The 60,993-nt window shown below is 35.4% G+C and overlaps 4 protein-coding genes across 7 annotated transcripts; 3 read left to right on the forward strand and 1 right to left on the reverse strand.

Annotated features, from left to right (window-relative positions):
* The first annotated feature begins 11,761 nt into the window (after positions 1–11,761).
* Positions 11,762–12,418, forward strand: LOC115968042. The gene has a single exon (XM_031087244.1). It carries the CDS (start codon positions 11,762–11,764, stop codon positions 12,416–12,418), a length of 657 nt encoding a protein of 218 aa, XP_030943104.1.
* Positions 12,419–23,229: 10,811 nt separating this feature from the next.
* LOC115968059 (uncharacterized mitochondrial protein AtMg00310-like) lies at positions 23,230–23,850 on the forward strand. Its single transcript, XM_031087264.1, has one exon. It carries the CDS (start codon positions 23,230–23,232, stop codon positions 23,848–23,850), a length of 621 nt encoding a protein of 206 aa, XP_030943124.1.
* A 21,969-nt stretch (positions 23,851–45,819) lies between these two features.
* On the reverse strand, positions 45,820–53,519 carry LOC115976084 (lycopene epsilon cyclase, chloroplastic). 4 transcript variants are annotated; one of them, XM_031097184.1, is made up of 12 exons: positions 53,050–53,519; positions 52,438–52,609; positions 51,818–51,953; positions 51,590–51,700; positions 51,401–51,503; positions 50,734–50,877; positions 50,544–50,651; positions 49,850–49,946; positions 49,639–49,767; positions 48,545–48,677; positions 47,509–47,668; positions 45,820–46,228 (listed from the first exon to the last, which is right to left on the reverse strand). In XM_031097184.1, the coding sequence occupies exons 1-12, from the start codon at positions 53,350–53,352 to the stop codon at positions 46,073–46,075; spliced, it is 1,752 nt and encodes a 583-aa protein (XP_030953044.1). In that variant the 5' UTR covers positions 53,353–53,519; the 3' UTR covers positions 45,820–46,072. The 4 variants fall into 4 exon arrangements, with proteins under 4 accessions (XP_030953044.1, XP_030953046.1, XP_030953045.1 ...); XM_031097186.1 differs by lacking the exon at positions 45,820–46,228 and adding an exon at positions 46,231–46,318; XM_031097185.1 differs by lacking the exon at positions 45,820–46,228 and having other exon boundaries at positions 47,257–47,668.
* A 2,650-nt stretch (positions 53,520–56,169) lies between these two features.
* Positions 56,170–56,958, forward strand: LOC115968070. The gene has a single exon (XM_031087272.1). It carries the CDS (start codon positions 56,170–56,172, stop codon positions 56,956–56,958), a length of 789 nt encoding a protein of 262 aa, XP_030943132.1.
* The last annotated feature ends 4,035 nt before the right edge of the window (positions 56,959–60,993 follow it).

Here is a 60,993-nt window from a genome sequence, read left to right on the forward strand (position 1 = left end):
AAACAACCTAACACCACTCCACCAACCACCCAAATCCACAAATAAGAGAGAAAAAGAAAAATAGCTAGCTAGCTAGCAACTGCAACCCATAAACCTAGTCAGCCAACTAGTCACCACAACCCACAAACCCATCCCCAAAGCCCAAATTGAAAAGAGGGGGGGGGGGGGCGGAGAAGATCTATATTGGACCAATGTGGTAGCAAGATTGGAGGGCTTGGTCAATGCTGCGGTGAGATCAAAGTGGCGGAATTCTAAATACATGTTATCAGCAAGATTAGAGAACCTAAGAACTAGTGGTGGCTGGTGTTGATGAAGGTGGGGGTGCTGATGAAGGGGAGAGAATTGAATTGTTGACTGCTCGGTGGCTGTGGGAGAGAGCAATTGAGAGTAAGAGAGGGAGAAAATAGTCGAAAGAGAGTGTAAAATTCTTTACAAGCTTTTTGAGCGTAAAACATTTTTCAAATTTTTACCTTGGGTTTTATAGTCGACCAAACATTTTACAATAAAATAAACACCGTAAAATATGTAAAATATTTTTGTGAGTGTAATCGAGAGTATAAGAGGGAGAAAATAGTCGAAAGAGATAGAGAGAGAAAATGGTTGAAAGAGAGTGTAAAATTCTTTATAGGCTTTTTGAGTATAAAACATTTTACAAATTTTTACCTTGGGTTTTATAGTTGACCAAACATTTTACAATAAAATAAACACCGTAAAATATGTAAAATATTTTCCTGAAATCATTTTACAGTGAAATAAATAGTGTAAAATTCTTGATTTTGTCACCTAAGACATATATTGAAGAAGCAACTATTGAATCTTGATCGCCAAATGTTTTGGTGACAAAATTGTTTCGTCACCAAATTGTTTGATTATTAAAAAAAAAAAATTATAATCTTAGATGATAAAATCAAATGAAATAATCATTCAATTATTTTGTTGCATAATACTTATCTCGCTAAATAAAGCATTCGCGACAAAACAATTTCGTCACCATTTTTTTTTACACTATTATTGCTAATTGTATTTTTGTTGGATAGTAACATCACATATATGATAGCAACTATGCATTTGATTGGTAACTTTCTGACAGATTTTTAAAAAAAAAATTATTTATTAAGTTATATTATTTTTGGATAATAACATCGTCTCATATGATAGTAATTACATAATATTTGATGGCAACTTTCTGTCAGATAATAACATCAACTTCGAGTTGATTCACGACTTGTGGTAACCAGTGAGAAACAAAATCATGGATAATCCAGTTAACGTAACATCCGAGTTCTGGAGAAACTGAGTCAGATGGGGCTCGAGCATGTCATAGGCTTTTTTGAGGTATGGGACTTGGTGACTCGATAACTCGGAGGTGGACTCGGCAGCTTGAGGCAAGCCATCAATGTATGGTAGAGGAAGCTCTACTAAATTTATCAGTGGTGACAAAGTTGGGGCTAGTTTTGGGCGGCCATGAATGTTTTTACGGGTAGAGATGAAGGAAACTTTATGACCCTTTTGAGGTAAGAACTTGGAGAGCTCAAAATATGGAATTATGTGGTGTGGCCATAAGCTAGCCATGAAAATATTGCTATATGAAGCTTTTCTTCATTAGCCATTTTTATGTGTAAATTGGAGATAACTCTTAATGAAATTCTGGCTTTCTCGCATAAATGGTTACGAAAATGGTTGTGCCTGCAGCTTTATTGGGCTCTCTCTCTAGGGACCATCCCAACAAGAAGCAGACTCATAGCTTTGAATAAATTAGAAGTTTACAGTTTTGCACTTAATTATTTTGGCATTGTCCCGTACTCCATCCCCACCTAGTTGGGGCTAGTTTTGGGCGGCCATGAATGTTTTTACGGGTAGAGATGAAGGAAACTTTATGACCCTTTTGAGGTAAGAACTTGGAGAGCTCAAAATATGGAATTATGTGGTGTGGCCATAAGCTAGCCATGAAAATATTGCTATATGAAGCTTTTCTTCATTAGCCATTTTTATGTGTAAATTGGAGATAACTCTTAATGAAATTCTGGCTTTCTCGCATAAATGGTTACGAAAATGGTTGTGCCTGCAGCTTTATTGGGCTCTCTCTCTAGGGACCATCCCAACAAGAAGCAGACTCATAGCTTTGAATAAATTAGAAGTTTACAGTTTTGCACTTAATTATTTTGGCATTGTCCCGTACTCCATCCCCACCTAGTTTGGTTTCCTCCTACGTACGCCACTGCGGTGAGGCTTGTGCCGACTTATTAGAAGGCCTATTTTTACTTAATTAGTTTTGGACCACAACACTATTAGTAACTTTAATTGGTTTCACTAAATGGGCTTTAGCTTAATTGGCACCTATCCTTGGACTTGAGCCCGTAAACCTTCTTGAATCTGAAAAAAAATAGAAAAAAGAAAGAAAAAGAAGATATAGGTAAGTTTCTGATCTGCTCTAGTCTAATCAGTTTTTGACCTATACTCGAATTTTAACCTGATACAATTGGGTCGAACTTGTATCCAACTCGACCGGTTAATCAAACCTTTCTTATGAATTTTAAACTTTTTTTTTTTTTTTTTGGGATTCATTTTCGATGCATGTTTATACTATATATATATATATTATTTTTATATTATTTATTTATATATCTTTTTCTTTTTTTTTTGGGATTCATTTTCGATGCATGTTTATACTATATATATATATATATATATATTTTTTTTTTTTCTTTGTAAAGTTTTTATATTAAATATTTTGTCTTGCAGATGAAAATATTACATTACAAGTCGTCTTAATGAGTAATTCTTAAATGCAATATTTTTAATGTTATTAAATCTATTGCTAACATCGAGTAATTATTATTATTATTTTTTTGGTAAGTTTACTATAGATTTTCTTCCTAATTAATTAAATATTTTTCTTTACCTAACAACGTGCTATATTTTATTTTAAAATTTATATATATTAATTATTTGATTTTGTATTAATTAACATTTTTTTTTTTTTTAGATTTTAAACCTATTTCCTTATGTTTAGCTTTTTAGAGGTCTCAATTTTTGTAAGTACATTATACTCTATTCAACTTTTAGCAAATAAGCAAATACGATTTCAATAAAAAGCTAATCGAAAAAGCACATTTAGTTTATAGATGATTTAACTTTATTTTATGTTGTATGTGTAACATGTTGACTCAATTATTTATTTATTTTTATATATTCTTTTGTGGAATTATTATACTAGTAGACTCTTAGAATTTATTTTCAAACTATAAATATAAATATAAATATTTATGTATTATTCAACTTTTATTTTAGAGTTTTTTATTTTTCTATTTTCATTTATTTGTATTGAAAAAAATAATATGAAAAATTAGGTTACAAAGTATGTTAAGTCTTTTTTTTTTTTTTTTTTGGGTATGTGAAAAAGAAATACAGGTCAATCTAAGTTGATCTAAATCAACTCATCAAAGACTAGGTAAGGGCCCTTATGGTATAATTTTTATGGTATATTTTTTTTTAATAGATAATTTGATAGTTGGAGATTAATTGGAAGATTTGAACCATATATAAATGTTTTTGTTAAAATACATGAGATGCTAATTGAGATACAAGACTCTTGGTCATAATGTTTCTAAAACTTTCCTTTTAGGAAATCTCCTTAAGGGATGTTCATATTTCTTTGCCAATGATATTTTGTATGATTCTGTCCAATGATATACTCTCATTCAGTAAAAGATAAAAATATGATCTTTAAAATCAATTTGCAATAATTTTCTCAAATCCATTCCATAATAATTTATAAAACTTTTGAAATGCATTTTGATCATTTAATTTATTAATTCATTTAACCAAGTAACATGATTATCACATAAGTCATATGATTAAGAATACATTTTATGTATTGGATTCAAATAATAACAACATATGGAAACTAACTGTTATGCATCCCACAAGTGGTACTGGTAAGTCCAAGGTCCATCTTGTTGTAGAGCAAGATTAATTGTGAGGTCGTGCTTGTTAAAAGACATGAAAATGTTAATATATTAACAAACAAAATTATGTCAAATGATAAATATTTTTTTTATAATTTTTTTCATAACTTATAAAGGTGGTAAGTTAGTGATTAGAGTGACATCAGTTTTCTGTTAACCTAGTATTAATACAATTTTTATTATGTTGCAATTACTATAAGCCACTTAAACAGTTTTAAAAAATATTGTCACTAAACTTGTGTAAAAACATAATCAAGTCGACCATGGTCTAATAAGACAAAACATTTTGCCTTATGGAGTGTATGTTATCCAATTTACACTGCCAAGAGGATTAAACCAAGCAAATTTGGAGGAGAAGCGATTCCTCTTTCATTGACAGAGGCGATTACAACTTAATACAGAATCATGATGCTAATTGAAGAACTGACAGGTAACTAATTAGTAGACATAACTTAATCTCCTACATGGCCCAAACCTTTCTCAAATATCTACCAACCTTTGTAGCCTTTTTCATCATATCAGTTTTCTTCTTCTTCTTCTTCTTCAAATATCTACCAACTTTTGTAGCCTTTTTCATCGTATCAGTCTTCTTCTTCTTTCTTCTTTCTTCTTTCTTCTCTATTCCATCAATATATCAAAGTATGTTCCATCCATATATAGCTTGGCAAGGATTTGTTGGACTTGGTTCCACCCCATACATCCAACCAAGTAGTGGCAGCACTAGAATGGACTCAACTGTACATAATGAAAAACAGGGCTGACTGCAAATATGGTAATCATTCATTGGATAGAAGCTATTCACAAGTAACCTGTTAGAGATATATATTAGACATATTAGCCCAATGTAATAGGCCCAAGCCCATTCTTGCTTGTACTAGTAGTCTAGGGTTTAGTCGCCTATATTTACTCATGTTAGGGTTCATTGTAACACAGGAAGTTATTGTACTACACTCTCATACAATAAAGATGTAACCCTTAAGGGATTTCTCCGTGGATGTAGGTCGTCAAGGCTGAACCACGTAACCCTCGTGTTCTCAGTGTTCCTCTTCTATGCTTCCTTTTCCGCATCCATTCTAGCATACACAACATGGTATAACACATCGCATTGCTAATATTTAACATGGTATCAGAGCCAAACTCCGTTCTTGGCATCAAACAAATATCTCTAGCAAACAAAGAAGATTCTCACGTGCACACCGCCAACAGAAGTCACACATGCTTGTTTGCTGGATCTAGATTCCACAGCATCTCGCAGTCGCCATGGCTCCCTGCTGTGTCCAAATCCTCAAGCCCAAGCAATCTGTGTCTCTCCCTATCAGATCTGCGCAAATCCAAGCCTCGCCTGACGAAGCCAACACCACAGACGTGCTCCACGGCATATCGCGACCAAAACCCAGGAACCCGACCTCCAACGGCAGCCGCACGCGCCACCACGCGCGGACAATGGCTCCTGGAACTCTCACAAGCGCCGCCGCAGTTTCTCGACTCCCAGGCTAGATCTCAGTCACACGCACCGCCAAGATGGCCTTCTCGTCCACCGATCTACTTGGCCTGAGAATCTGGTGGTCATACGACGCTGCACGTGCCACCACGCGCTAGCGTAGTTTCTAGCGACTTCTCCACGCGCCACCGATTTCACAGGGTCAGTTTCTCCTATGGTTACACGCGCCGCCATGACGGCCTCGCAGCTTGCCGATCTGCCAAACCACCGAAGTCCGAGCATCAATCTCCCTTGCACGCGCCTCCACGCACCTTCGGAAGTTCCAGACACGCGCCGGAGGAATAGAACACGCGCAGAAGAGCTGCTGCTAATGACGTGTGACGTCATCGGATGACGTCACCTATCCACGTCAGCATGCCACGCACGCCCTAGTCCACGTCATCAGCGACACGTCATCAGCCACGTCAGCAGTGTCGTCTCGTCAGCACCACGTCATTGACCCGGACCGACCCGACCCGGACCACCCGGATCTGACCCGTGAGCACTTTGACTGTTGACTTTAACTATGGACCAGTTGACTTTGACTTTTTGCGTTGACCTTTAACCAAAAGTCAAAATTTTCAAAAGGGCCTATCTTGCTCAGTTTTTCGCGTAGATTCCGATTTTGGCCTCCGTTTCTTCATTTGAAGCTCCGAAATTGGACAATTGGCACATTCTTCATTGTGGTTTCTTTAAAGGCATTCTTCAAGGCATCTCCAAGTGATCTTCTCATGCTTATCCAACCTCAAGCCTTCATCGAGCTTCCGCCTTGAGTTTGAGGGAGGGTGTTAGAGATATATATTAGACATATTAGCCCAATGTAATAGGCCCAAGCCCATTCTTGCTTGTACTAGTAGTCTAGGGTTTAGTCGCTTATATATACTCATGTTAGGGTTCATTGTAACACAGGAAGTTATTGTACTACACTCTCATACAATAAAGATGTAACCCTTAAGGGATTCCTCCGTGGATGTAGGTCGTCAAGGCTGAACCATGTAACCCTCGTGTTCTCAGTGTTCCTCTTCTATGCTTCCTCTTCCGCATCCATTCTAGCATACACAACATGGTATAACACATCGCCTTGCTAATATTTAACATAACCAAATAAAAAGTATTTTTTTTTAAATGAATTAAAAAAAAAGAAAGTCTTTAATTGACACTCAATGAACAACAAGCATCATGCTGGAATCAGTCAAGTGCAAAAGTGCATGAATTTAATGTGTTCTGGAATCTTATGGAGAGGAAAGTTAGACTCTATGAGCTTTTACGCAAGTATATGTTGTGTGTTTGAGTGTTTTTACGTTGTTTGTTTGAGTGTTTTTACCCTTTAACGAAAAAAAACCTCTATCAATTCCAAGTTTACCACAAAAAAAAACCTAATAAAAATTGGATGCATGATTTACCTTACAAGGAACTAGAGGAACCAAAAATTGACTACTTATTGGTATCTATATCTTAAAAGAAATTTACTTTAAAACAGTTCATTACACTTATCAATCTACTTGTTCCTGCATTGTGTACACAGGGGGGGGGGGAGAGAGAGAGAGAGAGAGAGAGAAAGTGGTGGGAGACGGATAGAGGGTGAGCACACACAGTTCAAGCGTGGCCAGTCCATGCAAGAAAAACAACTTGTGTGCTTTCTCTCTTCTGTCGCCTTCAATAAATTACTTTAAAACTATTACATACCGATCTACATGTTCCTAAAGTGTGTAAACAGAAAAGGAGAGAGAGAGAGAGAGGTGGGCGACAGATAGAGGGTGAGCACACAGTTCAAGCGTGGACGATCCATGCAAGAAAAACAACTTGTGTGCTCACTCTCTTCTGTCACCTTCTCATACAAACCCTTTCAATATATTGACACGACCAATTGATCTAGTTGCACCAAAATAACCCATCTTCCAACCACCTTGCCCAAAGCATTACGATTATTTATCACATGGAAAGAAAGAAACCTTGATCTGATTGTATATAGAAATGATGGTTTCTATGAATTTATATATAGGTGGCGAAAGGGGTATAGAGAAACACTAACAGGATATATGTGCTTTAAACCTCTATAAGTATTATCAGTTAATCACTGACAATAAATTAATATGTTGTTGGTTCATTAGTCAACTAATAACACTACCTTTTAGCTTTTATTGTTCCCCTCTTAATTACTAGTTTAATGATCATTAACTTTCCATAATTTTTTTTTTAGGGTCCATTTGGATACAACTTATTTTTACCGAAACTGAAAACTGAAAACACTGTAACAAAATAATTTTTAAATAATTTTTAAATGTGTGAATAGTATCGTGGAACCCATTTTTAATATTTTTTAGTGTGTGAATAGAGTTGTGAACAGTGATAAACAGCGCATGAACAGTGATTCTTGTCTCCTAAAAAGGCTGAAACAAAAAAAAAAAAAAAAAAAAAAAAAAAGGAGAAAAACGCAGAACACAAAACGCAGATGCAATAATTTCTATCCAAACCGCACCTTAATCCCACTAAGTTTGAGCTTAGAACTATAGGTGAAAATGTGATTAGTTACCATCATCAATTAGAAAGAATATAAGGATGCTATTTTGGGATAGAGCCAAGATTTCAACTTTGGGAGTGTCTAACACCATCATCAATGAACATGAATATAAGGATGTTGTTTTGGGATAAATCTTGGCTTTCGAGTTGCAGGTGGATCTAATGCATAAAAGTAAATTTTTTTTTTTAAATCAAATATTATAATTGACTTTTTCATAATAAACAAGTCAAATAAAAGTAATTTATGCATATTATGTAATCTATATCCAATATTCTTTGATTAAAAATAAGACTAAAATACACTTTTTACTTAACATTTGAGGTTATTTTCATTTTGACCATTTACATTTTAAAAAACCCTTAATAAGCATGCATATGAGTCTTTGTTGTCAGCTCTTATTCTCCGGTTTTCATATTGGAATAAGGAGTTAATGTGCATTTTATTTTGTCTCTTTATGTTTAATTTCATGTTTATAAGAGTCCTGTCATTCATTTCTGTTAGTAATCTGATTGTCATATGTCATTCATATTTAATTATTTAATGTAATACTAGTTCTAAAATACTGTGGAATATATATAGGATTTTTGTTGTTGTAAGCAAAAAAAAACGTATTATGGACAGTTATATTACTAGCGTAAATGAACGGTAGGGCCAATATCGTAACGAACTCAAATATGAGTGGCCAAAAGGAAAATTTGAAAATGTAAAGAGAAAAAATGAAAAAAATCTCAAATTTTATAGGCCAAAAGTATACTTTAATCTAAAGTATTGTATTCCCAATTTTTTTTTTATTAAAAATGAAATGAAAAAATAAATAAAGAAATCATTTTCGTGTAAATAGATAACATCTAGGTAGCACCCAAATTTCAGAGTCCCAAATGTTTAACCTGTTTTGAGGTTCACAAAATGTAAAAAATACACACACCACATAGACACAAGGTTTCATTGTGCAAAATCACATGAATAGGCTAGGTGACCTATTTGTTTTGAGTCCTTGGACAATTTTAAATTTTTGAGAGGGCCAAATATAGTAATTTTGAACCAATTTTTTAAATCTATTTATAATTCGAGGTCCTTTTTTAAGTTCCATCAATCTTGAGGTATTGGCGGTTTGTCCACGAGTTGAAAATATTTCTTGAGATAGTTGACAACTTTAGCTTAATTAGTTATTAATAATTAAATTGTATTTCTTTATTTATTTTTTTAAGGAAGGAGCCATAGTTGTGGGTCAATCGTTCATTTTCATTTTTATAATATAATTTTTCAAAAACAAATATACTATAAAAGAATTTAGAAATATATTAGAAAAAAAAAAAATTTTGAGGCTAAGAGGGGCCATAGCTCTCCTTGTTCTAAACATAAATCCATCCCAAATATTGACTATTTATTTCAATTTTTGTGCCGTTACCCAGGAACTTGTAGTTCAATTGGCATCTACCACCCTCTCCAATCCAATATTCGCATATTGTGGGTTCACCCATCTCCCAACTCCCCTCCAAAAAAATATTTGTGTGGCAATAATTGGTAGTTAACATCCGAGTTCTGGAGAAACTGAGTCAGATGGGGCTCGAGCATGTCATAGGCTTTTTTGAGGTTTGTGACTTGATGAGTCTATAACTCGGAGGTGGACTCGGCAGTTTGAGGCAAGCCATTAATGTAGGGTAAAAGAAGCTCTACTAAGTTTATCAGTGGCAACAAAATTTGGGAGGCGATGAAATGATTTTAGGGGTGGAGATGAAGGAAACTTTATGACCCTTTTGAGTTAAGAACTTGGAGAGCTCAAGATATGGAATTATGTGGCCATAAGCTAGCCATGGAAATATTTGCTACGTGAAGCTTTTCTTCGCTAGCCATTTTTGTGTAAAATGGAGATAACTCTCAATGATTGTTCCCTCAGCTTTGTTAGGCTCTCTCTTTAGGGACTATCCCAACAAGAAGTAGACTCACAGCTTTGAATCAATTAGAAGATAAACTGTCTTCTTTAATAAACACTGCCCTTATTTCGGTATTGTCCCATACTTAAATAGCAAAGCTATTAAGCTAACCTGGTTTGGTTTCCTCCTACGTACGCCACAATGGTGAAGCTTGTGCTGACTTATTAAAGGCCTATTCTACTTAACTCGTTTTGGACCACAACACTATTTGTCAAATTGCTTTAAAACTATTACATATCAATCTACATGTTCCTGAAGTGTGTAGACAGAAGCAATAATTTGAGAGAGAGAGAGAGAGAGAGAGAGAGAGGTGGGCGACAGATAGAGGATGAGCACACATAGTTCAAGCATGGACATGCAAGAAAATAACTTGTGTGCTCACTCTCTTCTGTCACCTTCCCATACAAACCCTTTCAATATATTAACATGACTAATTGATCCGGTTGCACCAAAATAACCCATCTCCCAACCACCTAGCCCAAAGCGTTACAATTATTTATCACATAGAAAGAAAGAAGCCTTTGATTTGATTGTATGAAGAAATGGTGGTTTCTGTGACTTTATATATGGGTGGTGGAAATGGTATGGAGAAACATTAATGGAATATATGTGGTTTAAACCTTTGTAAGTATAATTAGTTAATCACAAACAATAAATTAATATGTCATTAATTCATTAGTTGACTGATAACTTTTAGCTCTTATTGGCCCCTCTTAATTACTAGTTTAATGATCATTAGCTTCCCATAATCCTCTTTTTTTAATCTTACAAAGTTTGAGCTTAGGAACTACGGGTGAAAAGGTGATTAGTTTCCATCATCAATCAACAAGAATATAAGGATGTTATTTTGGGATAAAGTCAAGATTTCGACTTAGGGGGTGTTTAACACCGTCATCAACAAGAATATTAGGATGTTGTTTTGGGATAACGCCAGGATTTCTATTTGGAGGGCGTCTAATGCCTAAATCATTTTTTTAAAATGAAAATTTAAAGTTACATTTATTTGATATTAACAAAATAATTGTTTATAAATAATTTATATTTTTTTCTTTTGAAAAAAAAACTATTAAATCTAGCTTTTTCATAATTTAACAAATCAAATAAAATTCAGACTTATTATTTAATATATATCCAATATTATTTGAATTAAAAAAAAAAAAAACTAAAATACACTTTTGACACACTTAAAAATTTTGAGATTATTTGCAAATGAGTCTTTGATGTCAGCCCTTATCCTTCGGTTTTCATATTGGAATAAGGAGTTAATGTTCATTTTTATTTTGGTCATGTAGTTCATTTTTATTAGTAATCTGATTGTTATATGCCTTTCATGTTAATTATTCTATGTAATATTATTTCTAAATTAAATACTATGGAATTCATGAATTTCATTGTTGTAAGCAAAAAAACATATTATGGGCAATCGTATTACAAGAAAAAATGAACGACATAGCCAATATTGTAACGAAATCAAATATGAATGGCCAAAATGAAAACAATCTCAAACTTTACGAGCCAAAAGTATAGTTTATTCTAAAATAATTGTATTCCCAAATTAAAAAAAAAAAAAAAAAAAACAAACAAACAAACAAACAAATCATTTAGGTGTAATCAAATAACAACATGGTAACACCCAAATTTCATAGTCTCAAATGTTTAACAACATGTTTTGATGTTCAGAAAAGGTCAAAAGTCACATGAATAGGCTAGGTGACCTATTTGTTTTGAGTTCGATCCTTGGACCAATTTTAAATTTTTAAGGGGGCGAAATATAGTAATTTTGGAACCAATTTTTTAATCTATTTATAATTTGAGGCTCTTTTTTTCTATTGTAAGTTCCATTGTTGAAGGTAAAAATATGGAGGTGTTTGTGATGACGGCTTGGCTTATTTGGATGCGAAGAAACAAGTTGCGCTCAAAAGAAGCTACTCAGCCTTGTACTAGAATCGCTCAGTTAGCCTCATCCATGTTGGCTGAGTTCCAGCAGGGAAAACAGAGGCGGGTTGCAGGGGTGCAAGCTGGCCTGGTGCGGTGGCAGCCCCCGGCAGAGAATTCCATCAAAGCTAACTTTGATGGGGCGGTTTTCGGGGAGGAGCAAGAAGTCGGTATTGGGGTGGTGCTTCGCGACTGTGAAGGGCAGGTGCTGGCGGCTTTGTCGGAAAAGGTTAGGCTGCCAGCAACAGTTGAGGTCCTCGAGATGATGGCGGCACGAAGAGCAGCTCTGTTTGCAAGGGAGCTAGGCTTTAGCCGGGTCTGTTTTGAAGGGGATGCGGAATTAGTGGTGAAATGCTTGCAGTCGGGGTTGGTTTCTAATGCATTGACAGGCCACTTAGTAAAAGACTTTATGTCTATAAGGGGGTATTTTCAGTCCTCCTCTATCATCCATGTAAGGCGGCAGGGCAATCATGTAGCCCATGCTCTAGCTAGGGATGCTAGGTTTTCTTTTCCTTTAAGAGTTTGGATGGAGGAAGTGCCTCCAAATGTTTTCAGCTTTGTTGTTAAAGATTTGCAGTAGTTGTTTTTCTTCCCTCCCTGAGAAGGGAGGTTTCTCAAAAAAAAAAAAAAAAAAAGTTCCATTGTTGATTGAGAATATTAAGGTACGCACTGGTTGTCTATCCACAAGTTGAAAATATTTCTTGAGATAGTTGACATCTAGCACCACTTGATTTTAGCTGACTTGGGTGTTAATAACCATATTTATTTATTTTTTGGGTTTTAGGAAGGAGCCATAGGTGTGAATCAATTGTTCATTTTCATTTTTATACTATATATATAATATAAATTTGTTAACAAATCACCGTATCAAATTTAATTTCTACTGTACTTTAGATTATTTGGTGATTTGTTTGTGCCTCCACGTTATTACATGTAATTTGATTAATTAATCAACTTGAGTAATTGAATTAATTAATTAGGTAAAATTTATAACCCTACAAAAGCATTTAGCAATATACTATAAAAAAAAATTTGAGGCTAAGATGTGCCATGGCCCCCTTGTTCTAAACATAAATCCATCCCAAATATTGATTATTTATTTCAATTTTTATGCGGCTACCAAGTTATTTGTAGTACGATTGGCATCTACGTACCCCGGCCCCCTCTACAATCTGTCTTGCGGGTTCACCCCCCTCCCCTCCTCAAAAATACTTGTGTGGCAATAATTGGTAGTTATAGTTGATCTAGTTAATGGTATATTACTATTTTTTTTTTTTTTTGAGAAAAATAGTATATTACTTAGTAATTACAAAATGATATGTGTATATATATTGACCTTATAGTAAAAAGTATGCATCATAAAATGTACGTAAATAAAAAAAAATAAAAAAACATGTATAAAGCCAAAACTTCAGGGCATGGGTAATGTAAAGTGCATGTTAGGAGGCATAATTACTATTATAATAATCCATTAACTTTTTAAGAGTAAAATGGTTGGCTAGCTTTAAATTATTGGTCCCAAACATACCCTTATTATTATTTTTTTTTATTGAGAAAAACAAACCATTTATGAGACATTAGAAAATAAATGGTTTTAATTTATTAGATATGTAACCCTATATAAAGACAAGCAGTCCATCCATTTGGATTCCTAAAATTTGTCAATTTAATACAAGAAAATTCACCAATTTGTCAGTTCATCACTCCCCATAATGAGAATCTGAATAGATGATTGCATATGCTAGTGCCTCGCTGATGCATATAAGCAAGAATGGAGATTTAAATAAGTTGGTCAATCTAATTGAGCCAATAAGAGTTTCAAAACGTGTCTAACATTATTGGACTTGCCCTCTTTGAATCAAAGGCCATGGGAATTAGGAATAAAGTTACAATTGTAGCTGTCTTTTTAGAAGGAGAAAGAAACAATATTAATTCAAAGTATGCTTAACAAAGTCTAACCAGCTTTCAACAGAAAAAACATACTAATTTTTCTCTCCCTGTAGTGATCATCCAATGTGTGATTGAGCTTCACAAAGTTCTGAGCAACAATATTATTGTAAATGATATGTTGTGTCCCCACAAAGATTACCATGGCACAAAGGAGCATATTGGTATCTATGCTTTATGTTTATTAAACAAAAAAACAGTACCAAGAACCATTGAAATTGCTTATCACTATTGGAAAAAAGGATATGTAGGTGGAAAGACGTCATGCCTATTCAACATTAATTGGCCTTTGCTGAGTATATATCTTAAGTCTGGTTTGTTTTTTTGATAGATTTGATGCTTCTTTAACACAAAATGTATTGAAATATATTAAGGTAATTGAAAGTCTAAAGGGCATTTTAAGCATTAATTACTCCGAGATTCGTAGCCCTAAAAGCTAATTATCAATGCCATCGCAGTGGAAAGAGGGTGCCAATAAGTTCCTCCATTGTTCTGTTAGTCCTCTCAATTTCTTTTTCCTTTAACATTTTTTATATTATGGATTAGAACAATGGGACATTATTGTATTGAGGGCTAGCTTGAGGTTATATGTTTGTTTTAGTTTAAAAAATTTCACCATTATTGCTCTCATGTGTTCTGTGTACATGTGTGTTGGGTTCACTTATAATTTTTGCTTCCTAAAATGAAATTTGTCTAAGGTTTTTTTTAGAGAGTTTCGTAACCTATGACATCCGCTTCTAATGATGGCTCTTTATTATCAAATCAAGACACCAATCAGTTTTTTATGTAAGTGGGGTTGAACCCCAGATCCCATATTCAACCATCGGAAATTTTTCCAATTGAGTTAATTGGAACCCACCAAATTTGTCTAAGTTAACCATGAATGATGAACTAGTACTTAAGGTCAGTCCGATCTTAGCTAAAATTCGACCTAAAAAAAGAAAAGAAAACAAGCCTGAGAACCAAGACCAAACTTGACCATTTTTTCTCTTTAGAATTTTTTATGCATCACATACATTATTATTATTATTATTATTATTATTAGAATAAACCATTCATTTAATTTAAGAATTCTAGACCCAATAAAAGTTAGCTCATGTATTCAATTAATTTAATTTTTTGAAATATTTGATAGTGTATTTGGTGGGGGTTAAACGGTTTCATGAGATACCACTTTGTAGAGGTGAGGATTTATATTCCACCTTGTTAGGAAGGGGAAGGATTCCTAATGAATTTTTATCTACTTTCAATTTTGTCCAAAATGAATATTTAGTATAAAACTTTATAAATGAATTGATATATTTTTTCTATTTTTTTTTTATATATATTATCGTTTCCTCTTATTTCCACCTTACAATCAAACAAGTGGAGGGATCTATTCATCTTCTTCTCGAAGAAAACATACAAAACAAAAAAAGAGGAGGGGACTCTAGAACTCCCTTTTCTTCCCTTTTTATTTTTAAAACATCCAAAAAGGGAAAGGGGTGTCTACTATATTCTCCATTCCTCTCTGCTATATCCGTTCATCTCATCTCCCCCCAAACTTCCAACATATTTTCCCTTATTTTTCTAATGTGGGACTTGTAACCCTTCTTAAAACATCTCTTTTATTTGTTGACAAAGACAATTATAATGCCTTCCTCCTTTCTTTCGATAGGGGACATGCAATGCTTCTTTTTAAAAAAATTTCACTCCTTTTTCTTTAATGGGGGACTTGCATATTCCTTAATTATTTATATTTTATTATTTATGATATTATCATGGTCTAACCTCTGATTGAACTCCAATCCGATCTTGAACCTTGAACCTCTCCTTTTCTTTTTCATTTCTTTTAGCAATTTGATTTTTTTTAAACATTGAGCGCAGTTGTGTATAATAGTCTAAATAACCAATAATTATTTTAGGTATCAATTATATACATTCTCCTTATCACAAATCACAATATGTGGGTCATATCTATCATGAGGGACACAACCTAGAAGAGAGAAGATGTATATATTCAAAGCATAAGATACTTTCATGTATGTCACACCCTAAGCCATTTGGTTACCATTGTGTTTGGTGAGCGAGGTCCTAGCTATTTTAAGGGGATTCATGTCCCATTAAGCCTACAAAACTTCAATTCTATTAAGGCGATTTTCTTGGACGTACTTAAAGTTATTCTATAACGCCCTTGAATTTGGCATTTCAAATAGCTTTTGCATTGTGACAATGGCTGTACAAGCGGCCTAATTCTCGTTACAAAAAAAATTCTGTAAATTATTTTCTATTAATGTGAGCTTTGTCATAGGTTTGTAACTTTTCGAGATCTATCCAATACCAAGCAATAGAATGTAGTTAATCCTTCCAATAACATTATACTATAAAATAAATAAAAAATAACGTAGTTATAAGATAATATTCTCATAATTTTAAATAATGTTTAATAGTGTGTTTGGAAATTTGGGGAGAGGGAAAAGTAGACAGGTAAGGATGGAAAGGAGAGGAGCAAAGGGAAATGATTACTTCTTCCCCTTATTTAGATGTTTTAAAATTTAGGCAAAAATGCAAATTACACATGCTAACTTTGCACTGTGATTAATGATTCTCACCCATGTAGTGCATTAGTTTTTTACTGCAGATCCCTCTTCAGAATTTTGAAGCTGATATCAATTATATTTCTGGAATCATTGCGTTTGTATGGATTTTTTGGCCAAGGAATGGAACCTTAATAGTGATTTGTTTGTTTTGTATTCAAATCCCCCTCCCCGTATTTTGTACCAATCATTAGACTTTGTATGGTTTACTTTTCTTTAATCTAGTTCTTCTTTACCACTTTCTCAAAAATAGTTCATTTTACCCCCCCCCCCCCCCCAATAAAAAAGACTAAAATGATTTTTAGACAAAGTTAGCAAGTTTATATTGTATTTTTAACTAAAATTAACTATTGAGAGGAGAGGGGAGGCATCTCAGCCCTCCCTAGTTATACACTACAACATCTTCTTATACAACACTACACCCCATCAAATAGATGTCGGAACTAACAACTACCATAACATTCCAAGTCATAGAGTCCTAGGGAATCGAATGAGGGATCCCCAATTTGAATAAAGAACTTTGTTCAATATAATGTCCCATAATCTAAATTTTACATCTTTACTCATAACCTTTACTATACCTTCTGCTGTTTTAATCTCACTAGCTACCATAAATTCTTGCATTTTTCTGAGCCCACATATGATATGATAAATAGCAGCCAACCACGTTAGTTTACATAATTAGAAGCTGCTATAACCTCTTCCTTAAAGATTATCAATACCCCATACCATCAAATCCTCTTAGTCAGTAACATCATTCGCTAAGCAAGACCTCAAAACAGCACTCCATATCCTTCAAGTAAAGAAAAAATAATTTTTATCATAACTACCTCCTTGACAAAAGTAGCAAAGAGTATCCCCAGTAAAGCCCCATTTCAGCATTCTTTTTTTGGTACTCAACTTGGTTTTTATTGCCAACCATCCTATGAAGAAATGTCAAAGGATATAAAGAGGAAACCATAGCAGTTTCCAAAATTGTCCCCAAAATTAGCAATTGACCACACTGCCTTGTCCCTTTCTGTCAGCTCAACCAAAAATGGTTTACTTTGAATGGATACTAATCCTCTAACCTAGCAAGCCTCCAAGACCAGCTCCTATTGCTTTTAAGTTTTAACTATATTAACTTTTGCATCAAAGCACTAGCAACATCATAGATGACTCTAAAAACCTACGTTTGGTAAAGAGCACCAGCTGTCATGATAAAGGAAGATATTTATGGGAGCCGTACCCAACTTTAAATCTTAGGAACTCCCTAGCAACAACCCCTTAATCTCAATAGCCTCCTCTATCCCCATCTACAAGTCTATGGAACTTTGGCAGTCCAAAATTTTTTATCTTTTAGCAAATTTCAATGCACCCATGTCACCCAAAGATGCCAAATATACTTCAACATAGCTATTTTGCCTACTTTACTCCAATCTTCTATTCTCTTTAATGCTAAATCACCTTCCCTTTTCGGGGTGCAAAGTTTCTTCCATGACACCTTAAAGTTACCACTGCTACCCTCCTGAACTTTCCAAAGAAATGAATTGAAATTTTGGTCATTAGTTTTAAAAACTTTTTTGGGGAGTATATTGTTGGAGCAATAATGTTGAATACTATGCAGGGCTGATCGCAAAAGTTTGAGCCTCCCAAGCCTAACAAAAGAAAGTTTATTGACTGTCCAAGATGATATTGTAGCAATAATCTTGTCAATTAAAGGCTTGCATTGCAATTAGTAGCAATGACCTTATAAGAGATGAGAGGAAGCCTCAACTATCTCATTGGCAAGGAGCCTTCTTTGAATTGTAAATTTAGGATTTTATGTTTCAAACTAGGAGCAATCTCTGCGCAGAACACTTCACTTTTGTGCGGATTCACAGAAAACCCACAACTACATCTACATGTTTGATTAAAGGCTAAGATCATGCAAACTTTCCTTTTCCTATAGAATAAGGCTAAGAAATTATAAGAAATACTAAAAGGAAGAAACTCTGTCAGAGTGTGCTCTATTAAGACAATCGGTTCAAGGGTTTGGGGGTGCTCTCGTGTGCTTGTGCACGTAGAAGCAGGTGTTAGTCTTGCAGCTCTTGCAAGAGTTAGTGTGGCCTTCCTTGGGTGAGGCCGAGGATGGGGTTTTAGGCAATAACATCCATTTAGGTGGCTAAAGGAGGAAGCATACAATGTCAAAAGAGCTTGAAGAGTTATGGAGGAAATTATCCTTCACGGAGGAGGAGGATGAAGGAATTGAGCTTGGAAGTAGTAGTACCAAAGCAGCAAAAGAGATAGGAAAAAACTATGCTATTATGAAGATAATGACCCATAGAAGCATAAGCCTAGATGCATTGAGAAAGAATTTGAGGATGCTGTGGAAAACAAACATGGGAGTTAATATTTTTGAGTTAGAGGCGGATTTGTTCCTGGTCAAGTTTGGAGATGGGAAAGATAAGAAGAAAGTGCTTGATATGTGTCCATGGAGCTATGAGAAACAGCTAGTGCTAATCCAAGACTTTAAAGGAGAGTTAACCTCAAAGGAGATTGAGCTAAAATGGTCACCCTTCTAGATTCAGATTTTCAATCTACCTCTAAAGAGTAGAACAAGGGAAACTGGGTAGGCGATTGGATCCATAATAGGGACAGTCATGGAGGTCAATGTGCCCAAATTAGGAGCTCACTGGGGGGAATGCCTTTGGGTGAGGGTCTGTATTGATGTTACAAAAAGACTCATTCGAGGCAAACGAATCACCATTGAAGGAGGTGAGTGCAGGTGGGTTAACTTTAAAAATAAAATACTTCCCAATTTTTGTTATCGTTGTGGATTGCTTAGCCATGCACTAAAAGAATGCCCAGAATCATCTAAGAATGCCCAACTGGTGGAGGGTTGCCTTCAATATAGGGCCTGATTGAAAGGAGAACCAAGCAGAAAGAGCTTGAATGACCCACTCAGGCATGGTTGGGAAGAAAGCCAGGAAGACTGAGCCTGGGCAACCAGAGTTAGGCTGGAGAAGACAATAGTGTCGTCTGGCGTGTCTTGGGAAAAAATAGAGGTAGGTAGGGATCACGTGATTAAGCTGACTTCTCAAGGTGGCAGTAGCTCTACCTGGGAGGAATCAAAGTTGGGTGCTCCAAAACAGCTGACAGAGAAGTTGCATGAAAGTAGTAAGGTCAATGGGTCGAGGGGAAAGACAAAAGAGCAGGTATCCCCTTTCAGTGAAAAATCACTAGTCCTACACATTGTAAGGTTGAATTTATTCAACCATCTTATTGGCTTTATTCCGTGCCAAATTTGCTTGTAATTCAGCATTTAGTAACCCTGTATTTAGGTGGGTTTGATGTAAGGGTAGTGAGTGAGATAGAGTGAAGTTTGCTCAAGAGTGTGCAAGAAAACAGAGTGTCGCGGCTGGGACTCGCGGGTGACTCGCGGCTGCAAGCCGCCAGAAGCTGCACACGTGCCAAGCATGCTGGAAGATGAACAATCATGCTAGCTGGAGCACTACAGGACAAAACAGGACAACTGGCCATACGATTATCTCGCGACTGGATCTCGCGACTTAGTCAAGCCGCGAGCCACCCCTGTTTTGTAAAAACCTGACGTTTCACATTCCTCTCCACTCCAGTATAAATACCCCTATTACCCACGATTGAAAGAGGGCTTCCAGAGAGAATTTTGAGAGAGAAACCCTAGAGAAAAACTAGATTGATTCACACACAATCTATACCTTAAAGACTCTTCAAATTCCTCAACTCTCTTCCTCTCCATTGTCAAATCCTTGAGAGGCTTTATACCAAACCAGGTTCTCACCATCATCATCATTGTGAGACTGCTGTTTGGATTTCTGGGAAGCAGTTAGGAAGGAACCAATCTTCATTGGTTGATGTTACGGTCTAGTAGCGGAATCCGGGAAGCTAGAAAAGAAAAAGGTTCGGCGTAACCTCGTTGGAGCAAGAAGCTTGGAGGGCTTAGGTGCACTGGGTAGATTAGGCTTGGAGGGTCTATTGCTGTCCTTGTATCCCAACTATATTTTCTAATGGATTGATTACCGCTTGGAGGGCGGCGGAGAGGTTTTTCGCCGAGGGCTTCGGTTTCCTCTTCGATAACACATCGCATGTTGTCTTTGTGTTTGCATCTTCCTTCCTCTCTATCTTTGCCTTTTTATTTATCTGCTGTGGATATTAATCTGTTATGGCTTAGATAGTATTTAATCAATTTCGTTTGATAGCATATGTTAAGTTTCCGCACACTAGTTGTTTGACATATTGCTTGAATTGATTAAGTTGTTATTTGGGGGTCTAAACGTTCAAAGGTGTTTTTGTACACGTTTTTGAACTTTCACACATAATCCGGGCCAAACCTATAGAAGACATGCAATGGGAAAAAGAAACATGTCAAGTACAAGAGCCAAATTTTGAGTTTGTGTTGGCGCCAAATCCAAATTTAAAAGACAAGGATGAAAGCCCAAACAAATTAGATAGTGGGCGAGGCCCAATGGCAATGAGTTTTAATTCGAAGCTCGGCTGGACTATGGAAAAGCTGGGCCCTAAAAGCGGGCATTGGAAATGATTGGCAAGGGGGCCAAAAGTGGATCCAACCCACGATGAGATGGACCCAATTAACCAAAAATGTGAGGGCCCAACCCCGTTAAAAGAGTTGGACCTAAATGTCTGTGTTCAGAAAAGAAGAAAGGGCATGAAACAAACCTGCTCAACATCAGAGGAAGTAAAGGAAAGGGATGGCAGTGAGGTGGTGGCTACGATACAGCACTGTCGAGCCCCATGAGTATTATAGCATGGAATTGCCGGGGATTAGGGTCCTCCCTGGCGGTTCGAACACTCACCAATGAGGTGAGAGCAAAAGACCCACTCCTGGTCTTTCTTATGGAGACTAAGGCTGGTACGAGCAGGATTAAAGGGATTCAAACCAAACTGGAATATACGCAAGGCATTGTAGTGCAGAGTGATGGGCAGAGTGGCGGCTTGGCATTATTGTGGAGAGAAGGCATTGAGGTAAGCTTCAAAAGCTGTTCCAATTCCCATATCGATGTGATTGTGCATGAAGATCCAACATCAAGTCCGTGGCATGCGACAGGCTTCTACGGCCAACTCGAAACTAAAAAAAGAAACATTTCGTGGCAACTGTTGGAAGCTCTAAAAGTTCAGTGAGACCTTTTGTGGATTGTATTTGGGGATTTCAATGAAATCATATACAATAGTGAAAAGTCAGGGGGGCCGAATAGAGATATTAGGCAGATGAAGGGGTTTCGAGATTGTTTAGGTAGGTATGGGCTGTTCGACTTGGGCTTTGTGGGACAACGGTTTACATGGTGTAATGGTCGCCTAGGCAATCAAAGGACGAAGCTCCAGTTGGATAGGATGGTAGAGACTGAGGCGTGGATGAGGAAATTCCCAGAAGCTTGTGTTCATCATTTTTTTATGTCTGTATCGGACCATTGCCTGTTGGCTCTCTCCCTCAAGCGAAGCCAGCCACGAGTTCAGTTGAAGAAGCGTTTCTTTTTTAAGGCTATGTGGACAAGGGACGAAGGATGCAAAGAAGTGGTGGAGTCGACTTAGGATCCACTTCGAGGTGACTTGGAGATTAAAATTATGGACAGATTGAAGAGCTATTAGGAACATTTGAAAAGGTGGAATTGGAAGGCTTTTGGCAATATAAATAATGTGTTCAAATAGAAGCAAGGTAAGCTCCAATTGCTAGAAGCCACGAATGTGATCACGAGAATGCTGAGGAGATCCGAAAGCTAAAAGTAGAGATCAATGAGACTTTGACAAAGGAGGAAATCATGTGGAATCAAAGGTCTAGAGCACTTTGGATCAAATGGGGGGATTGAAATACAAAGTTTTTTCATGCTACTACTAGTCAAAGGCGCCGAAGAAACAGAATTGTGGGTATGCAAAATTTGGAGGGGGTGTGGCAAGAAGACCAGGGAAGGATTGAAGGTATAATCTTGGAGTATTTTAATGCCATTTTCAAGGCGAATCATCCGACCAGCTTTGAAGCTAGTTTGAGTGCAATCAATACCTGAGTTACCACTGAGATGAATGAGGAGTTGTTAACTAATTTCAAGGCAGAGGAAGTATGGAGAGCTCTCAAACAAATGCACCCTAAAAAGGCTCCAAGCCCCAACGGTTTGTCTCCTATATTCTATCAAAACTATTGGGATTTAGTAGGCTCGGATGTGATTAAATGTGTACTAAATGCACTAAATTCTGGTGTGATGCCTAGTGATCTTAATGAAACATTTATCTGCCTTATTCCTAAAGTCAAATCACCCCAAAAAATCACTGAATTCAAATCCATAAGTTTATGCAATGTGATATATAAAATCATTTCCAAGGTGTTAGCTAATAGACTGAAAAGAATCCTTACAATAGTGATTGATGAATCGCAAAGTGCATTTGTGCCAAGGAGGCTCATTACCGACAATGTCCTTGTGGAATTTGAAACGATGCATTGCATTGATCAAAGGAAAAAGGGGAAGGAGGCTCTTATGGCCATTAAGCTCAATATGAGCAAGGCCTACGATAGAATGGAATGGGTTTACTTAGAGGTAATGATGAGAAGTTTGGGTTTCCATGACAAGTGGATATCTCTTATAATAATGCGCATGACCACGGTGTCATATTTAGTGTTGATCAACGATGAACCCAAGGGCAAGATCACTCCATCTAGGGGCCTCTGACAAGGGGACCCAATCTCTCCATACCTTTTCCTGATATATGCAGAGGGCCTATAGGCTATGCTGAAAAAGGAAGAGCAATAGGGCACATCATAGGGATCTCAGTTTGTAGAGGAGCGCCAAGAATATCCCACCTACTTTTCACTGATGACAGCATACTGTTTTGTAGGGCTACTGTTAAGGAAAGTAACAGGGTAATGAAGGTTCTTAAGGATTATGAATCAAGCCAAAAGCTCAACAAGGAGAAAACCTCCCTTTTTTTTAGCAAAAACACCAGTAGAGATGTGCAGAACCATGTGAAGCAACAGTTTGGGGCCCAAATTATCCAGCACCATGAAAAGTACCTCGGGTTGCCGCCACTAGTTGGCAAGGGAAAAAGGAAAGATTTCAACAAGATAGAGAACCAGGTAGGGAGGAAAATAGTTGGTTGGAAAGGAAAACTTTTGTCTAATGCGGGTAGGGAAATTCTTATCAAAGTGGTGGCCCAAGCTACGCCCACATACATGATGAGTTGCTTTAAACTCCCGGACACACTGTGCAAGGAGTTGAATGCGATGATGAGTAAATTCTGGTGGGGGCAAAAGGAAAAAGAGAGGAAAATGGCATGGGTTTCGTGGGAAAAACTATGTACTCCAAAGGTGGAAGGGGGTATAGGGTTTAGGGATCTAAAAGCCTTCGATTTGGCCCTACTAGCGAAGCAAGGGTGGAGGATCCAACAAAATCCAAGCTCCCTAATTCATAGAGTTTTTAAAGCGAAGTATTTCACGAGCATCCCATTTAAAGAAGCACAATTGGGCAGCCATCCCTCCTATGCGTGAAGTATTATGGCAGCCAAGGATATCATTGTGAAGAACTCCACATGGACCATTGGAAATGGGAAATTAGTACACATTTGAGAGGATAGATGGCTTCCTACACTGGAGTCCTTTAAAGTGGTGAGTTCGAGGGGTTCACACACTAAGGTGGAGATGGTCGCAAGTCTTATAGATTCGGGGAGAAGAGGCTGGAATGTGGCAATGGTAAAGAATATCTTCCTTCCTCACAAAGTTGATGTTATTTTGGGAATCCTAATCAGCTCCCGCCTCCTTGATGATTCCCTGATTTAGGCCTGGACACCCAATGGTAAATTTAATGTGAGAAGTGCAAATTGAGTGGCATAAAAATATGGAGAAAGGAGAAACCAGCAAGGGGAGAGAGGGGGATGCTTTGATGGGTCAAGGATGAAAGCTATTTGGAAAATGATCTAGAACTTGAATTGTCCTAATAAGATTAAGCACTTCATGTGGAGGGCAGCCAAAAATACTTTGCCAACAAAGCTTCAGTTGAAAGCAAAAGGGATCGGGCAGGAAGATAACTTTGATCTATGTGGGCTATATGAATCCTCAAGACACATATTGTGGGGCTGTAAAGTGGCTGCAGCGGTGTGGAGTGAAACAAAAACCAAACTCCATTCTTTGCCTGAGCCTCACTTGAACATCCTTGACATTGTGTGGGAAATAAAGGAGCATTGCCCAGGAGTGGATTGGGACCTCTTTGCGGTTACGGCTTGGAGTCTATGGAACAATAGGAACTTAGTTAGACATGAAGGGTACTGTAAGAGGCCTGAGGTGATTGTCAGAGAAGTTGTGGACTAATTGAAGGAAGTTAGACAAGTAAAACAGACTCAAGAAAGGCCAGCCCCCATCACTAAGCCTCCATGGACCCCCCCCCCCTCGGCAAGGATGCTATAAAATCAATGTGGATGGAGCGGTATTCAAAGAAAATGGAAGTTGTGGGGTCGGGGTTGTAATCAGAAATGAATGAGGACAGTTAATGGGAGCAATGTGCAAGAATGTGGACTTGCCGATAGGTGTCCTGGAGATTGAAGCAAGAGCAGTGGAGGAAGGGATTCTTCTACCTTGGGACCTTGGTCTAAAAGACATTATCATTGAAAGCGATGCTCAAATGGTGACGAATGCCATAAAGAGGCAATGCCCGATGCGTAGGTCAATTTAGAAGCTGATGGAAGGAATTCAGCAAGGGCTAAACCTGTTCAACTCATAGGAAGCAACCCACATTAGCTGAAGTGGTAATTTTGTAGCACATATATTGGCTAGACATGCCAAAAGTGTGAATGATTGTACAATATGGGTGGAGGATACTCCTACCATAATTCAGAATCAAATTCATCGTGATGTATCAAATATGAACTTAGTTTCTGTTTAATGAAAGTTCAGCACATGTTGTTTATCAAAAAAAAAAAAAAGACAACCAGTTCATATTGACTAAGACACTATCAAGCTTTTTAGCAACAAATTTCTCTGCATCCCTTTATTGCTCCATGTATAGAAGCAGCCTACATAAGGGTGGGCCTCTATCTCAATGTTGCATTTGCACAGCTCAAAATCTATTTCAAAGGAAGACAAAATTCCTACTTCCCCCACTTACTTTTTCACAAGCAAATTTACATTAAAATCTACCATCAATATCCATGGCAAAGGTGTGTTTGAGCCTGAAACACCTCCAAGTTCTTCCATAATCCTTTCCTTTCCATACCATTATTTGAAGTGCTTTTCCCATTGATACAACAATGCATAGCTTGAGAGGGCCAAGAAATAACTTCTTTGCTCCAGAATTCCTAAATATGCTCAAGATCATACAAGTAATTGTTAACTGTAAACACTCCATTTTGCAACATTTCATCTCACCATTTGCCACTTTTTCAAATCTAGATGTAAAATGGTAGTTTTAGGTTTGAAATTTTTTTTATTAATGACCTTAAACATAAAATTCATATCATAAGTAGTCAAAGTGTAATTTCTAGAAAAACTGGCCTCTTTATATGTATAAAATGATGCTCAGACCACTAGGTATTATATATATTTGTTAATGTTTGAGAGAGAGTTTCAACCTATGGCATCCGCTCCTGATGATAGCTCTTTATCATCAGACCAAGACACCAATCAGTTTTTTGGTGTAAGCGGGGATTGAACCCTAGATCTCTTATACAACTATTAGAGACTTTACTAGTTGAGCTAACTGGAACCCACTTTGTTAATGTTTAAATTTAATTGGTTGATCCATGATCTTAACATAGATGGGCATGTGTAGGGTAATCAAAGATCAATTTTAATTGGTCTGTAAAAAGATTAATTAATTTTAATTAAAAGAAAAAAATCCTATTGGTGATAATTGTTTAATTATGGTAGTTATGTGAGCATACAATTATTCCATGTGGGTAATGTTCTTTTTCGATGAATTTAATTAATTAAATATACATAAATATAATCAATTAGATTTTGATTATACTTATGTATATTTAATTAATTAGAGTTTTTTTTTTTTTTTTGGAGAAATTAATTAGTTTTTCAATAGTACAATTAATCAATTTAATTATAGTAGCAATAGTATTTATCTTGTTTAATTGAATAATGTATTTATATTGTTAAATTAATAAATCTAATGGAGATAGAAACTAGCAATGCCACTGAGCCGCACAATCTACTAGTTCACTTTCGTCTAATTGCATTGCATATGGCATCTCTAAAACTATTCCTGAAATAATAGGAGCACATTTTATTTTTACTTTAATAAGAAAGCCGAAAGCTCCAGCAAGGCAGGTAAGCATTACAGAAGCTAGAGAGAGAGAGAGAGAGAGACAATATTGTAACTCTACTTTCATGAACAAAAAGCACAAAAATCCAACATGTGCAGCTTGAAATTTGGGTACAAAATAACCAACAACCCCATCATCGTGCTCAGACTAGAGGAGGTAGGACAGGATAGACACAGGTGTATGTATATACAAATACCTAGTAATTATCAAAAGTGGGTGGGCTCCTAGCGTTGTCTAAATTGTTTTCTTTAACAGACTAGAGCATTAGCATTGGAAAATTTCAATGCTATTCTATTTTACCATTCTAAAACACCACTTTATCAATATACCATACCATTTTACAATTCCTCTACATCCCAAAACTCTATTTTTATTAAAATATTATTTTTTAACCCATTCTTTATTATTTCTTCCCAACCGTTCAGCTTATTTTCCTAGGCTTTTCAACAGCCATTTTTATTCCTCTCTCCTAGCACCGATTCAACACACAACACACACCCATTATACAACGATCAACCTATCCAAACCCATCATCACACCCACACACACACAAACACAAACATCAAACCAGCAACAAAGCCACGCACAAACACAACCCAGCAACAAAGCCACACACAAACACAACCCAACAACAAAGCCAAGCCACACACACAAACACAAACCCATTCAAAAACCGGGCCACCGATCAAAAACCCAGGCCAGGCCACCGATCCACGCCGCCGATCAACCAATCCACACCACCGATTTGAAACCCAAGCCACCGATCAAAAACCGGAGCAAACCCATTAAAAAAAAAAATCATCACCGGAGCAAACCCATTCAAACCCATTCAAAAAACATCATCACCGGAGCAAACCCATTCAAAAAAATCATCACCGGAGCAAACCCATTCAAACCCATTCAAATAAAATCATTACCGGAACAAACCCATTCAAACCTATTCAAAAAAACATCATCACCGGAGCCACCGGAACAAACCCATCCAATAAAATCATCACCAAAGCCATCGGAGAAAATCCATTCAAAAAAATGAGAGAGATGAGAGAGCAGAGATGAGAGAGAAGATGGAGAGCAGAGATGAGAGAGCAAACCCATTCAAAAAACATCATCACCGGAGCCACCGGAGCAAACCCATTCCAAAAAAAACATCACTGGAGCCATCGGACCAAATCCATTAAAAAAAAAAAATGAGAGAGATGAGAGCGCAGAAATGAGAGAGAAGACGGAGAGCAGAGACGAGAGAGAGAGGGGCACAGACAAAATGAAAGAAATGAGAGACAGAGGAGAGAGAGTAGAGATAAAATACTATTTTTTTTATACAATTCTGCTACAGTGCAATTCTAAAGATAGAATTGCACTGTAGCAAGTATTGTAAAAAATTTACAATACTTGCCTTTACCATTTTCTGATGTAGATGGTTTTAAGCTTATAAATGCTAAATTTCCCTTAGATATAGCATTAGCATTTTCCAATGCTAATGCTCTAACAAGGGGAAAAGAATAAGAAGCCTTTGTAGTATAATAATACTAACTAATTAATTACCAAAATAAGATAAGCACATTATAGCATTTAATCTGGACAGTCTCTCAGAAGTCCTTGAAAATCATAATCTAAGAAGGGAATCAGGTAGCTTGTTTTTGCAACTCAGCATGAATACACAATTATTGCTGTCATCACTTGCATTGCAAGTTAACCTAATAAACCAATTGTACCATTATTGGTTAGTATTCACTAACATAACTCCCCACCATTTAACAGAAAGAACCACCAATCATCCCTGTGAGCTGTGACTATCATTCCACTGCCACCCACAATCACAATGAAGCTGCCCCTTCAAGCTGATCTTTAAAACCTTAAAATGCGCAAGACTCTGTTAAAGTTCACAATAATCAATCTATTGGCTTCCAAGCCTTACTCCTTTTAAAAAGGATTGTCTAACAACTCTAAATTATATAGTATGGAAAGAAGCAACAACCATCTCCTTTCTGTAGGCTTGGAACAGGATTTTTATAGCCGACTCTAAAGAACCAGGGGCACAAGATTTTTTTTTTGTAAAGTTTTTATGTTAAATATTTTGTAATGTAGATGAAAATATTAATGACATTACAAGTAGTTTTTTTAATGCAATATTTTGTAATCTACTGCTATATTTTGTAATTCTTAAATGCAATATTTTTAATGTAATTAGATCTACTGCTAACATTGAGTAGTTTTTTTTTTTTTTTTTTTGGTAAGCTCGCTATAGATTTTATTCCTAATTAATTAATTAATTATTTTTCTTTACCTAACAACGTGCTATATTTTATTTTAAAATTTATATATTAATTATTTGATTTTGTATTAATTAACATTTTTGTTTTATATTTTTAACTCTATTCAACCTTTAGCAAATAAGCAAATACAATTTCAATAAAAAAAAACTAATCAAAAAAGCACATTAAGTTTATGGATGATTTAACTTTATTTTATGTTTTATGTGTAACATGTTGACTCAAATTATTATTATTTTTTTTTTATATTCATTTGTGGAATTATTATACTAGTAGACTATTAGAATTTATTTTCAAACTATAAATAAAAATATTTATGTATTATTCTAACTTTTATTTTTGAGTTTTTTCTTCTTCTTTTTTTTCATTTATTTGTTTTGGAAAAAAAAAAAAGAATTAGGTTACAAAGTGTAGGGGCAAAGGCCCAAGATCATACAATGGGCCTTAGGTCTCGTATGAAAATTCGACCACGTCCGAGAAGAAGGTGTGGGTGCCAAAAGGGCTCCCGGCCCAATTCTTATGGGCGTAAAAATGTTTAAAAGCCGGTCCGAGGAGAAGTGTCTCCTCGGACGTACCAAATATGGCTCAAACATACACTCTGCCTACTAGAAGGGTCCATTCCTACGAGCATTAGTAACAAGGATGAGTCCCACAAGCCCGTAAGAAGGAAGAAAGTGTAGGATGCCAAGGGAGAGGCTGCAGCTGCCACATTAAATACATAGCAGCTACTTTTCTGGTCGCATTAATGTGGAGAAGACTTGTGAACAGTGTTGCCTTAACTACCTCAACTCACAGAAAGATGGGGGAGATGTCCGATGGGACAAGCACTCAAGTGAAGGTCCAAATGATCAACAAATGTAAGGCCCCGATGACTTCAAGAGGGCTATATAAGAGGGGGGGAGTCCCCATGAAGAAAGAAATGAAGAAAAAGGGAACTTAGAACAAAAAAACAGTGTAGGAACTATAGCCTTTGAGCAGGGACCGATATACGTCCTTCACCTCTCCTCGGATTGAACATCTGATGGACATGAAGGGGATTTTCTTACTCTCGATTGTCAGATGGCCAAATTTTAGCTAGTATACACTTCCCTAAGGCCTAGTTTTGTAGCTCACTCTCTAAAAATTCATTGTTTTTGGCTCCTTGGGCCAGAACCCCATACTTGTTGGGCCTAGGCCCTGAATCGTGTCCCTACACAAAGTATGTTAATTTTTTTTTTTTTTTTTTGGGTATGTGAAAAAAAAAAAAAAATACAGGTCAATCTAGGTTGATCTAAATCAACTCATCAAAGACTAGGTAAGGGCCCTTATGCCATAATTTTTTTTTAATAGATAATTAATTTGATAGTTGGAGTGTTGGAGAATTTGAACCATGAATGTTTTTGTTAAAATAACATGAGGTGCTAATTGAGATACAAGACTCTTGGTCATAATGTTTCTAAAACTTTCCTTTTAGGAAATCTCCTTAAGGGATGTTCATATTTCTTTGCCAATGATATTTTGTATGATTCTGTCCAATGACATACTCTCATTCAGTAAAAGATAAAAAATTGATCTTTAAAATCAATTTGCAATAATTTTCTCAATCCATTCCATAATAATTCATAAAACTTTTAAAATGCATTTTGATCATTTAATTTATTAATTCATTTAACCAAGTAACATAATTATCACATAAGTCATATGATCTAGAATACATTTTATGTATTGGATTCAAATAATAACAACATATGAAAACTAACTGTTATGCATCCCACAAGTGGTACAGTAAGTCCAAGGTCCATCTTGTTGTAGAGCAAGATTAATTGTGAGGTCATGCTTATTAAAAGACATGAAAATGTGTTAATCTATTAACAAACAAAATTGTGTCAAATGATAAATACTTTTTATATAAGTTTTTTCATAACTTATAAAGGTGGTAAGTAGTGATTAGAGTAACATTAGTTTTACATTAACCTACTATTGATACAATCTTTATTATGTTGCAATTATAATAAGCCACTTTAATAGTTTTAAAAAATATTATCACTAAACTTATGTAAAAACATAATCAAGTTGACCCATGGTCTAATAAGACGAAACATTTTGCTTTATGGAGCATATGTTATCCAATTTACACTGCCAAGAGGATTCAACCAAGCGAATTTGCAGGAGAAGCGATTCCTTTTTCATTGACAGAGGTTAGGAGAATCGTTTACAACTTAATACAGAATCATGATGCTAATAGAAGAACTGACAGGTAACTAATTAGTAGACATAATTTAATCTCCTTCATGACCCAAACCTTTCTCAAATATCTACCAACCCTTGTAGCCTTTTTCATCAAATATCTACCAACTTCTTCTTCCTCTCAAATATCTTCCAACCTTTGTAGCTTTTTTCATCATATCAGTCTTCTTTCTTCTTTCTTCTTTCTTCCATGCATCCATATATCAAAGTATGTTCCATCCATATATAGCTTGGCAAGGATTTGTTGGACTTGGACTTCCACCCCATGCATCCAACCAAGTAGTGGCAGCACTAGAATGGACTCAGCTGTCTACATACTTAATGAAAAACAGGGCTAATTGCAAATATAGTAGTCAGTCATTGGATAGAAGCTATCTACAAGTAACCAAATAAAAAGTCTTTTTAAAAAAAATGAATTAAAAAAAAAAGTCTTTTATTAACACTCAATGAATAACAAGCATCATGTTGGAGAAAGTCAAGTGCAAAAGTGCAAGAATTTAATGTGTTCTTGGATCTTATGGAGAGGAAAGTTAGACTTTATGAGCTTTTATGCAAGTATATGTTGTGTGTTTGAGTGTTTTTACCCTTTCACGTAGAAAAAACAATCAATCAATCAAACAAACAAACAAACAAACTCTATCAATTCCAAGTTTACCCAAGAAAAAAAAAACCTAATAAAAATTGGATGCATGATTTACCTTAGAAGGAACTAGAGGAACCAAAAATTGACTACTTATTGGAATTTATATATCTTAAAAGAAATTTACTTTAAAACAGTTCATTACATTTATCAATCTACTTGTTCTTACATTGTTTACGCAAGGAGAGAGAGAGAGAGAGAGAGAGAGAGAGAGAGGTGAGCAGACACAATTCAAGCGTGGGCAGTCCATGCAAGAAAAACAACTTGTGTGCTCACTCTCTTTTGTCGCCTTCAACAAATTACTTTAAAACTATTACACATCAATCTACATCTTCCTGAAATGTATAAACATAAAAGGAGAGAGAGAGATGGGCGACAGATAGAGGGTGAGCACACACAATTCAAGCGTGGACAATTCAAGCAAGAAAAAAAACTTGTGTGCTCACTCTCTTCTGTCACCTTCCCATACAAACCCTTTCAATATATTAACACGACCAATTGATCTTGTTGCACCAAAATAACCCATCTTCCAACCACCTTGCCCAAAGCATTATGATTATTTATCACATGGAAAGAAAGAAAACTTGATTTGATTGTATATAGAAATGATGGTTTCTGTGACTTTATATATAGGTGGTGGAAAGGGTATAGAGAAACACTAACGGAATATATGTGGTTTAAACCTCTATAAGTATAATCAGTTAATCACTAACAATAAATTAATATGTTGTTGGTTCATTAGTCGACTAATAACACTACATTTTAGCTTTTATTGTTCACTTCTTAATTACTAGTTTAATGATCATTATTAGCTTTCCATAAACTTTTTTTTAATCCCACTAAGTTTGAGCTTAGAACTATAGGTAATTAAAAAGGTGATCAATTACCATCATCAATTAGAAAGAATATATGGATGTTGTTTTGGGATAGAGCCAAGATTTCGACTTTGGAAGTGTCTAACGCCATCATCAATCAACAAGAATATAAGGATGTTGTTTTAGGATAAATCTTGGCTTTTGACCAACAGGTGGATCTAATTCATATAAATAATTTTTTTTTTTTAAACCAAATATTATAACTGACTTTTTCATAACAAACAAGTCAAATAAAGGTAACTCATGCTTATTATGTAATCTACATCCAATATTCTTTGATTAAAAATAAGACTAAAATACACTTTTGACTTAACGTTTGTGGTGGGCCTTTTTTGTAATTCTGGGCTGGACTGATTCCTGCCGTGTTATGGCCCAATAGTTCTAGGGTAGGAGAGTTGGGACTTCCTTGACTGAAACTCACCCCAAGCCAACTTGTGCACAAGTTAGGACCCCTTTGTTGGGACCTTAGTCATGTGCCCACGGCAAAAGATGCTGTCACAAAAATGTTATAGCAAGAGGGTATAATATGATTTAAAATATATATATATATATATGTTTGCTATCAGCCAAAGACAATGATTAAACCATTCTCTTAGTAAAAGGGGGAAAGAACACAGTAATATGGGTACGGCAGAAATAGATTAATAACAACGATAAAAGAAAAGGAAACAATATTAATGTTTGATAAAGAAAAGAAAGAATAGTTAGTCTGCCGTGCTTGGTTTCTTAAGAGATTTAAGTTCGGGAAGGGAAACACCCTTCAATGTGGGCAATCTCACGGGGGAAATCCTGCCACAGAAATTGCTCACTTTGAAAAATGGGCCTAGATGACTTATCTTCAAATTCTTACTAGAGAGTAGGCTATTGAGAGGGAAAGAAGGGAATAGCTTATTGGTGCATGCCTTTACTACACTTCTTGTTTTCTTACTCTCTGTTTTTCCCTTCACTGTCCATTTTTTTTTTTTTTTTGATTTCTAGGTTACCTCTTTTCTTTCTTTTTTTTTTTTCTTTTTTTTTTTTTTTGCTTCTTTTCTTTCTCGGTATTTCTTACTTATTTCTCTCTGTTATCTCTTGTACTTGCCCTCCTTCCTGTGCACAGCCAAGGCCCTTTTATACTACCTACTATGATGGGTTTTACTATTTTACCCCTCAATTACTTTTGTCTAGGTGTGGGTGTCCTTCCTAGACCACCCATTAGTTTGTCAACTGCCCAGCCATCATCACTTCCTTGTGCTAGCCATGCCACATTACATTCCCAGACAAAAGAGTGTTGTTTTGTTTTCTTGCTCTCCATAGCATTCCCATCCGGATAAGGGTTGGGCATTCTCTCTTACTAACTCCTATAGCATGCACCTAGTGATTCTAGCTTATCTTTCCCTTTTTTGGATGGTATGTCATCCTAGCGGGACATTTTCCCCAAAAGAGCTAGAGCAGGAACCCCAAAATAGACTTCCCCCTTCTCCTCACCGCTAAACCATACCCTCTCTTACCTCTAACCCATGGCCCACCACTCCCGTATTGGCTGGGTACAAGTGGGTGGTGCCTGAGCCTTATGCGTGCTCCACTTCCATGTGAGTCCAAGGCTTGTTTGTCGTTCATGCGTTTGCCATGGCCTATGGACTTCTCTAGTCTTTGCTGCTCGTTCTGCCACTCATTCTTAACCTCTTGTGGTGTGGATGAGTTACTAGGTCTTCGTTCTTTGTATCTTGCTTTCTCCCTGGGCTGGGTTTTGCTTGGGCATGGGCCTTTCCTTCTTCAATCTAGCTCTTGTGTTTTTTGTGGGTCGGCTGACACTTCTGCCACTCCGCCTCATTCCCTTTTACTTAGTTCATGTAGCCCAATACTACTGCTGGGATTGTTCTCATACTATTTTGGGCTTCCTTAGCCTATTTTATTCCTTTGGGCATCATCGGCCCGCTTCATTCTTTTGGGCATCCTCAACCCATTCTAATCCTTCATTCTCATAGGTTTTTGCTAAATCTTTCGGGATTCCCCGGCCCAATTACCATATCCTTTACTTTCAAGGTTTATTGTCCTCTTTACCAACCTCATTTACTAATTCTTTCCTTTGAGCTCCTTTGGCCCATTTTTACTTGCTTTCTATTTTTCATAATTCTCATGGGTTTACTACTTCTTTCTTGGACTCCCTTGGGCCCGCTTGCTTTCTTTGGGGCCTTTTGACTATCTTACAGGCCCATGGACCATTATTCCTGCCATTCGAGGTTAATAGTTTTCTTCTCACTTTGCTAATTCTTCTCCCTTATCATCTCCCATATTGTTGGGCTTTTTCTTGTTATTGGGTCTTCTTGCCAAAGTGGGCATCAAAAATGTTTGAGGCTATTTTCATTTTACCATTTACATTTTAAAAAACCGTTAATAAGCATGCATATGAGTCTTTGTTGTCAGCTCTTATTCTCCGGTTTTCGTATTGGAATAAGGAGTTAATGTTCATTTTATTTTGTCTCTTTATGTTTAATTTCATGTTTATATTAGTCATGTCATTCATTTTTGTTAGTAATCTGATTGTTATATGTCATTCATATTTAATTATTTCATGTAATACTATTTCTAAAATACCGTGGAATATAGGAATTTTGTCAAGCAAAAAAAACGTATTTTGGACAGTTATATTACTAGCGTAAATGAACGGTAGAGCCAATATTGTAACGAACTCTAATATGAGTGGCCAAAATGAAAATTTGAAAATGTAAATAGCCAAAATGAAATCTCAAATTTTATGGGTCAAAAGTATACTTTAATCTAAAGTATTGTATTCCCAATTTTTTTTAATTAAAAAATAAACAAAGAAATCATTTTGGTGTAACTAGATATATAACATCTAGGTAGCACCCAAATTTCATAGTCCGAAATGTTTAACCTATTTTGATGTTCACAAAAAGTAAAAAATACACACACCACATAGACACAAGGTTTCATTGTGCACAATCACATGAATAGGCTAGGTGACCTATTTGTTTTGAGTCCTTGGACAATTTAAAATTTTTGAGAGGGCCAAATATAGTAATTTTGGAACCAATTTTTTAAATCCATTTATAATTTGAGGTCGTTTTTTCTATTATAAGTTCCATCAATCTTTGAGGTATTGGTGGTCTGTCCACGAGTTGAAAATATTTCTTGAGATAGTTGACAATATTAGCTTGCTTAGTTATTAATAACTAAATTGTATTTCTTTATTTATTTTTTTAAGGAAGGAGCCATAGTTGTGGTTCAATTGTTCATTTTCATTTTTATGATATAATTTTTTAAAAACATACTATAAAAGCATTTAGAAATATATTAGAAAAAAAAAAATTGAGGCTAAGAGGGGCCATAGCCCTCCTTGTTCTAAACATAAATCCATCCCAAATATTGATTATTTATTTCAATTTTTGTGCGGTTACCAAGGAACCTGTAGTTCAATTGGTATCTACCGCCCTCTCCAATCCAATATTCGTATATTGTGGGTTCAACCATCTCCCCACTCCCCTCCTAAAAAATATTTGTGTGGCAATAATTGGTAGTTAACATCCGAGTTCTGGAGAAACTGAGTCAGATGGGGCTCGAGCATGTCATAGGCTTTTTTGAGGTTTGTGACTTGGTGAGTCCATAACTCGGAGGTGGACCCCGCAGTTTGAGGCAAGCCATCAATGTAGGGTAAAGGAAGCTCTACTAAGTTTATCAGTGGCAACAAAATTTGGGAGGCTTTGAAATGTTTTTAGGGGTGGAGATGAAGGAAACTTTATGACCCTTTTGAGCTAAGAACTTGGAGAGCTCAAGATATGGAATTATGGGGCCATAAGCTAGCCATGGAAATATTGCTACGTGAAGCTTTTCTTCGCTAGCCATTTTTATGTGTAAAATGGAGATAACTCTCAATGAAGTTCTGGCTTTCTCGCATGGTTATGAAAATGGTTGTTCCCTCAGCTTTTTTAGGCTCTCTCTTTAGGGACTATCCCAACAAGAAGTAGACTCATAGAAGTGAATCAATTAGAAGATAAACTGTCTTCTTTAATAAACACTGCCCTTATTTCGGTATTGTCCCATACTCCAATAGCAAAGCTATTAAGCTAACTTGGTTTGGTTTCCTCCTACGTAAGCCACAATGGTGAGGCTTGTGCTGACTTATTAAAGGCCTGTTCTACTTAATTAGTTTTGGACCACAACACTATTAGTCAGCTTTAATTGGTTTTACTGATGGCCTTTAGCTTAATTGGTACCTCTCCTTGGATTTTTTTTTGAAAGCGTACCTGTATCCAACTCGACTTGTTAATCAAGCCTTTATAATAATATTTTAAACTCTATTTACTCATTTTCAGTGCATGTTTATACTAAGTTTATATTAATTTTTTTGTATTGTAGATGAAAATATTAAAGACATTACTAGTCAACTTAACGAGTAATTCTTAAATGCAATGTTTTTAATGTCGGATCTATTACTAATATTGGGAAGTGTTTTGTAAGTTCACTATAGATTTTATTCCTAATTATTTAATTATTTTTCTTTGCCTAACATGCTACAATTTATTTTTTAAAATGTATATATTAATTTTTTTATATTTTGTATTAACATTTTTGTTTTAGCTTTTAAGCTCATTGCTTATGTTTAGCTTTTTAAAGGTCTCAATTTTTTAAAGCACATTATGCTATTTTCAAATTTTAGCAAATAAGCAAATAAGGTTCCAGTAAAAAGCTAATCGAAAATGCACATTAGTTTATAGATGATTTAACTTTATTTCATGTTTTATGTGGAATTATTAGACTAGCAGGCTACTAAAATTAATTTTCAAACTATAGACATAAAGATTTATTATGTATTATTCAACTTTTATTTTTGAGTGTTTTCTTTGTTCATTTATTTGTATTTAAAGAACTATAAAAATAAAAAATAAAAAATAGGCTACAAAGTATTTGAAAGTTTTTTTTTATTGGTATGTGAAAAGAAAAGGTCGTCAACCCAAGTTGGTCCAACTAGACCATCAAAGATCAGGTAAGGGCCATATGCCATAATGTTTTTCTTTTCTTTTTTTGAGATAATTTGATAGTTAGGGATTTGAGGATTTGAACCATGAATGTCTCCATTAAAATAATAAGAGTTGCTAATTGAATTACAAGACTTTTAATTATAATGTTTCTAGAACTTTCCTTTTAGGAAATCCCCTTAGGGATGTTCATATTTCTTTGGCCAATGATATATTGTATGATTTTGTTCAATGATATACTCTCATTTAGTAAAAGAAAAAAAAATGATCTTTTAAATCAATTTGGAAGAATTTTTCTAATCCATTACGTAGTAATTCATAAGACTTTTAAAATGCATTTTGATCATTTATTAAATCTTTTTTTTAATAATATTTATTAAACCTTATAAGCAAGTAACATAATTTTTTCATAAGTCATATGATGAAGATGTATTATATGTATTGGATTCAATAATAATAATATCATTAATCATTCTCACTATTTTAAAAACCAGACCAGACTGGCCAGTTCAACTGATTGAACTAGAAACCAAACATGGAACCGTCTGGTAAACACTGGAATCCGGTTCCTTTTTCGGTTCTTTGACTGTTTTAGTTTTTAAAACCATGATCATTCTACATAAGGAAACTAATTATAATGCATCACACAAGTGGTACTGGTAAGTCCAAGATCCTTCTTATTGCAGAGCAAGACTATAGTAATTTGTGAGGACATGCTTATTAAAAGACACGAAAATGTTAATTAACAAACAAAATGATGTCAAATAATACTTTACAATTTTTTTCATATTTTATGAAGGAGGTAAGCTGTGATTAGAGTAACATCACTTTCACATTAACCTATTATTGACACAATTTTTATTATGTTCCAATTACTGTAAGCTACTTTTAACAGTTTTAAAAAATATTCACTAAACTTATTGTAAAAACATAATCAAGTAGACCACGGTCTAATAAGACAAACATTTTGCCTTATGGAGCATATGTTATCCAATTTACACTGCCAAGAGGATTAAACCAAGCAAATTTGGAGGAGAAGTGATTCCTTTTTCATTGACAGAGGTTAGGAAATACAACTTAATATAGAATCATGGTACTAATTGAAGAACTGACAGGTAACTAATTAGTAGACATATTTCGATCTCCTACATAACCCAAATCTTTCTCAAATATCTACCAACCTTTGTAGCCTTTTTCTCTGTTCAATCCAGGTATAGCTTGGCAGGGATTTGTTGGACTTGGACTTCCTCCCCAATCATCCAACCAAGTAGTGGCAGCACTAGAATGGATTCAGCTGTCTACATACTTAATGAGAAACAGGACTAAATGCAAATATAGTCATTGGATAGAAGTTATTCACAAGTAACCAAATAAAAGTACGTTTTTAAAAATGAATCCAAAAAAAAAAGTCTTTTATTAACACTCAATGAACGATAAGCATCATGGCTGGAATCAGTCAAGTGCAAAAGTGCATGAATTTAATGTGTTCTTGGATCTTAGGGAAAGGAAAGTTAGACTCTAGCTATGAGCTGTTATGCAAGTATACGTTGTGTGTTTGAGTGTTTTTATGCTCTTGCGGAAGAAACTCTATCAATTCCAAGTTTACCCAAAAAAAAACTAATAGAGAGAGAAGTGAGTAAAAGTGGTGGGCGACAGATAGAAGGTGAGCACACACAATTCAAGCGTGGGCGGTCCATGCAAGAAAAACAACTTGTGTGCTCACTCTCTTCTGTCGCCCTTCAACAAATTACTTTAAAACTATTACATATCAATATACATGTTCCTAAAGTGTGTAAACAGAAAAAGGGAGAGAGAGGGAGAGTGTGTGAAAGTGGTGGGCGACAGATAGAGGGTGAGCACACACAGTTCAAGCATGGACAGTCCATGCAAGAAAAATAACTTGTGTGCTCACTCTCTTCTGTCACCTTCCCATACAAACCCTTTCACTATATTAAAACGACCGATTGATTTGGTTGCACCAAAATAACCCATCTTCCAACCACCTTGCCCAAAGCATTACACTTATTTATCACATGGAAAGAAAGAAGCCCTTGATTTGGTTGTATGAAGAAATGATGGCTTTTGTGACTTTATATATAGGTGGTGGAAAGGGTATGGAGAAACACTAACGGAATATATGTGGTTTAAACTTTTGTAAGTATAATCAGTTAATCACAAACAATAAATTAATATGTCATTAATTCATTAGTTGACTGATAACATTGCCTTTTAGCTCTTATTGGCCCCTCTTAATTACTAGTTTAATGATCATTAGCTTCCCATAAACCTTTTTTTTTAATCTTACAAAGCTTGAGCTTAGAAACTACAGGTGAAAAGGTGATTAGTTTCCATCATCAACCAACAAGAATATAAAGGATGCTATTTTGGGATAGAGTCAGGATTTCGACTTAAGGGGTGTCTAACGCCGTCATCAATCAACAAGAATATTAGGATGTTGCTTTGGGATAACGCAAGGATTTCGATTTGGGGGGTGTCTAATGCCTAAATCTTTTTCTTTTTTTTTTTATGAAAATTTAAAGTTACATTTATTTGATATTAACAAAATAATTTTTTATAAATTTTTTCTTTTGGAAAAAAAAACTATTAAATCTAGTTTTTTCATAATTAACAAATCAAATAAAATTCATACTAATTCTTTAATCTATATCCAATATTCTTTGAATTAAAAAAACAAACTAAAATACACTTTTGACACTTAAATTTTGGGATTATTTGTAAATGAGTCTTTGATGTCAGCTCTTATCCTTCGGTTTTCAAATTGGAATAAGGAGATAATGTTCATTTTTATATTGGTCATGTGGTTCATTTTTATTAGTAATCTAATTGTTATATGCCTTTCATGTTAATTATTCCATGTAATATTGGTTCTAAACTAAATACTTTGGGATTCATGAATTTCATTGTTGTAAGCAGAAAAACATATTATGAACAATCATATTACAAGAAAAAATGAACAACATAGCCAATACTGTAACAAAATCAAATATGAATGACCAAAATGAAAACAATCTCAAATTTTACGGGCCAAAAGTATAGTTTACTCTAAAATAATTTTATTCCCAAAAAAAAAAAAAAAAAAAAAAAAAAAAAAAAAAAAACAAACAAACAAACAAACAAACAAACAAACAAATCATTTAGGTGTAATCAAATAACAAGTTAACAACATGGTTGATCTAGTTAATAATGTATTACTTTTTCTTTTCTTTTGTAGAAAAATAGTATATTACTTAGTAATTACAAAATTATATGTGTATATATATTGACCTTATAGTAAAAAAAAAAAAAAAAAAACCATGTATCAAACCAAAACTTTTGGGCATGGGTGATGTAAAGCGCTTTTCTTTTTTTTTTTTCTTTTTTTTTTTTTAAGAAGGAAGACCATGAACTTATATTATGAAAATCCAACTAAATCAGCAGGGATGACAGAAGAGCTTTGTGGTGGAACATTTTCCATCCACATAATAAAGTTTGAGATATGCACAGCATACCTAGTAAGACTGTGAGCAACCTTATTACCTTTCCTCTTAACATGAGAATAATGTAACCTTATTATGTAAAGCGCATGTTAGTGGATTATTATTATAGCTATAATAATAATCCATTAACTTTTTAAGAGTAAAATGGTTGGCTAACTTTAAATTATTGGTCCAAAAATACCCTTATTATTATTTTTTTTTTTTTTTTTTTTGAGAAAAACAAACCATTTATGAGACATTGGAAAATAAATTAATTTAATTTATTAGATATGTAACCCTATATAAAGACAAGCAGTCCATCCATTTGGATTCCTAAAATTTGTCAATTTAATACAAGAAAATCCACCATTTTGGCAGTTCATCACTCCCCATAATGAGAATCTGAATAGATGATTGCATATGCTAGTGCTGATGCATATAAACAAGCATGGAGATTTAAATAAGTTGGTCAATCTAATTGAGCCAATAAGAGTTTCAATACGTGTCTAACATTATTGGACTTGCCCTCTTTGAATCAAAGGCCATGGGAATTAGGAATATAGTTTCAATTGTGGCTGTCTTTTTAGAAGGAGAAAGAAACATTAATGCAAAGTGTGCTTAACAAAGTAGCTTACAATAGAAAAAACATACTAATTTTTCTCTCCCTGTAGTGATCTTAATCATCCAATGTGTGATTGAGCTTCACAAAGTTCTGGGCAACAATATTATTGTAAATGATACGTTGTGCCCCCACAAAGATTACCATGGCACAAAGGAGCATATTGGTATCTATGCTTTATGTTTATTAAACAAAAAAACAGTACCAAGAGCCATTGAAATTGCTTATCACTATTGGTTAAAGGATATGTAGGTGGAAAGACGTCATGCCTATTCAACATTAATTGGTCATTGCTGAGTATATATCTTAAGTCTGGTTTGTTTTTTGATAGATTTGATGCTTTTTTAACACAAAATGTATTGAAATATATTAAGGTAATTGAAAGTCTAAAGGGAATTTTAAGCATTAATTACTCTGAGATTCGTAGCCCTAAAAGCTAAATATCAATGCCATCGGAGTGGAAGGAGGGTGCCAATAAGGTCCTCCATTGTTCTGTTAGTCGTCTGAATATCTTTTTCCGTTGACATTTTTTATATTATGGATTAGAACAATGGGACATTATTGTATTGAGGGCTTGAGGTTATATGTTTGTTTTGGTTTAAAAAATTTCACCATTATTGCACTCACGTGTTCTGTGTACATGTGTGTTGTGTTCACTCATAATTTTTGCCCCTTAAAATGAAATTTGTCTAAGTTTTTTTTTTTTTTAAAGAGTTTCACAACTTATAGCATCCGCTTTTGATAATAGCTCTTTATCATCAAACCAAGACACCAATTAGTTTTTGGTGTAGGCAAGAGTTAAACCCCAGATCCCTTATTCAACCATCATAAATTTTACCAATTAAGCTAACTGGAACTCACCAAATTTGTCTAAGTTAACCATGAATGATGAACCAGTACTTAAGGTCGGTCCAATCTTAGCTAAAAATCGACCTAAAACAAGAAAAGAAAACAAGCCCAAGAACCAAGACCAAACTTGATAATTTTTTCTCTTCATAATTTTTTGATGCATCACATACATGATGATGATGATTATTATTATTATTATAAACCATTCATTTAATTTATCTACTTTCAATTTTGTCCAAAATGAATATTTATTATAAAACTTTATAAATGAATTGATATATTTTTCTATTTTATATATATATATATATTTATATATATATTATCATTTTCTCTTATTTCCACCTTACAGACAAACAAGCGGAGGGATCTATTCATCATCTTCTCGAAGAAAACAAACAAAACAAAAAAAGAGGTGGGGGCTTTAGAACTCCATTTTCTTCCCTTTAAATTTTTAAAACATCCAAAAAGGGAAGGGGATGTCTACTATATTCTCCACTCCTCTCCACTACCCCTCTATTATCCACTCATCTCATCTCCCCCCAAACTTCCAACATATTTTCCTTTATTTTTCTAATGTGGGACTTGTAACACTTCTTAAAACATCTCTTTTATTTGTTGACAAAGACAATCATAATGTCTTCCTCCTTTCTTTCGATATGGGACATGCAATGCTTCTTTTTAAAACTTTTTCAATCCTTTTTCTTTAATGTGGGACTTGCATGTTCCTTAATTATTTATATTTTATCATTTATAATATTATCATGGTCAAACCTCCGATTGAACTCCAATTCGACCTTGAACCTTGAACCTCTCATTTTTTTCCATTTCTTTTAGCAATCTGATTTTTTTTTAAACATTGAACGCAACACAGTTGTCTATAATAGTCTAGATAACCAATAATTATTTCATGTATCAATTATATACATTCTCCTTATAACAAATCACAATATGTGGGTCATATCCATCATGAGAGACACAATCTAGAAGAGAGAAGATGTATATATTCAAAGCATAAGATACTTTCATGTATGTAACGCCCTAAGCCATTTGGTTACCATTGTGTTTGGTGAGCGAGATCCTAGCTATTATAAGGGGATTCATGTCCCATTAAGCCTACAAAAAACTTCAATTCTGTTAAGGCAATTTTCTTGGACGTAGTTAAAGTTATTTTGTAACGCCCTTGAATTCGGTGTTTCAAATAGCTTTTGCATTTCAACAATGGCTGTACAAGCGGCATAATTCTCGTTACAAAAAAAATTCTATAAATTATTTTCTATTAGAGCAAGACTAAGGTACAGTACTTAGGTGTTATTCCTTAGGTTTCCTTTTTAAGATTCTGCCATATGAATTTTTTTCTCATGGGATGGAAGTTTATTTTTTAGTTAAATAGCCACATGGCTAAATATTAAAAGGGGAACCTAAGGAACAGTACTTAAGATACTGTATCTCAGTTTTATCCTTTCTATTAATGTGTGCTTTGTCATAGGTTTGTAACTTTTCAAGATCTATCCAGTACCAAGCAATAGAATGTAGTTAATCCTTCCAAAAAAATTATACTATAAATAAATAAATAAATAAAACGTAGTGATAAGATAATATTCTCATATTTTTAAATAATGTTTAATAGTGTTTGGAAATTTGGGGAGAGGGAAAAGTAGACGGGTATGGATGGAAAGGAGAGGAGTAAAGGGGAATGGTTACTTCTTCCCCTTAATTATTTGGATGTTTTAAAATTAAGGCAAAAGTGCAAATTACACATGCTAACTTTGTCCTGCGATTGATGATTCTCACCCATGTAGTGCATTAGTTTTTTACTGCAGGTCCCTCTTCAGAATTTTGAAGAAGCTCGTATCAATTATATTTACCACAAATGGAATCAATACCCCATATCATCAAATCCTGCCAGTCAGTTTTAACATCATTCACTAAGCAAGACCTCAAAACAACACTCCATATCCTTTTTGTAAACAAGTAAATGAAAAATAATTTTTATCTTCACATGTCCTCGACAAAAGTAGCAAAGAGTATCCCCAGTAAAGCTCTAGTACTTTATTAACTAGAATCTCCTTTTGTTTTAATGAGAGACTGTCACATCACTCACTAGCTAAATAAAAGGTGGAGATTAAAACTCACTACCACTTACTATTGTATATTTAAAATAAAAGGACATGTCTAATTAAAAAAGTATTGGAAGTAAGCCAAACCCGTTTTTTATTGCCAACCATCCTATGAAGAAATGTCAAAGGATATAAAGAGGAAACCATAGCAGTTTCCAAAATTGTTCCCAAAATTAGCAATTGACCACACTACCTTGTCCCTTTCTATCAGCTCAACCAAAAACGGTTTACTTTGAATGGAGACTAATCCTCTAACCTAGCAAGCCTCCAATACCATCTCCTATTGCTTTGAAGTTTTAACTATATTAACTTTTGCATCAAAGCACTAGCAACATCATAGATGATTCTAAAAACCTACTTTTGGTAAAGAGCACCCGCTGTCATGATAAAGGAAGATATGGGAGTCGTACCCAACTTTAAAGCTTAGGAACTCTCTAGCAACAACCCCTTAATTTCAATAGCTTCCTCTATCCTCATCTACAAGTCTATGGAACTCTGGCAGTCCAAAAAATTTTATCTTTTAGCAAATTTCCATGCACCCATGTCACCCAAAGATGCCAAATATGCTTCTACACACCTACTTAGCCTACTTTACTCCAATCTTCTATCCTCTTTAATACTAAATCACCTTCCCTTTTAGGGGTGCAAAGTTGCTTCCATGACACCTCAAAGTAACCACTGCTACCCTCCTAAACTTTCCAAAGAAATGAATTGAACTTTTGGTCATTGGTTTTAAAAACTTTTTTGGGGAGTATAATGTTGGAGCAATAATATTGAATACTATGGAGGGCTGATCGCAAAAGTTTGAGCCTCCCAAGCCCAACAAAAGAAAGTTTATTGACTGCCCAAGATGATATTGTAACAATAATCTTGTCAATTAAAGGCTTGCATTGCAATCAGTAGCAATGACCTTATGAGAGATCAGAGGAAGCCTCAACTATCTCATTGGCAAGGAGTCTTCTTTGAATTGCAAATTTAGGATTTTTATGTTTCAAACTAGGAGTAATCTCCGCACAGAACACTTCACTTTTGCGCAGATTCACAGAAAACCCGCAACTACATCTACATGTTTGATTAAAGGCTAAGATCATGCAAACTTTCCTTTTCCTATGGAATAAGGCTAAGAAATGATAAGAAATACTAAAAGGAAGAAACTCTGCCAGAGTGTGCTCCATTAAGACAACCGGTTCATATTGACTAAGACTATATCAAGCTTCTTTACAACAAATTTCTCTGCATCCCTTTATTGCTCCATGTATAGAAGCAGCCTACGTAAGGGTAGTCCTCTACCTCAATGTTACATTTGCACAGCTCAAAACCTGTTTCAAAGGAAGATAAAACTCCTACTTCCCCCACTTACTTTTTCACAAGCAGATTTACATTAAAATCTACCATCAATATCCATGGCAAAGGTGTGTTTGAGCCTGAAACACCTCCAAGTTCTTCCATAAGCCTTTCCTTTCCATAACATTATTTGAAGTGCTTTTCCCATTGATACAACAATGCATAGCTTGAGAGGGCCAAGAAATAACTTCTTTGCTCCGAAATTCCTAAATATGCCCAAGATCATACAAGTAATTGTTAACCGTAAACACCCCATTTTGCAACCTTTCATCTCGCCATTCTCCACTTTCTCAAATCTAGAGGTAAAACAGTAGTTTTAGGTTTGAAATTTTTTTTTATTAATGACCTTAAACATAAAATTCATATCATAAGTAGTCAAAGAGTAATTTCCCAAAAAATTGGCCTCTTTCAATATTCAAAATGATGCTCAAATCACTAGGTTATATATAATTTTACACACACACACACACACATATACATATATATATATATATATATATTGGCCTCTTTCAATATTCAAATGATGCTCAAATCACTAGGTTATATATAATTTTATATATATATATATATATATATATTGTTAATGTTTAAATTTGATTGGTTGATCCATGATCTTAACATAGACCGGCATGTGTAGGATAATCAAAGATCAATTCTGTAAAAAGATTAATTAATTTTAATTAAAAGACAAAATCCTATTGGTGATAATTGTTTAATTATGGTAGTTATGTGAGCATACAATTATTCCATGCGGGTAATGTTCTTTTTTGATGAATTTAATTAATTAAATATAAATAAATATAATCAATTAGATTTTGATTATACTTATGTATATTTAATTAATTAGATTTTTTTTTTTGAGAAATTAATTAGATTTTCAATAGTACAATTAATCAATCTAATTATAGTTGCAATAGTATTTATCTTGTTTAATTGAATAGTGTATTTATATTGTTAAATTAATAAATCTAATCAAGAGGGAAACTAGCAATGCCACTAAGCCGCACAATCTACTAGTTCACTTTCGTCTAATTGCATTGCATATGGCATCTCTAAAACTATTCCTGAAATAATAGGAGCACATTTTTCTTTATTTTTTAATAATAAAGCCGGAAAGCTCCACACACACACAAAAAAAAAAAAAAAAAAAAAAAAAAAAAAAAAAAAAAACACCGAAAGCTCCAATAAGGCAGGTAAGCATTATAGAAGCTAAAGAGAGAGAGAGAGAGAGAGAGAGAGAGAGACATTGTAACTCTACTTTCATGAACAAAAAGCACAAAAATGCAACATGTGCAGCTTGGGTACAAAGTAACCAACAACCACATCATCGTGCTCAGACTAGAGGAGGTAGGATAGGATAGACACAGGTGTATGTATATACAAATACCTAGTATTTATCAAAAGTGGGTAGGCTCCTAGTGTTGTCTAAATTGTTTTCTTTAACAGACCTAACAAAGGGAAAAAAATAAGAGGATACAAACTATACCGTAAGATAGGTTCTTATCATGGTTGCTCCAGTGGGATCAGAAAGAAGATGTCTGACAAGGGACATTCTCAGATCATTTGGTGCTATAACAAACATATATAAGGCAAACAATGCCAGGTCTGCTGAGGAGAGAGTGGAGCCAAGAAATCCCTGCCACATCCTGCAAGGAAATCATATCATCAATTATTCCATACCCCATTAGAAATTAAGCCAATCAAGCATATCTTCAACAATAGCTTTTTGTATTTTAAGCTGTAACTATCAGAAAGACAGTTAAAATTGTCATTTCTGTCCTATTTAGTCAGTATCTTTCACCAACATTTACTGACGTTCTATCTTAAAGAAGCCTTTGTAGTATAATAATACTAACTAGTTAATTACTAAAATAAGATCAGCACATTATAGCATTTAATCTAGACAGTCCCTCAGAAGTCCTTGAAAATTATAATCTAAGAAGGGAATCAGGTAGCTTGTTTTTGCAACTCAGCATGAATACACATTTATTGCTGGCATCACTTGCATTGCAAGTTAACCTAATAAACCATCTGAACCATTATTGGTCAGTGTTCACTAACATAACTCCCCGCCGTTTAACAGAAAGAACCACCAATCATCCCTGTGACTATCATTCCACTACCACCCACAATCACAATGAAGATGCCCCTTCAAGCTTATCTTTGAAACATAAAATGCGCAAGACTCTATTGAAGTTCACAATAATCAATCTATTGGCTTCCCAGCCTTTCTCCTTTTAAAAAGGATTGTCTAATAACTCTGAATTATATAGTATGGAAAGAAGCAACAACCATCTCCTTTCTATAGGCTTGGAACAGGATTTTTATAGCCGACTCCAAAGAACCAGGAGCACAGGATTGTTCTTTGCATATGCAACACACACATAAACACAGACATGCACATGCGCGCGCACACACATACATATATATTTCTAGTCACTATTAATTTTGTCATCAACTGGGACATCTACATCATTGTACTTGTAATATACCACAAAAATGATAGAGAAAAATGATCATACCAATTGGGTAAGCGGAAGAAAGTATGAAAGAATGTCCTAATGCCCTCGATATCCAGTTGCAGAATCAGCGCTAATCCAAAGAGAAAGAATGCCCTTTGGCGTTTTCTTTCTTGTGGCCAAAGGGAGTTCCACGCTGAAATAGAAAATATAAATAAAGAAAGTGCAAATTATAAAATCACTGCCCAGAAAAGAAGTAACATCACACAAACTTAATTTATGAATTAGTAGATTCTCAAAAAAAAAAAATTATGAATTAGTACAATTTACATACAGATTAAAAAAAAAAAAAAAAAACTGGTTGATTAATCAATCTTTAGTCACTTGATAGCTAAGATAACCCATTGTCTGCCTCATATGTACAGCAAACAGTGCTCACAATGAGTGCAAGTTTACAAGCTTTATATAATGGAAAATTTTCAAACGAAGAGAAGAAAAAACATATCATAACAGAGAGATGGGCTTCCTTTTAGAAGTGCAATTCTAAGTGAAAGCAGGATAGACGATTCAGTGATTTACTAATACACTGTGAGTAAACATACTTCTCAGGGTCAGATCCACGTATAAAATGCAGCCAATCACCATCATATAATAAGAAGTTATTCAAGGGATTTTATAAAAGAATAAAAATAAAATTGGCCCAAAGAACTGCACATGTGAGGTATCCCTCTAGGAAGTAGAAGGTATTCTGCAATCAATAGCCTCTCCAAGCACCAACTGGAAGGCTGGGAACTGAAAAACAAGAATTGCTAAAAACAATCACAAAAGGGACAAAATTTCTATGTGAACCTAACAATCTCCTGAAATGAGGCCCAAAACCAGTTGACACTTCATAAAAAATATCTTGAAGGTGTAATTGTTAACCAAAGTAAGAAAATGTAATTAAAAATCAAGCTAAAAGTAGTTTTTCCATACATATTAATAATAAACATATGTGGGTGCGTATGCTATATGCAGATATGCCAATGTTTTGATTGCTGAGATATGATCTTTACAATTAAATAAAGAATATGTAGGATACTTATAATTGAATATCTGATGCAAATAAGTATCCAGGAAAAAGAAAAACCCAAAAAAATAAATCTCCATGTACATACCTTGCATCGAGATATTCTCAGTAGATTTTATACAGGTAAGAGTATCCTTAGAATGAGCCTGCTTCAAAATATTTGCAATTACAGAAGCATATTTTGGAGCTTCTGACAAAGATCTCACAACAGAATAACCTGTTAAGTGAAGGTAGAAATATAAGCCCATTCAGTTTGAATAGATTAAAAATGGAATTGTCTAATTCAATTATTTCCTTACCTGTGGCTGGATGCACCATGCTGGCAGCAGCACCAAATGCAAGGTTCTTTTGCTCTGTATTTGGTAAGGATCCACCAACTGGGATATAAGACCATTCCTGAATATCAAAATAAAAGGTAAAATTATGCCCTCAATCCTATTTTAGTTGATAATTCTGCAATCTTGAGAGTACTATTTGGTAGTAGATGCACGAATGTTGATATGTAAAACAGGAATATTGCCAAATACAAATGTACTTTTTAGTAAACATTAGTACCAAGTGCAGCATGAATCCTCATCAGAATGCTTCTTAAAGTTAGAATGTTTTTCAAAATATGTTAATAAAGTTGATACGCAACAACAAGTGATTTGGGAGATAGAATGTGATTCCTTGTGATGTAAATTCCACAAAATCCCTTTGAACTGGTATATGCTTTAGCTATAATAAGTGAACTTCTTTTACAAAAGTGCAAAACTTTAAACACCTTTGGGGTTGAAACACACTATCATGCATATAAAGACGGGAAAAAAGATTAAGAAATGCAACAAGCATTATGCCCAGGTTCTTTTAAAAAACAGATGATGAAGATATGATTGGTCCACTATATGGCAGAGGCAAGAATCCTTGTAATGGCAGTAGATAAAAGGAAATTGTAAGGATGACCATTCATTAAATCAAAATTATAAGCATCAGAGTCTGGCCACAAATACTAACCTCTTCATAAGTTTTTATAATTCGGATCCCCATTGTCTGTAACCTTGAAAAGAGTTTTTTCTTCAACAAACCGAAAGGCATAGCTTCTTTTGAAGCCAGACAAGTTTCCTGCAATTCATTTTCTCCAAATATCTTACACATAATTCTGATAGGTAATACAAGAAACAAAATTGAAATACATTGAGTAAACCTCAAAGAACACTTTTGTTGGAGACATGGGCATGGCATAAAGAAATGTTGGATATTCTGCTTCTAAACATGGAACTTTTTGTTTCATGTAGTCCCTATAGTCCATGAAAACCATGAGGCTGGGATCATATGGATTATTTTCCACCTGAAATAGTAAGAATTGACAGAATTATTGCAACTGCAAAGAAGAAACCAAACTTATTATCTTGTTGTGAAGAAGACAGAGTACAGTATTATAGGAATAATTCATATACAAGTCCAGATTTTCTTCCCAAATTTTTGTAAAACACATGAAGTGTAAAATACAATTGCTTCTTGAGAGAAGGGAATTCACACAATTGCACAACTTGCAGGCAAACACCCACGACTTGTATGGTTTAGGATACAATGAAGAGAAAGATTTGTTTTTTATACAGTAATAATGATGTAGCGATATTGATATCACTGACCACCATAATGCAAGCAACCAGTCAATCAGATCATCTAGATATGTAAATCATCCTAACATATAACATTTTCCATATAGCTTTTCAACAAATGTGGGAAATGAGAAAAGCAGAACTAAGAAAACCAAGTTATAAGACACAAGGAACTTTCTGTAACAAGAAGATCGATGCAGAAAACTGCATTGAATATAATGGCTTAAATAGTATAATCTACATTCCTACCTCAACCTCCACACCGTAAGCTGTTTGGACAGACACCTTTGGACCACCCACCTCATACTGCAACAATTTCCCTGATGCTGCTCCTGACGCAACAGTAGCAAGCCTATAATACCGCATTAGAAGCTTGAAACAGGGTAAAACAGATTAATTAGAGATCCTCGTTGAAACGAAAAGAATATCTCATTGTACCTGCAGGGAACAACAATATCATGTTCACAGGCTACAAGACTGTGGCCATTACTAGCTTCAGCAATCCTTTCCACTCTGGAGCTAAGATATGAAACACCTGACTCGACACACCTAGGAGAAATTAATATAAATCATATAAATATAAAACACCATATCCGCAAGCACCAAGGAGTAGAAACATAACAAATAATAGAAATCATAGCGAGGAGAAATTGCAACCTGTCTTACCTTCTTAACAACTCCTCATGGAGCAAATGTCGACTTACACGTCCATAGGCACGACCAATCAGAATGGGATCATTGTCATCAAGATATAAAATTGTATCCTGCCAAACGTGCTCAATACACCCTTCAAGTCCAAGATCTGAAAATAGAATAAAGTAGGTTCAAATTAAATATGGATGCGAAGCAGATTTTCAAATTTTTTTTTTTCCAAAACTTGATGGATTTTCAACACCATATAGAGTTTTCTGGTAACATGAATGCACTAGTCTCTTAGATTGGGAGCGAATAATAATTACAAGCTTAATTTAAAGAAACCAGTCAAATGTTCACTGGTTCAGCAAGGGCTCATCAAAACATAGCTAGCTAAATTTAAAATCAAAATACAAATCTTACATTCTGCGGGACAAAAGAAAATACATAAAAAAGCTGTGATGGGAACTAAATATGGTAGATAGATAAGATTAGGCTTCGAACAAATCAACACACAAAGATTTGGTTATAAGTAAACATACAATTTCAACATTAAGTCAGTAACATATTACACCAGTTCCCTACTAGAAAAGGAATAGCATACAAATAGTATCACTGAAACTGGTTTTGTTTTCTTAGAACAAAAATGATACCTTTAAATTCATCCTCCCACACGCCATAATTATTCGTAAAAGGGAGGTCTGGACCAATGAGTCCAACTTTGAGTCCTAACTTGGCTGACTCTGCAGCCAGAGCAAGCCCAGCTGGACCGCAACCAATCACGACCAAATCCAGTACATTCTCCCCAACAGAAATAGGTGCTAACTGCAAAAATAGTTCATAGTAACACAAAATTGATGAGGCAAAATTCCAACATTTCATAAGTGAGTCAAAAAGATTCAACATATTGCTACAACTATTAATTCATAAAAAACAGTGTATATACATAGCAAAGAGCACACTTAATTTGTTGAATGGATGAAACTTACACGACCCATGTGAAATTTGTACAAGATATTTTCACTGTGTCATAACGTGATTTGATCTAGTACTTACACTACATGTAGAATTAAGATTAATTTATTTACAACCTAGTTGCTTGCAATCTAAGTAAGACATTAAATACAACGAACCTCATAAAAATTATATTAACCTTAACTAACCTGATTAAAAATGATATTAACCTTAACTAGGATTAGGCTATCTCACAGTTTACGAAGCAAGTTAAGCTTATAAAACATCGGAGAAGTGGTAATTCTTATAACCTTATCAGCGAGTTTAGATTGCTTATCCATGAGCTTTTTTTGCTGCATTTGTACAAAGAGGAGCTCGGACCCACCACCTTTTACATAATCTTCCTGATCAGCAAAACCTTCTTTGAAATTCACAGCCACACATCTCTCACTCCCTGTACTGGCCGCTCTGACTCTCATATAATGCCGGCACAAACCACACCGACGAAATGGGCCTTGTTTTCTACTTAGCGTGATTCTCTGCGACGGAAAAGTAGGCCAAAACGACACCCCCATTGCCGCAAAGTTCCGAGCTCCAAGTCCAACACACTCCATCTTTGATTTCCTTCTTTTTTTTTCTCTCTCTCTCTGTTTCTTCAAGAGCCCGGCATTTAAGCTCTGTTTTTTAAGAAAAGATTTGTTGGGGTTGAGTAGTTTTATGAGAGTGAAGAATCGAAATAGCAAAGAGCAGAGTCTCTCTGAGTCTGACACTCTTTTTTCTCTTTGAGAGAAAATGGGGATAGGGAAGGGTGGTATATATGGTGAAATTTAATTTGCTGAGTTGTACAACTTCAATCCACAGGATGCCACGTGGAAAGATAGGATTGGTCGGGGGGTTTGAAAAAGCTACCCCTTATCAAAAACGAGTCGTTTGTTTCTTTCTTTCGAGTTTCCACTGTGTTCCGGACCCGAAAAACAGGTGCTGCTGTTAGTTTCTCGTGCGTGCGTTGTAGACTTGGTATTTGACACGACATTTTTTTTAATTTATTGAGTCGGTAAATCTGTGTTTGTTCTCGTATGAGTTTATTATTGACATCACTTAAAAAGGTCTGGTTTGTTTTGCGCATCTCATGAGATCCATGTTTTACGTGTTTTGCGTTTCAGCTTTTTTTTTTTTTTTTTTTTTCAGCTCAGCACCTCTTGCACTGTTCATGTAACATGAACAGTATAATCAGGCATATGAACAATAATTTTAAAAGTGAATAGTAACCAAAAAATTATTTTTATTGTTTTCAGTTTTCAACAAAATAAACGGTATTCAAACACACATTAAAAGGATAAGTCAATAGATATCAAATTTTTTATGCTAGACTTTCTCACGACAATTATGCTTCAAGTCATATTTCTTTCGTTACATAATTGTATATGCTTCAAGTATCACTAATGGATTGATGGTCTTAATGCAATTTTTTTTGTATCTATAGACTTTCTCAAGACAATTGTGCTACAGGTCACTTACCAATGTCCTTTAAAATGTTGTGCTTCCAGTCGTATTTTGTCATTATATAATTTTCTATGCTTCAGGCATCACTAATGGAGTGGTGGTTTTAATGCAATAATAATCTCATACATGATATATATGCATTGGATGAAAAATTATCTTATGAGACCATCTCATAAAATACCTTCTCTCATTAGAGAGAGGGGAATCATATATATAATACATGAGATAGCTTTTTGGTCTAAGGTATGATATGAGGTATTTGCTCATCAAAAAAAAAAAAAAAAGATATGAGGATTTGGTTCCATTTTGTTTTTTTACAATGAATGGGAGAGAAGAGAATGACTCAAACCTAACTGCTAGAATAAATGGAGCTATGTTAGCAAGTTACAATACTCTTGCATGTTTGATAGAATATTGTTAAAAAAATAAAAAATAAAAATTAATAGTTTATTCTATTAGTAGTATTTTTTATAAAAATCATAATTTTGATTAAATGGTCATTAAAGTCTCTACAATTATTGTGCCATGTAGGGTCCTTGGGCCTAGAAGTGCATTATTTATTCATATGTTGGGCCTGTGGCCCAAGTCGAGAACAAAGATCCGCCCGGGGATGAGATGTCTTCGTCAAAGGAAATTGCACTGATGAATAAAAGGTGGGGTTTGGTCCTAAAGGCTCCGGAAAGTGTGCTGAGGATGAAAACTACTCGGCCGAGGTCCTGGAAAATGGATTGACAGCAAAGATGGCAATCCTTGAAATTCGTTTGGGGTGGACAAGCACTGCAGAGATATGAGATAAGGATGAACCCCAAAATATCTGGGGATAAAACTGCTGCCTCTGCATTAAATGCATTACAGCTAATCCCCTGGCCGCATTAATGTAGAAGTGATACATGAACAGTGTATTTCAGCCTTACAGCTACTACTTGAAGACTTATGAGAAAGACTAATGGGACAAGTATCAATCCTAACCATCTAGCATACAGGTGGACGGTTGAGGTGAAAAGGGAGTGGAGTATAAAAGAAGAGGAGAAAGAACAATAAAGGGGATCGGAAATTAGAGAGAAGAAATACTGTAGCAATCCACAATCAAATTTGTAACACTTTCTAAGAACATTATATTAGAACTATTGTCCTCGGACTTCGCCGAGGACGTTCTTTCTTCATTTCATAATAGTCCATTTTTATCTTTTTGTCATCAAACCTAACTATAACTTTGTTTGATTAACTAAAGCCCAGTGTTTTAACCCATTCCTCTACAAATTCATTGTTTTGGGCCTCTTAGGCCAAGTCCGTCCACATGATGGGCTAGGAATTCAAGTTCAAGTCCTTACAATTGGCGCCATCTGTGGGAATATTGGTGCAATAGTGAGTTAGACGCTCAACGATGGTAGGATCAGGTCCAAATCTAGCAGAATCTATGGGCTCTCAACATCAAGATCATTTTCGTGAACTTGAGCGAAAGAGAGATCGGAAAGGAAGTATGCACACTACACACACCAACAAGAGTCAGTCTTGAGGTAAAAACCATATCTCTCATGAGGAAAATGCCAGAAACATGCAGAAGGAGATTGATCACCTAAAGAGAAGCTTACGCCAAAAGCGCAAAAGGCGAGCTCCCTCCAACTCTGACTACTCTTCTGATGATGAGGAGGATCAAGACTATAGGCAAAGGTCAAGAACTCCCCCCCCCCCCCGGTGAATCTTTCTTGTATGACGAAGATTACTGCCGTAGTCGCAGAAACAACAATTCGTCTTTGAGAGGCCTGGTGAATGATGCTATGAATAAAGCACTCAACCAACTTTCTAAATCACCCTTCACCCGCTGGATTGAGGAAGGAAGATTTCCTCGACAGTTCACTTAACCCATCTTCACCTTGTATATTAGCAGAACGGACCCTGTTGAACACGTCAGCCACTTTAATCAAAAGATGGCGGTACACTCTAAGAATAAAGCCTTGATGTGCAAGGTTTTTCCGTCCAGTTTAGGGCTTGTGGCGATGAGGTGGTTTAATGGTCTGAGGGCAGGATCCATCAATTCATTTAAGGAACTCACCCAGACGTTTAAGTCCCGTTTTATTACATGCAGTAAGACACCTTGTCCTTTAGCTTCTTTGCTATCTCTGTCCATGAGAGAGGGCGAAACTCTGAAAACATACTTGGACCGATATTGGGAGATGTTCAACGAGATAGAGGGCAATTTTAAGGACATGGCCATTAGTACTTTCAAGCTCGGCTTGCTTGCAGGACACGGTCTAAGGAAGTCTTTGACGGGGAAACCTGTCACCAGTATTCGTCAATTAATGGATCAGATTGACAAGTATAAGAGGGTTGAGGAAGACCAACTGCAAGATAAGGGGAAAGGTAAGGTTATCCCTCAAGAGAGGAGGGATTTCAGGTCGGAACGTTATAACAATAACAAACCCCGGCGATATTTTGCCGGACAATCTGGACCTGCAGCCCCACAAGTAGTAAACACCATGTTTCGAAAACTGGTGCATCAAGTTTTGGAAAAGGTCAAGAACAAGTCGTATTTTAAATGGCCGAACAAGATAAGTGGAGATCCTTCAAGGTGTAATCAAAGCCTCCATTGCCAGTATCATCAGGACCAAGGACATACCACTAAAGATTGTCGAACATTGTGGAACCATCTGGAACAATTGGTTAAGGAGGGGAAGCTGCAACAATTTTTGTACCGACCCAATGGACAAGGAGACTAGTCAAGGTCACAGGGCCCGGGAAGTGCTTCTTCAAGGCCATCATTGGGCACAATCAATGTTATATTTGATGCACCTGGAAGGACTGGCTCTCAACCCACCAAGGTGATGTCTGTGACCAGGTCGCCAACCGAGGACTTAAAACTCCAAGTCGAAAAGAGCTAGATTAGAGATCCGACCTTCATTGAGTTTCTCGGATGAAGATAAGATTGGAACTATCCAACCACATGGTGACGCTTCAGTGGTCACCCTTCGTATAGGGGGGTATGATGTGAAGAGGGTAATGGTGGATCAAGGCAGTTGTGTAGAAGTCATGTATCCTGACTTATACAAAGGATTAAACTTGAAACCTGAAGACCTGACAACTTACGATTCGCCTCTGGCGGGTTTTGATGGAAAACTTGTTGCCTCGAAGGGTCAAATTAGATTACCAGTGCAAGCCGGTTCAAAATTGGTCAAAGTGGATTTCATAGTGGTGGATGCATACTCCCCTTACACGGCCATTGTTGCTAGACCCTGGCTTCACACCTTGGGTGTCGTTTCTTCTGTCAGAAGGTTAAGTATCTGTCTGGAGACCGAGTTGAGGAACTAGTAGGGAACCAAACTATGGCTAGACAGTGTCTCGTGTCTGCAATTCTGCATCAACCAGTAGCTGAGTCCTCAGCCATAGTCAAAGAAGGTTTATAGCAGTCAATGTCTCCAGAATTACCAATGAGGGGGCCTGCTAAGGATGCCAAATGTGAGGATTTGGAGAAATTCCCCATTGGTGACGATCCAGACAAGTTTTTTCAGGTTGGGGCTCAGCTTCCATCTCGGAAGAAGGAAGAGTTGATAGTTTTTCTTAAGAACAACATTGATGTATTTGCTTGGGATACCTACGAGGCTCCGAGAGTGGATCCGAGCTTTATCTGCCATCATCTAAATGTCAATCCATCTGTTATCCCCAGGAAACAACCACCTCGTCGTTCATCCAAGGAGCATTCGGATGCTATAAAGGACGAGGTGATGAAACTTAAGCGAGCTGGGGCTATTAAAAAGGTTTTTTACCCTGAATGGCTGGCTAACACTGTAGTGGTTAAAAAGAAGACGGGAAAGTGGCGTGTATGCGTAGATTTTACAGACTTGAATAAAACCTGCCCAAAGGACCATTTCCCTATGCCTCAGATTGATCAGTTAGTGGACGCCACTGTGGGCCACATTGGAATGAGCTTTTTGGATGCCTTTCAGGGGTATCATCAAATACCTCTAGCCCTGGACGACCAAGACATGACAACTTTTGTTACTCCTGTGAGAAACTATCATTATAAAGTGATGCCTTTTTGTTTGAAGAATGCAGGGGCTACCTACCAAAGGATGATGAGTAGGATGTTTGAACCACAGTTGAGAAAAAACATTGAATTTATATCGATGATATGGTAGTAAAAAGCAAGGCAGAGTCCGAGGATGTTAGTGATCTCGGGAATATTTTTGATATCTTGAAGAAGCACAAACTACGACTTAACGCTTCCAAGTGTTCTTTTGGTATCGGGTCTGACAAGTTTTTGGACTACATGGTCACACACCGCAGAATTGAAGTCAATCCCGACTGGATTAAGGCAATCAACAACCTGCAACAACCTCGGAATCCGAAAGAGGTCCAGAAGCTTACGGGAATGACCGCTGCCCTGAACCGGTTCATTTCTTGGTCAGCTAACAGGTGTAGACCTTTCTTTAAATTGTTAAATAAGTGGAAAGGGTTTGAATGGACCGATGAATGTGCCCAGGCTTTCTAGTAATTAAAAGAATACCTTTCTCGGCCAATGATTATGTCAAGGCTTGAAATGGATGAGATTCTGTTCGCTTACCTTGCCCTTTTTATAATATATTATAGATAAATAAATGGATGTCAAGTTTTTTAAAAATCATATTTCCCAAATAAAGATTAATTGTTAATATTAAATGATAGTGTCATTGTATATTTGTTAACTACCAACTGTTTTTTTAAGGGACTACCAACTCTTTTAACATCTTCCTCAACCAAAAAAAAAAAAAAAAAATCTTTTAAAATAAAATAAGATGTCTTCATTTTATTGATTTTTTTTCTATAAAAATATAGATAGTTTTTTTTTTTAATGACAATTTTCACTCCACCATATCATGGCAAAGTTTGATTAGAAGAAAATGGCAAGATGAAAACCTTGTCATTTCGTAAGGGTTCAATGTCGTTGGAAAGTGGCAAGACAAGCACGAGCAACAACAACCACCCCTAAAACCAAACCAAAAGCAAATCGAGATTAGATCACCAAAGAAATTGTGTATTTGTAGGTTGTGGTAGCGAGCAAGTGGCACCAAAAGATAAAGAGATAGAGAATTAAACTCTTCCTTTGAAATTTCATAAAGGAATGAAATGAGTAAATCATAAGGGAGTGGAATAAAACCCTATACGTCAAACCAGGCTTGGGCTGAGTTGGAAAATTCTGCAGAAAAGGAAAAACCCTAGCTACATTTTAGATGTTGTTGATGTGTTGTGTGTTGAATCTCTTGTGAGATTTAGAAGTGTTTAACTTCATACACACTTAGGGTTATCAAGAATAAGATTATGTCAAGAACTTAATGATCGCTTCAGTTGCTGCATAAAGAATTTCAAGAAGATCTAAAACCTTTGATTAGAGTCTCAAAGTCACAAGTGGGAATACTTGTGGTTGTAGTGGATCAAAGAAAGAAGTAGTCCGTGGACTCGAAGCTGTCACATGGTCGTAGTAGTAAGTTTTCTACTTGAGGTCACAATAGGAAAAACCCTAGCTACATTTTAGATGTTGTTGATGTGTTGTGTGTTGAATCTCTTGTGAGATTTAGAAGTGTTTAACTTCATACACACTTAGGGTTATCAAGAATAAGATTATGTCAAGAACTTAATGATCGCTTCAGTTGCTGCATAAAGAATTTCAAGAAGATCTAAAACCTTTGATTAGAGTCTCAAAGTCACAAGTGGGAATACTTGTGGTTGTAGTGGATCAAAGAAAGAAGTAGTCCGTGGACTCGAAGCTGTCACATGGTCGTAGTAGTAAGTTTTCTACTTGAGGTCACAATAGGATGTTAGTGGTCTAAGTCTTATTGTATAAATTTCAATTCTTTCATAGTGGATCTGTTTTACCTTGAAGATAGCTAGGTTAAATCCTCCTCAGGTTTTTTACCGATTTAGTTTTCCTGGGTTATCATATCTTGTATTATTTATATTTCCGCATTACTTACATTATATGATTTGATTGTGTTAACCTAGATCTGAATAATTTATCTAAGTAATCACTTGGCTAAATAACTAGATTAAACAACTTGTGTTTTAAGGGGTCTAAAAACATACAAAATTGTTAAATTTTTGAGGGAAAAGAAAGGTATGAGTGTTCACTTCTACCTATTACATTCCCTCCAACTTAAACTTCTAAATGGTTTATTATTTTACATAAAACTCCAAAGTAAGGGAATGAAATTAATATTATTTCAAAATAATTATTTTCATTCAATCCAGTTCCCTCCTCCTTGCTAGCAAAAGGTCTAAGAGTATTTTTCCTTGGATTATCTTGCTCTATTACAAAGTGAAGCGACCGAAGAATGTTAGGAACCCATATTTGGGTATAGAATGCATTTAGTTAGTTAGTTATAATTCCAAGCATGTTAATCACATTTAACACATGTTGGAATTATTAATGTACATGGGGAATAATAAGACCATTAGGATAAGGCCATGTGGGCCAATATAATAGTTTTATGGTTTTATAAATTCCTACTTGTAATCACATTTCCATCATCGAAGGATAAACCAATTGCTTAGTGCATTAGTGCATCTCTCTCTCTCTCTCTCTCTCTCTCTCTCTCTTTTTCTATGGAATGTGACTACCTCGAATTAAGTCAATTCTCATACAATTTTTATTCGTCCCCATTAGGAACTACTAGGTTCCTAACAAAGATTCTTTCCATTTTTTTCATTGAGATTTAGTTTTCCATAATTTATCTTTTAAAATTAGGCTAAAAAGCAAAACTCACCCTCTAAATTTTACCAAA

Source organism: Quercus lobata, chromosome 2, assembly GCF_001633185.2.
Source record: "Quercus lobata isolate SW786 chromosome 2, ValleyOak3.0 Primary Assembly, whole genome shotgun sequence".
In the NCBI taxonomy this organism is placed as follows: Eukaryota; Viridiplantae; Streptophyta; class Magnoliopsida; order Fagales; family Fagaceae; genus Quercus; species Quercus lobata.

Bases quoted from the DNA above. Each gene is read 5' to 3' on its own strand.
- LOC115968042 (XM_031087244.1), top strand. From the start codon at position 11,762: ATGGAGGTGTTTGTGATGACGGCTTGGCTTATTTGGATGCGAAGAAAC.
- LOC115968059 (XM_031087264.1), top strand. From the start codon at position 23,230: ATGAAGGTTCTTAAGGATTATGAATCAAGCCAAAAGCTCAACAAGGAG.
- LOC115976084 (XM_031097184.1), bottom strand. From the start codon at position 53,352: ATGGAGTGTGTTGGACTTGGAGCTCGGAACTTTGCGGCAATGGGGGTG. The intron at 51,701-51,817 runs GTAAGACAGGTT...AATTTCTCCTAG, and splicing joins CATGAGGAGTTGTTAAGAAG to GTGTGTCGAGTCAGGTGTTT. The intron at 51,504-51,589 runs GTACAATGAGAT...GCGGTATTATAG, and splicing joins GATATTGTTGTTCCCTGCAG to GCTTGCTACTGTTGCGTCAG.
- LOC115968070 (XM_031087272.1), top strand. From the start codon at position 56,170: ATGGCGGTACACTCTAAGAATAAAGCCTTGATGTGCAAGGTTTTTCCG.